This window comes from Lontra canadensis, unplaced genomic scaffold (genome assembly GCF_010015895.1).
Source record: "Lontra canadensis isolate GAN:19392208 unplaced genomic scaffold, GSC_riverotter_1.0 scaffold12, whole genome shotgun sequence".
NCBI classification, from domain to species: Eukaryota; Metazoa; Chordata; class Mammalia; order Carnivora; family Mustelidae; genus Lontra; species Lontra canadensis.
In genome coordinates, this window is record NW_022631006.1 from 22,694,103 (window position 1) to 22,766,191 (window position 72,089).

Here is a 72,089-nt window from a genome sequence, read left to right on the forward strand (position 1 = left end):
TGATTTGGAGAGTAGTGAACAATTGTTTTGTGAAGTTGCAGTTGTCACTGCTTTTGGGGTGCTTGAATTCCACATCCAGCGACAAGGAGCATATTAATCCAAACATGTTTGTGCTGCAGAAATAAATATCCTGGAGATACCAGTATTTGAATTTAAAACATGGCAGTATTGTCCGACAGTTCCTGCCTTTTGGCAGGCAGTTCAGTGAATCTGTGAATGTATTCATGTGAATAATTGTTCATGATCACACAAAATCCCTTGACTGCTCTTGTTAGCACCAAGCACGCAATGCTATACCAGCAGTTTTAGAAATACCTTTGAATTTTTCTGAGTGGGACACATACTCAGGGGGATAGAAAAGGGCTCCAACTGGGTTACATTTATTTTTGGTCCTCTGCCTATTCTCCTCATGCCTCACAGCACCTCAATCTAAAGCATGTTTTTATCAAATGTAGAACTTCCTGGTTCAGGCAAGTGTTAATTGAATACTGCATTTATAGCACCAGAGAGGTAGATAGTCAGAAAGAAAATTATTTTCCTATTTTGAGAGGCTATAACAACCCCAATACCACCCATCACTATCGAGCATGTATGAGTTTCTTTAATAATGTTTTTACCTCTAAATGGTAAATGATCTAAAATGATCTTTTGTCAGGGGCCATGTTGACCACAACAAAGTCCCTGGAAGTCTTTGAAAAAGAAAATATTTTCCTATAAAAAGTATTAAAAATGACATGTTGTTGCAGTTTTTCCAAGCAAATTATAACTGCCTGTCATACAGACAAGGGTTGCTATGGTAAGCAGTTTTTGTGAATAGGTAAACCATATAAAAGTGAGACAGAGCATATTTGAAGCTGTGGGAAAGGGAAGTTCAGGTTGCCTGGAGCAAGAATAAGTTCAGTATTTAAAATCATGGGAGAGCCACAACACCCTTCCCCAAACACAGTGCAGGCAAATGTCTAATTTTCTTTCTCAGGTAGTTTCTCTCCAAGGTGGTTAGCATAGGAAACACTGCTGGTTTGTGGGACCAGAGAATCTCATAAATATTACCAGCAGGTCAGGATTTGTTGTTTGTTGATCCTAAGGAAAATGAACCTCTCATGTCTTCATGTATGTTGTTGTCACGGTGCCAGGGAGAGAGCAGAACTTCAGATACTCGGTCCTCAAACAATAGGCAAAATGCTGGGTAGAATCCCCTGCCTCCAATAGATCGAGTTAGGAAAACTATTTAGGAGGACAGTCTCATTTTTCTAGTTATCCCTAATTCAAGAACTCTCCTGTTTACATTACTGCTTCACTTGACTAACAGAGACGTAAGTCAATATGTGTCAATATATACCTGAGTTTTTAATGCTTCTGTGCTCTCTCACTTCTAGGCCTTCTTTTTTCTAGAGACACTCCTTTCATCAGTGATTCACCTAGCCTCACAGCTTCAGTACTCTGTTGGGGCCGCTGGCTCCCTCATCTAAACAGGGAAATCTCCAGCCTGGAGCTCCCTGCCCCAGTCCTCAGATCAGCACACACACTGTGCCTACAAATATCTCTCTTTGCGTCTCTAACAGATACCCTTCTCATCAACACAGCAAGCTAATCGTGAGCCAGGTTGTCCCCTTCCACATAAAATTTCTAAAAAAAAATGTCAGATGTTGGGATTTAGACAGATAGTTGTGTGTTCAAAAATGGGAAAAGGGAATACACAAATAGGTAATTCTTAGGACTCCCAGAAGATGGCAAACAGATAGGATTTGTTCAATACTAGAAGTGGAGGTGAGCCTAGGAGAAAAAATGGGAAAGCTGCTTGGGATACCTCAGCAAGGGCAGCCAGGTGAATTGACAGTGTCACAGTCTGGACCAAGCAGATATGACAGGGATTGCTTGTTCCAACTAGTGGCAGGGGTGTGTGAGCTTGGGTCACAGAGACATGGCCACACCCAGGGTGCTGGCAATGCATGGGAGAAATGGAAATAGTCTCTGTACCCAGAAGACAAGTTGCTCAGGTCTAGCATCAGGAAGCATGTCCCACTCCTCCTTAGAGCTCAGAGAGAAAGGGCCAGAATAGCTTCTCAGCAGTCTCTCCCATCCTTGCACTTAGTAGGCCTAGATTCATACAGACATTGTTTCACAGGACGTCATAGTCTCAAGGATGGACACACAATCAAGAATTGCCAATACTGCGAAAAACCAAGAGTTCAAAAACTAGACAATAGGATCAATAAATACAAATGCTTGGACTAGAAGAAATAGAGTTAATGGAAAAAAGAGGGGGAGAGCATAAAAATAAGAATAATGGCTATACTAGAGGGATAAAGCAAAACGGCACGCTCATAAAACACACACACAAGAACAGGCTCTTCTAAACCATTCTGTTCTAGAATCCTCCTCTGAAAGAGCTGACCTTAAAAGAAGAAGACTCAGAAGTTGCCCGTCCAAAGGAATGTGGTTATTCCAAGGAGGTCAGCAAATAGAGAATGACAGTCTAAAGGTACCACTGTCATTGTAAGCTACAGCAGAGGACCTTGGAGCCTCAGGCAGGGGCTTTAAATTACATCTGAAATACCTACCCTCTCCCCATACACACCTTCAGCCATCCCCCTTCTTGCCAGGGTCTCTAAGGAGATGATAGTCCTTTCTCAGGAGCCACAGCCGGGTAGGGACAATCATGTTATACATATGACATTTACCGGATTCTCGGAAATGGAGAACACTTACAGAAAAATCAAGATGCCAGGCTAATTTAAAATTGGGGCTCTGAGTGTTGAGATTTGGGGATGCCCAGCAGTTAAATATAGCCTAGGGATACAAATATAGAAAGACATAGTTCTCCATTAGGGAGACAAAAACTAATTAGAATAAAAATAATAGTAATGACAATAAACCTTATTGATTCTTCTGAGTCAGACTCTACTAAACAGTTTACATGCTTTATTCCATTCAAGCTTTTTACAAATCACATGAAATCAGTACAATTATTATCAATTTTCAGATGAAGAAAATGAAGCTTGTAATGATAATGTGACTTGTCTGACCTGGCAAGGTTTGGAGTCAGTGGTTGAATCCCAACAGTTCAGAGGTCATCTGCTTAACCACTCTGTTTATTGGCTTCCTAATAATCCTGTGAGGAAACAAACCTATTAACATTACAGTCACAATATCCCTTAATCACATGGAAAACAAACTTGCAATTGCTCTTCAAATTCCTGGAGGCAGATCATGGCTACCACATACAGAATATTAAGGCAGTGGCTCCATAAAAGGGCTTGCTGTTAGCTAGTGCCTGCTTGGCAACTCGAGTCTGAGAGGTGGACGAGGATTCTTGGAGCAGGTGTTCAGCTGGGGGGTGCATGGGGGCAGTAGGGAATACAGATTTCTATGGGAATGCATGGTTTTGCCCAGAGGAATCGAGGGAGGAGTCTCATGGGTGGTAATGTTTGAATAAACCCTGAATTGGGAATATAGCAGAAGAGGACTACAGTCAGATGGCTTGGGTTGAAGATCTCTAGTCCATGGGAAAATAGGCCAGGGGAAAAACTGGCTCCCAAGGTTGGACAAGTGAACTATTCCATATATACTATTAAAGACTGAGACATTGTCAAAAGAGTTATTAATAAGAAGGCAAAAATGCAATTAATAAAGCTATGAGATAAAAGCCAAGGACCATCAATCAGTAAGTTGGCTTGAAACAAATTCCTTGAGAACAGAAATAGAGCCTTGACTCCCCTAAGACAGGACTCATTGCAATGAAGGAACCTCTGAACCTGTGGGGTATACCAAGTCACAAAAGAGGAAGAATATGAGAAAGAATAACCAGGCAACTGCCACTGTCTAGTAACCTAGTCTCTGCCATTTTTTTTTCTCTAATGTGTTTTTAAGTGTTATGTAAAAGTTTTTCCTTCAGTACCCAACATAATCTCTCTCTCTCTCTCACACACACACACACACACACAGGTTGTTGACTGAATGTTCTTTGTTGTTTTAAAGCAGGCAGCATTTTTTAAGTATTTTCAAGAGATGAAATTCTTTTGCCCTGTCTAATGTTGGAAGTAACATGAAACTTGTTTAGATTGATACAGATCATCTTTAATGAGCATTTGAGTCAGTAAATCTCAGAAATACTAAACGTTAACAATATATAAAATTATTGAGTTCTTATAGAAGGTAATATAACATAAAGGACTAGATACCCAATTCCAAAACTTGGACTTAGAGTTTTTAATATTTAAGAAATTTGTCTTTTGTCTGTTTTTACTTTAGCAGCGCATTTTATAACTGATGGTATCTTTACTTCAAGAATTTATTATACAGAGTCAAGAAAGTCTTCTCTCAGGAGGTACATTTTGCCCAAAATTTGACCCGCAACAGCAAGACTGGCTAAACTTGTATGTGTTTTTACATGTAGTGTACATCATCCAGGGCCAGGCGGTCTGGGTCCTAAGTCCTAGAGCCACAGCCTCCTCTTTTTGGATTTACATTCCTGAGAAGGACCTTGTCTCTTCATCTCTACCTGGAGGAACAATAGGGCCATTCTTCTCAGGGAACCACAATTTGCTGTTAATATTATAGAGGTAATGGTGTAGAAATTCACATAATGATGGGCAGAAAGAAATAAGCAATATTGCTAGGGGAGGTCTATGACTGTGATTTGTTTTTGTATTGACTCCCAAAGTGTGAACTATGATGGCAGAGTCTGTCTTTCTTTCTAGATATGTGTTAATGTGCCCAAAGGCTAGTAAGCATTGAGTGCTTTTAATATGCATGATAAATAAAGGCATGAAGCCATCAATTTTGTTTAAAAATGGTTTATTTATTTTCTAGAAGTGAAAACTTATCCATAAATGAAACTTGAGGAAACATACTGTTAGTCTGAAGTCCTCTGAAGTAGGAAACTATTAATAATTCAGATTCTGTAGGAAAAAATATGCAAGTCACATACTGGGTGAGTCTGTGCCACTCTCCCTACATACTATTGGCCAGTGCCCTGAAGCAACAAGCCTAGAATCCACATGTTGAATGAAACAGGTAAGGAAGAATGATGGCAGTCAGCATTCTAAATTGTGTGTCCTAGACCTTACTCTTCATAACATTAGGGGTACTTTCTGTTTCAATTCACTCTTTATCCTATGTTCAGTAAAACTGAGCCAAAAATTGACCCAGAATTCTCCAGGCCTGTTGGTCAACCATAGCTTTAGCAGCTGTGTCCTTTCATTCTGGTTTAATCTTTTTACCTCATGGCTCCAGAAGAGGGAGAACATTTTTACTTTGTCTTCATCATCTAGCATGCCCAAGTCTGAGTTTTAGAAACTATTATATATAGTTTATGGATATTTCTGGTATATATTCAATATTTAATAAAAATATTAAATATATATAAAATTGAACTAGCTGTTTTTCTCGGCTTTTGAGTTATATTGTCACATATGTACAAGTCCAAGGTCACTGCATTATAGTAATATGTCCAACAAACTGGCAAGAAAGCATGTTAGCTAAACATAAGGCTAGAGGGATGAACCCATATTAGGACCAATGTTATTTCTTTGGATTTTGAGTGTCCATTTCCTCCCTGAAGTTGATGGTTTTCCACTGTGGGAGATGGGTATTCCTGCTTGTTTTGACCAAAGGTACTAGTGATGCCAAAATTGAGTCTCAACTTTGATATGACAGTGTACTTTGTCACAGAGAAAAGCCCATTCTGTACCACTTTATGAGTGCCAGTAGCTTTTTGCACAGAAGACTCAGTGCAAATATGTGGCTGGAGCCCAGCAACCATTGGTGTCATCTGGAAAAACAAATTCAGGTAAAGAGTTCCACTAGTATACTTTTCAGTCATTCATTCAATAAGCTTTAACTGAATATCCACCATTTTACAGAATATATTAACACTGTGGTGACCAAAGGCACAGCCATTCTTGTTGGATATGAATCCAGTGTGTTCAGGCCAGCACATATTTTGAGTGTGTAGACTTGATCTGAATTATTTATACCTTGACTTTGATTGATTTCCAAATTTTTGTTTTTATTAAACACAATGTATATGAGGTGGTGCTTAATTTGATTTCTTAAAGCTATGGTAAGAATAGGTTTCCAGGGAGGTATTGGTTAATATTGATCAATTGAAACCTATGGCCAACTTTTATTTTTATGAAACTCCCACTTATTACTAGAGTCTTTTTCTTTCCCATGTCTTCATAGAACTCCGTATATCTGTAAGTAACCTAAATCTTTTCACAAAACGAATTCTGTAGTTAAGTATTTGTTTTAGCCCTAAAAATGAACTATTGGGACTTCATCAAAATCAGAAGCATTTGCACAGCAAAGGAAACAGTTAACAAAACCAAAAGACAACTGACAGAATGGGAGAAGATATTTGCAGATGACATATCAGATAAAGGGCTAGTATCCAAAATCTATAAAGAGCTTATCAAACTCAACACCCAAAGAACAAATAATCCAATCAAGAAATGGGCAGAAGACATGAACAGACATTTCTGCAAAGAAGACATCCAGATGGCCAACAGACACATGAAAAAGTGCTCCATATCACTTAGCATCAGGGAAATACAAATCAAAACCACAATGAGATACCACCTCACACCAGTCAGAATGGCTAAAATTAGCAAGTCAGGAAATGACAGATGTTGGCAAGGTTGCAGAGAAAGGGGAACCCTCCTACACTGTTGGTGGGAATGCAAGCTGTTGCAGCCACTCTGGAAAACAACATGGAGGTTCCTCAAAAAGTTGAAAATAGAGCTACCCCATGACCCAGCAATTGCACTACTGGGTATTTACCCTAAAGATACAAACGTAGTGATCCAAAGGGGCGTGTACACCCGAATGTTTATAGCAGCAACGTCCACAACAGCCAAACTGTGGAAAGAACCTAGATGTCTATCAACAGATGAATGGATAAAGAAGATGTGGTATATATGTATATATATATACAATGGAATACTATGCAGCCATCAAAAGAAATGAAATCTTGCCATTTGCAACAACATGGATAGAACTAGAGGGTATTATGCTTAGCAAAATAAGTCAATTGGAGAAAGACAAATATCATATGATCTCCCTGATATGAGGAAGTGGAGATACAACGTGGGAGGTTTGGGAGGTACGAAAAGAATAAATTAAACAAGTTGGGATCAGGAGGGAGACAAACCATAAGAGACTCTTAATCTCAAAAAACAAACTGAGGGTTGCCAGGGGGAGGGGGGTAGGGGGAGGGTAGTGGGGTTATGGACATTGGGGAGGGTATGTGCTATGGTGAGTGCTGTGAAGTGTGTAAACCTGGCGATTCACAGACCTGCACCCCTGGGGCCAATAATACATTATATGTTTATTTAAAAAAATTAAAAATTATTAAAAAAAAGTATTTGTTTTAGTCCTGAAAATCCCTTTTTACTCAGGATTATCAAAGTCTTTCTAAGATTGTGCTATTGAGTATATTTTGTGTGAGAATGCCTATAAAATTAGTTATTGAGAAAGTGGCCATTTGGAGCTCTTGCTCTCACATGCATTTTTGACATGTGGTCCAGCTGTGGACCACAAGCCTGAGGTTATTGAATTAACACTGACACAGATTCCTTTATCAAAAATAGTGGGTTTTTTTTGTTACGCTGTGTAATGGAAAGTCTATGCACACATAAGAAAATGGACAACTCCTCAGATTTACATTCTGCAAATTCTGAAATTAAGGTCATGTTCTTTGAATTCACTGTTTCCAATAGCACTTGTCATGCTCCCTTTTTTCCTTCATGGTGACCAAGAGTCTACCATGCTTGATTAAAAGCCCCAGGTTTGGTCTTTGAGCTGGCAATACAGTTTTTATTTCCTACCTGCAATATAGTGAAAAGGAAGTCAAAAAATTTGACGTCAAGGGTCTGGATAGCTCATTACACTTTTCTGAGCGTTTGCTTGCTTGTCTTCAAAATGGAGGCGATAATGTCATTCTTGTTTGTGAGGATTAAATGTGATAATGGATGTAAAATTATTCATAACTATAAAGTGGGTATAAATATGGGTTATTATTAGTCTTTTAGCAGCTATATTAAAAGTGGAGGTGCTTCCTCAAATTCCTTGTAATCTTTTAGGGGATTAAAGGCAAAATTTCCTCCATTCAGTCACAAATATGAGTGGTGACGTTGATATGATATTTATGTTTCATTCCTATATGTGGAATCCTGATTAAATCTACAGACTGTATTTGTACTTATAATCCCCCTGTCTGGTGATAGGAACTCCCGTCTGTCTTTAGCAGAGAGATAATTATTTGTGCCAGGGTGTAGAGTGTGATGTTTAGGAATCTTAAATATTTTCTGTGTACTTGAATTCTAACAATGAAAATGGGAAAATGGTAGGGATTTCAAGATAGATTCTGAGGAGTGATCAGACAAGCATGCTTTTATGCCATTTCCATCATTTTGAATTTTAAATCACCTTTTAAAGGGCACTAACGCATTCTTGCAAATTAGTCTGCTCTCCAATTAATGCGCCCAACATGACAATAAGACCAGTTTCAGCTTGGCTAAGCAAACCAGTCAACCAGGAGTGTGTGACTTGAAGACTTGGAAAGCTTGTTTGAGTCCGCATTTCCTTCCTCCTCCCTCCTCTGGGGAATTTTTAACAGTTTAGATCTAATTAGGCCAGTTAATCCACCTAAAACCAGTGGATAGAAGAGTTTCTATCAAAACCCTCCCACTACTTGTTACAGTATGAAAATATGTTCCAATATTGCCAAATTTAATTGCTACATTAACAATGACAGTGCATTTCTTAATCTAGATCAGTGCTGTCCAATAGAAATATTTTGTGGGCCACATATGTAATTTTAAATTTTCTAGTAGCCGCATCACAAGAAAGTTTAAAAAAAAAGTGAAATTGGGGGCGCCTGGGTGGCTCAGTGGGTTAAAGACTCTGCCTTCGGCTTAGGTCATGATCCCAGGGTTCTGGGATCGAGCCCCACATCAGGCTCTCTGCTCAGCAGGGAGCCTGCTTCCTCCTCTCTCTCTGCCTGCCTCTCTGCCTATTTGTGATCTCTATCTGTCAAATAAATTTTTTAAAAAAGTGAAATTGACTTTAACATATTTTATTTAACCCACTGTATCCAAATCATTATCATTTCAACATGCAATCAATATAAAACAATATTAGTGTGATATTTTGTATTTTTTTGCACATCTTCAAAATCCAATATGTATTTTATAGTGCATCAGACTCTGGATCTTTCAAGTGCTCAATAGCCACGTGTGTCTAATGGCTACCATATTTGACAGACCAGGTCTAGATCATGAGAATTCTTTCCCTGATAAGCCCATTTCATGACATTTACTGATACACAGAAGGTTTCTTCTTTGTCTCTTTATTTTCCAGACCATGCACATTTTTGAGATGCATTAAATTTTATAAAAGTAGACTGCAAATAGTAGTGATGAGAAATGCCAGGTTTTATTACAAGAAAGTGTTCATAAATAGAAATGACTTTGTGTTTTCAATCAAAAAGTAAATAATGCTTGCATGGAAATATGGGCATCAGATTTTCCAAAGGAAAATTGAAGAGTGGGGGCAAGAAGAAACCAGTTATGTACTTTATGAATGTAGAGATGTGCTATTTCCCAAGTTCCTATAGAAAAATAGTGATTTTGAACTATAAGAAATGTTAAGTCATAGTAAGAAATAGTCCTTTGTGGTATTCTTGTCTGAAAGATATTTATTAAATGCCTACCTTTGGGTAGTTAGAATTGAACACCATACCAATGAGGATTGCCCCTGCCATCTTGGATCTTTTAAATTAAAATAGGCCATAGGAATGCAAATATACAGATTTACCACCCACAAAATTATTTTCTTTCTTAATTTTGCATTCTTTGGGGCAGCTTTTCTCTCCCTTTACTTTTGTTTATTCAATTTGGCATAATCTTAAGGGAATAGAAAACTGAGTTGGGAGACTGCATACCCCAGAAATCTTTCATTTCTATGCAAAAGGAAATGTATCCTTATGTTTCTTTAGGCCTTCATTCTTCTAATATCTAACATCCTGTAGCTTTAATGGATATGACACTTGAGACACAGATGAGAGATTATACAGAAAAAATATTCTCTGCACTGCCAGGCTGAGTCTATGGTCTAGGCGTTCATTGGTAGGTGATCTCAGAACCACCAAGAACATCTTATTTGTCTCCAGCCCACTTATTTTGAGGATGCATCTGCCCATGAAAGGGGAAATACTGTGTTCCTGTATTTTAAGGCATGTGAAAACGTATTAATAGATCAATAAAATATTTTGTCTATAGATTTTAGAATTAGTCAAAATAAAAGTATATATGTTACACATACTTTTCTTTAAATGGGCTCCACACCCAGCATGGTGCTCAACATGGGGCTTGACATCACGACCTGAGATCATGACCAGAACTGATATTAAGAGTCAGACAACCCTGAGATCATGACCAGAACTGATATTAAGAGTCAGACACTTGACTGAATGAGCCAACCAGGCACCTCACATATATTTTATTATTTTTAATTATTTTTTAGAAGGGGAAGGGGCAAAGAGAGAGAGAAAATCTTAAGCAGTCTCTACACCCAGCATGGAGTGTGGGTGGGGGGAGGGGGTGTTGATCTCATGATCTTGAGATCATGACCTGAGCTGATCAAGAGTTGGATACTTAGCCAACTGAGCCATTTTTTTTTTGCACTTTTATATATAACCACTAGAAGTGATTCACTATAAATACATGTTTATTATGTACATATTATATATACACCGAATTACAAAATATGTAAAATAATTCACCATAATTTAAAAATTAGTTTATTTATCTTTGAAAGCTATATCCAAATATTGATCCACTATCTTTTGCTCAATTTAATATGTATAAATATCACCTGGGGTGCATGATATATATTGACTTCCAGAGCTTTACTCCCAGAGATTCAAATTCAGTAGGTATGATGTGGAACCCAGGGATCTGAACGCATTCAGACTCTCTCAGGTGGTCTTGAAGATCACACTTAGAGAGATATGTCTCCATCTGGATGAACATCAATCAGAATTACCTATACAGGTGTAGGGATTGCTACCTTTACAGATGGATTAATTATTATTAGCAATGCTGATAAGCTTAAGGTCAAATCAGTTAATAAGTGTTAGTTCCTTGTACAGGCAGGATTTGATTAACTGATGCTTTTAATATTTTAAAATACTGTACTGCCTAACTCAGGCATTCAGCACCTTAAAAAAATCAATAAATAATTTGCATTTTAGAAAGAGGAATGGAAATGTTTAATATAAAAACATTATAGTCATTGGTCATTAAAAATACTTGTCTCTTTTAAAGTGCTAACTATGAAAAGTAGAAATGAATATAGATACTTTTTCTAAATATAAAGTAGTCCTCTAAGAAGGAGTCTGTTTTGTTTTTGCTAAGGGATTCCTTAATTTACATTATTAAAGAAATGGTCTTATTGTTTGAAATGAAAAATTATCCTTTTTGCTATTAAAAATGGCAACATCTTTTATCTTCAAATATATTATGCAGTAATATCTGTGTGATAGATTTTTATCAGCCCAGCTCCATCTGTCAACAGGTAGTTTTAAGCATTGGCTTCTAGGCAGCATTGGTGACCGACTCTGATAATTTGATCCTGTTCCTCTGAGCAAAACTGAGAAGCAGATTATATTTTAAAGTCTCATAGCTGAACTTGGATGTGCCTTCGTTTACTTCAATATTTAAGTTTTATTAGCCTTTTAGTCTCCATGTTTGGTGGCATGGTGGAGACAAGAATCATAATGACTGAGTATTGACACCAAAAAGAGAAATTCTTCATCTCTCTATTATAGAAAATTATGATCCTTCTTGCTCTCATAAAAAGTAAGGAAAATTAAAATGCACTTGTATACAAGTTATATTATATGCTAAATACACAAAATATTATATACCAAATTAAATATTTTATTCAATATGAGTAGTTAAGGGTACTTATTTCATACTATCATATGGTAAAAATGGGAAAATCTCTATTTTCCCAAGAAGTTTAGAACAAAGGATTAACAATTCTTAGTATCTGAAATCACTGCCTGGAATGGACCATAAGGTGTAACAACATCTAGCCCTAGAATTACCAAGTATCTGTAACTAAGCCCTAGACCTACCAAGTATACGTTAACTAACTGGAATGTAAATAAAAACTTGGAAAGGGAAAAAAAAAATTACCATCAAAAGTATTCATAAGAACCAAACTTATTTTTCTTCATGAGTAGTAGGTTAGTAAGAAAACAGAAATTATGACCATGTTTATTAAGTTTCTCTAAAGGGACCCAAAATTGAATATGTAGAAAATTAAGCCAAAGGGCTTAAAACTTTATTTTCTAAGAACAGGTTGAATTATTTTTCTGATTATAAAGAATTACATGCTGATTATTAAAACAAACAAGAAAAGCCAAGAAAAGATAAAGAGAAAAAATTAACCAGAATTCATAGTCTACAATGAGTAGATAGTTACTGTTAAAGGATTTCATTTCTGTATATATAAAAAGTATGCACACGTATTTTCATATGATACAGATATAACATTTTATGTTGTTTTAATAAATCTGAAATTTAAATCCATTCTAAATTGTCTTATGTCATCCATTGTTGTGATTTAACATTTTAATGTTATATAATATGCCAAAGAATTGTTGTAATTGATTTGAATACTTTAATTGGAGACATTTAGGGCCCCAAGTTTTTTGTTGGTGGTGGCGGTGCTGATGGTTTTTTTTTTCTTTCCCTTCAGTTTGTGAACTAGAGTCTATATATTTATTACAAAAAACAATAAACTATAAATCCTAACTCATTGGGTCTTTTCTCTATAAGGACACTGCATTCAAAAAAGTACCATCTAAACAGCTATGAATGATTAAAAACTGAAATGAAATTCTGAGCTTTAATTTGCATTGCTCAAAAATATTTACAGAGGATCTCATTTCTTTTTTTGTAAATGTTTAATTGTTTTGGAGTTTTTATTTCTTTTATTTTTATATTTTTAAATTTTGAGAGAGGGAGAACATGTGTGAGAGATTACAGGGCAGAAAGGGACAGAGGGAGAGGGTGGGAGAGAATCTTAAGCAGGACCCACTCTGGGCGGGGCTCAATCTCATGACCCTGAGATCATGACCTCAGTAGATAACAAGAGGTGGCCTCTTAACCAACTGAGCCACCCAGGCGCCTCTAGAGTTTTTATGTTTTAAGTGAGCTCTAGGCCCAATGTAGGGCTTGAATTCACAACAACCCCAAGATCAAGAGTTGCATGCTACACCAACTGAACCAGCCAGGCACCCCCAGAGGATCTCATTTCTAACCCCCAGGTACATTATTCCTATGTCCTTTTTCTCTCTTCCATGTTTCTCCCAGAAACTATATTGCTTTGGATGCTCTCATTCACAACTCTACCTCCCAAAAACTTTTCCTCCTACTATTTACACTGATATTTTGCTTTCTAAAAATCCTAATATTTCTTTTTTTATTGTTTAAATTCAAGTTAGTTAACATATAGTGTAGTGTTGGTTTCAGGAGTAGAATTTACTGATTCATCCCTTATTAGGGCCCCAAGTTTTTACTGTTATAATTAATGCTGTGATGAATACCTGTATAGGTTTATCATTATCCACATATCCACATAGGAAAACCCTTATGACTTATGAGTATGCCAAAAATATCAGTGTTTCTCTGCCACTTAATATATATTGTAACATATATATTGTTACACAATAATATATATATATATCTTCACAGTACACAAAAGCTATTGCTCTCTACAAAGATTATGCCAATTTAAACTTACACTCCTGTATTTTTAATTTTTGGTCTGATCACACCTTAAGAGGTTGCTGAATTTCATGCATTTTTGTATGTGAGAGTATTATTCCAGTGGTCTTTAAAAGCAACAATTAAATGAGGTCAAAAGGAAGAGCCTGACTTACTCTGTGAAAAATATGACTTTACTGTTAATTAACTGACCCAAAGCTTAGTGATATTTTTCCTGATTAGCTCTAAGACCCTGAACTTTTCCTTGTGCTTATGCAAGTCAGGCTAATAGGGAACATGTAATGGCAATTATTAATTGCATTGGGTTTTTCAAATCAAAGGCATAGTCATTGCAATTTTCCTTTTTGTTTTGTAAAACTTGCAGTTTTCTGAGGGATTGACTGTGACTGTTATTATCTCTTTGCCCTTGTCATATTTTATAAAAAACACATATACACAGAGACATTTGCCAAAGATAAACTGGGTCAAGGGCATCTTTCTTTGGATTGCAAGGTTATGTTATACAGTGTCCAGTGTTTAACCATGTGTTATTATTTGTTGATAACCCTCTCTTTTGCTTCCATTTTACTTAATATGTTGAGCCTAACTGTAGGGATTACAGAGAAAAAAACTTTCAATTGAGTGTTGCCCACACTTTGGATCCAAAGTGAGGTTTAGAGATCTATAACAGGGCACCTTGGGTGGCTCAGTTGGTTAAGCCACTGCCTTTGGCTCAGGTCATGATCCTAGAGTCCAGGGATTAGTCCTGGGATTAGTCCTGCTTCGGGCTCCCAGCTCCGCAGGGAGTCTCCTCTCTCTGACCTCCTCCCTGCTCATTCTCTCTCTCTCTCTCTCTCTCTCTCTCTCATAAATAAATAAAGTCTTTTAAAAAAAAAGATAAAGTTCTATAGCATTTAGCATGGGTAAATGAAATTATAAAATATATCTGGTTAGCCTGCATTGTCATCAACCTCACCCATGTTGTGTTCTGGTCTATAAACAGATTTGTTAGGGTTTACTCTTTTGTCTGTTCTGACATCCCCACAGGACTTGACCCTATGCTTGTGGGACTTACTTGAATAGGCTCTAAGTGGAGATGTGAGTAGCATCAATGGATTTATCATGGTTCTGAAAGCTCTTAACAGTCACTGTGTAAGGTACCAAATGCCAGGCTTGTCTATCCAACCGCCTACTTGACATCTTTACTTGAAGGTCTCATCTCACACAGCATGAACGCTTATCCCTAAACCCATTTCACCTGCCACTTTATCCATCACAGCTGTTAGCAGCTATAGCTTCTCAAAATTTAGTTCAATAACCTTTTAGTTATCCTTGACTCCTCTCTTTCTCTTGTACCCAACACCTAATGCATTAAGGAGTCCTGTAGTTCTAGAACTCTAGAACTCCATTGTTTCTCATCACTTCTGCTCCTACCCTGATCTAAGATATCATCTCCTAGCTGAATTACCGTCAGGCGAGACAGATCACATCACTCCCTTCTCAGAATTCTGAAATTCATTGCTCTCTCTTTCATTCAGAATAAAGAAAACATTGCTAAAGTGACCCCTGCTTTTACCTCCTTTCCTTCATTGATTTGCTTATTCACTTCACTCTGGAGTCACTCTTTCCTCCCTGCTTTTTCTCTGCCTCAGGGCCTTTGCACTAGTGGTTCTCTCTGCCCAGAATGTTCTTCCTCCAGATAACCAACTAACTAAACTCTCACCTTCAATTTTTTGCACAGAAGTTTTCATCTAAAAGATGCCTACTCTGATCGCCCCATCTAAACTGTAGCCCCAATACTTTGGGTCCCTGTTACTGTACTCTTTTTCCAAAGGACTTATCACCCTCTAGCCTACTATGTGGTATTTACTATTTCTATTGTATGTTTTTTTTTTTCTCCCTCACTAGAAACTAAGCTACGTGAAGGTAAGGGTCTTTGGTTGCCTTGTTCACTAATAAAAATTCCAGAACTCTTGATCAGTGTCTGCACATGAAGAAGAGCTGAGTAAATATTTGACAAATAAAAACCTTCAAAAACAAATTAAATAAAAATCCTAAGTCTACACATTATTCCTTAAACTGATTATTAGCTTTAATGGTGATATATAGAGATACAGCTGCATAAAATGTGCCCCTGCCTTTTCCCCCTTGGCCTACATGTTCTTGTTTCTTTTAGCTACTCCTCATTATCTCCTTAGATTTTCTTCCCCATTCCTACCTCTGAACCTGTTCCATAAAGACCAGTAATAATCTCCATCTTGGAAAATTTTCATCTTTTTCATCCCTCAGAAGCATTCAAAATAGTTTTCCAGTTCCTCCCTCTTAAAGCTTTATTCTCTTTGCTTCTGTATCACGGTATTCTCATTTTGAGTCTCCTAGGTTGTTTCCTTACTTTTTTATGCTTAACCTCTAAGTGTTGAAAAGTCCCAGAACTCTGGGCAATCTCTTCTTCCCTATTGCTTGACCACTTCTGCACTTTCTATTTAACCTGTATAGTTATTACAGCTACATTTCTATTTCCAGCCATGGCCTGAATACCACATTGACATATAGAACTGTCTATTGACATCAACATTTAGATGTCTAAGAGACAACTTTAACAGAATTAAAACCGAACTCAATGCACTGCCATATTCCTCTTCCTAACTGTATCTTCACTCTTTGGGTAAATGCCACCAACTACTACCAGCTATTCAAGCCAGAAAAACCCAGAAGTCATCTTGATTCCTCTGTCTTGCACCTGTGCCCCAAACTGAACCATTATAAGACTTTCAAGCTTTTTCTCAAATATACTCCAAATCCACCACATGTTACCAATTCTACTGCTGCCATCACTGCCCATTGAATGACTTCAGGAATCTTCTACCTGTTCTCTTTGCTTTCAATTTAAGTTTTTATAATTTATTGTCTACACAACCAGAACAAAATCAGATCATGATATGTCCCTGCTGAACTTTCCAAAATTGTATTTAGAATAATTTTGAAGTCTTTACTGCGTTCTCTAATATGCACATGATGCATCCCTTTCTACTTCTAAATGTCATCTCATACCATGATCTATCACACTTGCTATGTTTGAACCATCTTGATCTTCTTTTTGTATTTTAACTGAATAATTTTTTTCCCTCCCCCATGGACATGTACTTAATCTTCTTCTGCCTGGACAACTCTTTGTTACTTCATCTGAACCCAAACATTACACTCTCAGAGACAACTTTCCAGACCCCTTACTTTAGAGAGAACCACCCGCCATCATCAACTACCTTTTGAAAGTTTTTTCTGACACCGTAGCACAAACTCTTGTCCATTGCTGTATTGACAATACCTTGTACAATTTCTGGCACTTAGATTGTATGCAATAAATATTGTTTTTAATAGATGAGTAGACAAATAAAAGACTGAATAAATTTACTGCAGCTGAATACTTTACTAGTTGAGCATATATTTGGTTTAAAAACTTACTCATTTCAGTTGTAAGGTCCTTTTTATACATATGTCTGAGCCCTTGTCCAATTTATATTGCTGGGTTTCTTTCTTCCTTTCTTTTATTTATTTATCTTTTTTGCATTTTTGTTTTTGTTTTTAGAGATGGAGAAACTGAGATACAGATGGATACGGTTATTCTCTGCCTAGGACCATTAAATCTTTATTCAGAATTGTTAATGAAACTTTTGGCTCACTTCCAGCCATCAGGCCACACTTCTGAATAGAATCAATTTGCTTGTGTAAGAGAACAAAACAGTACATAGCACTCTTTTTATTTGGCTGCTTGCTTCTTTCTTTCTTATCAAAGATATATGGTTCTTTGCTATCTTCGAATTGGAGAACTATGGTATTAATATTAACTGAGTCCTTTGAGGACTACAAAACAAAAATTGTAGAACGAGAACCAAGAAGCAAGTTGTCATTAGGATAGAACTTTACTATTCAGTCTTTGGACAGAAGTCTGGACAGATCACTGCCACTTACCATGCTAAAGTATTTACTGTCTTTGTTCAGAGAAGGGAGCACAAGTAATTCCACTAAATTTAGATAATACATTTCATTCAATGAGTAGAAGAACTTAATATTGTATTTACCCTATCGATAACAACTGACTTCCTAGTAGAGTAAATCCAATAAGAGATATGACAATATCTTAACTAGCACTATCCAATAACTATCTGTAAAAGGGAAGAATAATTAAAATTCTCAAAGGCAAACTTGCCAAAACACTTCAAGGGTGATTAGAGAGCCTACCATTAGCAGATGAAAAAATGTGCCTACTCAGAAGTTACTGTTACCAGAGGCTGGGATGAAAGCACACATTGGTGAGATAGAAAATTTACCACAGAAATGACTGAATAGAAACATGAAAGAAAACACACTCAGCATCCAAGCCTAGATCTAATTGCAAAGAGGAACCACTCCATGAAATGCAATTAAACTTCTAGAGAGATCAAAGCATTCTTCCACATAGGAGGTGTAAGGGCAAAGAAATATTCCCCTTACAATTAAGAAGCATTACCAAAATTTAGAGAAAATCCAAAATATGTCTTAAGATTGAAAAATAAAATGGTAAAATGAACATATAGGATAGGATAGGTGGGTTGTTATGATGGCACAAGCATAAAACATAAATAAATGCAATTAGCCTAAGATACTCTAGCTGGTAAAATAAATTACCTTGCATTATAATTAAATGTCATCTAAAAACATCTTTATAAGAGTAGTTACTTCATTTTATAATGTTTTTGAAAATGAAATTTACAACACTGAGCAGAAATGATTCATAATTCTCTATTGTGCTCAAATACAGACACAGTATTCACAGACGATTGTGCATTTGTAATGCTATTCTTTTGAATTGCTTGAAACATTTGAAAGACAATGAACTTCACTACTTCATGCAAGGTAAAATGGAGGAACATGTTTTGTACATAGATTATATATAGTAATGCCTTCTCCACTGAGACTTTTATTGCCCCCAATCCTCGTTAATTTGAATTTGTCTTTTGTTTCCTGCTTTATTCTAATAGGGAAGAAAGCAGAGGAAGTATAAATTTTGTTTTTGTTGTTGTCTGTTGTCATAGAAGCCTATGAGAGCTAACAGGCTAGGAGACCCAGAGTCTGATTCTGTCAGGAGAAAAGGTCTGGGGCCTGTGTGTCAGTAGAGCAATGGCCAGTGCCTTAGCAACAAGGTGCTATGCACTGTGTTAAAACCACGCAGCCTCAGATTGTGTATAAAGGAGTTTTGGGAAATATCTACTCAGTTATATCTCACATGTTAAAATACAGTTTTCCAAGGCTTTCCAACAATTATGGGACTTTTGTGTCTGGGACCAGATAGGTTCCTGAGGCAAGGGATAATAGTGTCATGTCATGAAATCAGAAAGGCAAGGGAAACAAAATAAACCAACTCTTTTAGCAGGCATTTTATTTCCAGTAGAGCATTTTCAGGTATTTTGTTAAAATCAAGGGGAAAGAAGTTTCTGATATGCTTATAACAAGCATGAGATTCCAAATGAAAACATAAATTAAATACTTTAGTATTCTTTGGTAAGTGAAGAATATATGAAAGTTGTTGATGTTAACTTTACATATTTTATTATCTTTTGTGATGCACATTTGTAAGAATTTTAATAGGTTAACATGAACTTACTTATACTAGTTTCCTACTTGGACAAAGAATTTTGTTATTATAAGGTTAGTGGGAAACAAATTTTTCTGATCAGAAAAACAAACTAATATCAAGATTTCCCAAGGGAAAGAATGGACTAATATTTCCAGTTTATAACTGGTATACATATCTAATAAAAACAAGTGCTCTGTATTCCAAACCACATTGCTTTTCTCTTTAAAAAAAATTTCTCAACAAGCAAATTAGAACATTTCTCTTCTAGCAAACTGATTACTTCTGCAAAAAAGAAGAAGAAGAAGAAGAAGAAAAGAAAGCCTAGCAAATTAAGATTTTAAATTTTAGATTTTAATTTTCAGTAGCAGTAGAAGAGGGAGATTTAATTTGAAATTCCCTTGAACCTCTTCTCATTTTAACAGTACTGACTTGGTATTTCTGTTTTTAAACTTTGTTATATTCTGTTTAAATCAGTTAGAAGTTTTTTCAAATTTGATGTAAAATAATTATAACTCAAATTATAGGAGGCACATGGTGATTGAAAGTAAAGTAAATGGGAACAGTATTTCACAGTATTCACAGGAGCGATAGCCCTACACAAACAGAGATTTTTTTTTCCCCAATTCATTTTCCAAACCGAAAGCCGCACTTTCGTCTTCAAAATCCTCTTAGATGAAAAAAACAAGGTTTAGACTTTGTGTATTGTGTGCTCCCTTTTATTAAAGTGATAGGGTTAAGAACACATTTATATTTACTTTCAAATACTTAGGCAGACCCTGGAACAATACCAACAGCAAACAGAGCATGAGACGGCAGGAGGAACATAGCCAGAGATCTCAGGTTGGAGGAACCCTCCTGAAGCTCACAGAAGAGCAGTTGATGGCTTTCCAAAAAGAAAGGGAAAAAAAAAAAAAAAAAAAAACCCTGCTGGAGAAGGGAGATGACCTTGCTTAGAATGAATTTAGAATAATGGTAGGTATTAGGTCTGTGACCTCAGAAAGAAAGCAGTTGAAATCCAAAAATAGCACCCCAGCATACTAGTAGGGTACAGTCCTGTGCAACATATAGAGGGATTTCAAGAGAAATAGGAGAGTGTCGGGAGGAGTGGAGGATTGAGGGGCCCCTGCTGATACGTGGTTAGGAGAAACTGAAGGTGCTAGGATCCCACGTAGAAAGGTTGCATGCTGGTGTGCTTGAGTCCACAGAGATTTAGGCACATGCAGGTCTCTTTCCAGACTTCCAGTTAAATCCTTCTGTTGTGAAATTCTGAGTTGGTGAATACAATGCATTTAGGTATGTAATGTAATAGAAAAGGTACTATGGTAGAAATGTAGTAAGAAAAATTGGCAACCACCAACCCCTTTCATGAAGTGGGGATGGAGAAGAGAGTAAATATAAAGAATTTGAGAATCGTTGCCACAATCCCAAAGATGACAGAGAAAGTAGCCATTACAAGTAAGAACAGCTTTTGTTTTTCATGTTGTAAGCAAAAAAGAAACCAAATGATCCTCAGAAGATAATAGGGATCCATTGACTCGAAGAGCAATGATGCCTATTTGGTAATGGGTAAAATCACTTTTTCTTCAATATTAGTTTTGACTATGCTGTTTCTGAATTTCTTTTTTTACATTTGAAATACAATTTGCCTTCAAAAGTCAAGTATTAAAAGAAAATCACCAAGAATACTTCCCACATAGATGAAGAGGATCCAAGAAATGAAATATTTTCTTGAGACAGAGGATAAAAATTGCCCTATGTTGGGGGTTCAACATTCAGAGTGAGGGGCTTAGAAAAAGAGATTCCTGCAGACCTGCCTAAGAATCTGAGGGAGGTGAGCCTGGTTAGAAGGGGAGAAGCATTTGGATTATCCTGACTTTGTGAATCTTGTATTTCTAAATGCCTTCTTTTGTCCCTTGAGCTAGGTCAACATCTTAGTTGTGAAATTGACTTATACCTATACTGCCTGATCCTTTGTTTTTTTAGCATGGGATGAGAGCAGGATAGCCAAAAGAAGATAATTTTTTTCCCCATCCTCTCCAACACAGAAGGAACATCTTCCTATTAAGTGGATTATAACTCAAATTTTCAGGAATTAATTGAGAGATATGGAGGACAGGACTACAATAGTAAAGCCATTAATTGTGGAAAATCCCAGACTCTTGGAAGATTTAGAAAAGAAAACACTAGTATCAAGGGGAACTACCTTCTAAAATGGAGAAGGGACTATAGGAAGAGTACTTCTGGATTATAGGAAGAGTACTCAGCACTGCCAAAATTACGAAGTAGCACCTTTGTAGAGTGGCAAATTCCACAATTTAGTTCTGTTTACATGAATCACATCTAGTATAACTCTAAGTATAAGAGAATTGGTGGGTCTCTGTTATGGGACTGAGTTTTGCCCCCCACCAAAATTCATATATTGAAGCCCTAACCCTAATGTGACTATTTTGTGGAGCTTATAAGGAGGTAATAATGGTTAAGAGATGCCATAAGGGTAGAGCCCTTATCCATGATGTCTTTGTAAGAAGAGTAAGAGACCCCCAGAGATTTCTCTTTCTCTTTATGCACACAGACAAAAGGCCATTTGAGGTCACAGTGAGAAGGTGAATATTTGCAAGCCAGAAAGAGAGCCCTCCTAGAGAACTGAGTCAGCCCCCTTGATCACAGACTTCTAGCCTCTAGAACTTTGGGAAAATAAATATCTCTTATTTAAACCACCCAGTTCATGTATTTTGTATGGCAAACTGATAGGCAACACAATCTTCCCTAGAGAGCGGACTGCCATTTATGAAACCTAATATGGTAAAAACAAAACAAAACAAAACAAAAAACTACACCTGGATTCTTCCTGCCTACTCTGGATAGTTCCCTTTCTAGCGATGACAAAAGCTTGAGAATCTGGCCTCCTTTTCAACCACTTTTCCTCTTTCCACACAAGCAGTAGGTACTAGTCTTACCTAGTATTTCTTAGTAATGTCTAATTCTGGTTAAGATCATTTTTGTTGCAAGAAGCAAAAACCCACTCTAATTTTGAAAATTCCTATTAACTTCTCTTGTACTTACTGTTAGAACATTTATTGGATGCCATACTTATTTAACACATGGCATCTGTTACGAGATACCATTATGAACCCCTCTAGAGTATGGATGGTTTCTTTGGATATGTTATACACTTGAGGAGAAACTGCAGTCAAATGCTCTTCCACTGAGCTATACCCTCTTTGAGGAGAAACTGATAGAGGTGAGTCCAGCATTCTGAGTTCCTCTTTCCATGTAAGGTATTTACTAGGTCTTCAGCCTTATGGGGTGATATACTCAGAAGCTGGTCAGAATGCAGACTGTAAGAGGTGGAGAAGCAGAGACAGAACTTTAGAAATCTCATAGGATTAGAAGACATAAATATTGAAGTTTGGGCCTCCCAAAGTAACCAGGGATTGAGAGGCCAAGATTACACAAAGAAGGGAAACATAAGGAATTGAGTCTGACACTAAGTAGCAGTTCTCACTTTGAGATATTAGCCAATTATTAAGCTGTTCAGAAAGAAGCTGAATATCTCAAGAGAGCTTTTGACAGTCTCATAGTTGTGAAGACATGAGAATTAAAAATGCATCAAGAAGAAGGAAGAAGAAGGTGCTCCGGTAAATATCCCAGGCCCTTAATGAGCCTCCTGAAGAGATACACCCTAAATTGAGGAAGAACCAGAAGTAGAGCTTTACCATGTCTTAAACTCATCCTAAAGTCTAAGTGTTACTGGATTAAGATAATTTGCTTCTATTCTTGCAACATACCAGCATCCCTTGAGATTGAAGGTATCATCCAGGTCCTCTACAGTTTTCCATACAAATTGGCTGAACTTCTCATCAAAATTAGGAAACCCACAGAAAACTGGAACTAAAGAAAAATTAGAAAATAGAAACAGACCAATAGGTGATTCTACATTATAGCTATGAAACTATGAGTACTCTGTGTTAGCGTACTCAAGAATATAGATAAGATTGGACATATTTGTTAGAGAACTGGAATCTATAAAAAATAATATTTTTAGAACTAAAAATTAATATTAAGAAATACAGAGTATACATTATTTTTATCTGACTTCCTTCACTACTCTATTTTGTTCTGTATATCAATAGTTTATTACATTTTGGGGGCACCTGGCTATCTCAGTTGATCAAGTGCCCAACTCTTGGTTTCAGCTCAGATCATGATCTCAGGGTCCTGAGATCCAGCCCTATGTCAGTCTCCACACTCTGGAGTCTGCTTGAGATTCTCTATCCTTCTCCCTGCCCCTCCTACTCATGAGCTCTCTCCCTCTCTCTTCTCTCTCTCAAATAAATAAATAAAAATCTTTAAAAAAATTTAAAAATAACTTACTACATTTTTTATTGCTGAGCAGGATTCAACTGCATGGATATACTACCATTTGTTTATGCATTCATTTATTCATGGATATTTAAGTTATTTCCAGTTTGGGGCCATTACAAATAAGGTTACTATGAATATTCATTTGCATTTCTATAGGGATTTATATATTTTTTTCTTGGATAAAATACCTAGGAATATAATGGCTAGATCATTTGGTAGGTGGGTCAAATCAACATTTTAACACTATGGAGTGTTCCAACCCATAAATAAGGTATATATCTCCATATATTACAGTTTTTAAAATTTCTCTGAGCAGTGTATTGTCATTTGTGTGTAGAGTTTACTTTTATATCTTCTATCAGCTTTAATATTTATATGTATAATGTATTTCATATTTCTAATATTGTTGATATTTTTAAATCTCGTTTTTCAGCTGGTCTTTATTAACAAATAGAAAAACAACTAATTTTTTTAAGCAAATCACATTTTTTTAAAGATTTTATTTATTTATTTGATAGAGATTACAAGTAGGCAGAGAGGCAGGCAGAGAGAGAGGAGGAAGCAGGCTCCCTGCTGAGCAGAAACCCCCGATGTGGGGCTCGATTCCAGGACCCTGGAATCATGACTGAGCCGAAGGCAGAGGCTTTAACCCACTGAGCCACCGAGGCGCCCCTGAAATACAACCAAATTTTGTACACTCATTTTATATCTGTCTCCTTATGAAACATATTCATTAGTCCTAATAACTTTTTTGTAGATTCTATCAGATTTTCTACATAAATGTGATACCATCTGTGAATAAAGAGAATATTATCTCTTTCTTTTCAATATGGATACTATTCAATTTCTTTTTTCTTGCCTTAATGCATTGGTTAGAAATTTTAGTATAAAAGTGAATAGATGTAGTGATAGCTGACATATTTGCCTTGTTTTTGATCTTAGGGGAAATTATTCACTCTTTTACCATTAAGTGTGCTGCTAGCTATACATTTTTCATAGAAGCAGTTTATGAGGTTGAGGAAGTTCCATTTTATTCCTAGTTTTCTGAGTTATTTTATTGGTTATAGATGTTAGATTTTGTACAGTGTTTTTCTGAGATTGAGATTATCATACAATTTTTCTCTTTTTTTGAGTTTGTTAACATGATGAATTACATTCCCTGATTTTCAAATGTTACACCAACCTTGCATTCTTCAAATTAACTCCATGTGATTATGATATTATTTCTTTTACATGTCATTGGATTCAATTTGCAAAAATTTTGTTTAGAATTTTTGTATGTATGCTCATGAGAGATATTGGTCTACAGTGTTCATTTCTTGTAATGTCTTTTTATAATTTTGGCTATCAGGATAATGTTGGCCTCATAGAATTAATTGAATTAGTTGAAAACCACTTTGGGGGAACAGCTGGGTAGCTCAATCAGTTAAGCATCTGCCTTCAGCTCAGCTCAGGATCCCAGGGTACTGGGATTGAGTCCCACAATGGGCTCCTTGCTCAGCTGGGAGTCTGCTTTTCCCTCTGCCTGCAACTCCCCCTGCTTTTGCTTTCTCTCTCTCTCTGACAAATAAATAAATAAAATAAAATAAAAAAGAAAACCTCTTTTTTGGTTTTCTGAAAGTTTTTGTAGAACTGGTGTGATTTTTTTTCCTTGAATGTTTGGTAGAAGTCACCAGTAAAACCATCTGGACCTAGAGCTTTCTTTGTTAGAAGGTTTTTACCTATAATTTCATGTTCTTTAATATAATTTGTCTAATCAGCTGTAACAGCTTCTTACTAGACATGTATCTGGAGGCAAGAGAAACAAAAGCAAAAATAAATTATTGAAACTTCATCAAGATGAAAAGCTTCTGCACAACGAAGGAAACAATCAACAAAACTAAAAGATGATCTACTGAATAGGAGAATATATTTGCAAATGACATGTGGTACAGGTTAGTATCCAAAATCTATAAAGAACTTATCAAACTTAACACCCCCCAAAAAAACAAATAATCTAATTAAGAAGTGGACAGAAGACATGAATAGACAGTTTCTCGAAGAAGACATCCAGATGGCTAACACACATGTTAAAGATGCTCAACATCACTCATGATCAGGGGAATACAAATCAAAACTATTATAAGATACCACCTCACAACTGTTAGAATGGTTAAAATTAGTAACACAGGAAACAACAGATGTTGGTGCCAATGTGGAGAAAGGGAAACCCTCTTACACTGTTGGTGGTATTGCAAACTGGTGCATCCACTGTGGGAAGCAGTATGGAGGTTCTTCAAATAGTTACAAATAGAGCTACCTTATGACCCGACAATTGCACTACTAGGTATTTACCCAAAGGATTAAAAAATACTGAATCAAAGGAGCATATACACTCCAATGTTTATAGCAGCATTATCAACAATAACCAAAGTATGGGAAGAGCCCAAATGTCTATTGACTGATGAATGGCTAAAGTAGATGTGATGTGGCACATATGTATGTATGTATGTATGTATGTATCTATCTATCTATCTATCTATCTATCTATTTATGGCACATACTTATATATCAGCTATCAAAAAGAATGAAATCTTGCCATTTGTAACAATGTGGATGGAGCTAGAGAGTATTATGTTAAGAAAAATTAGTCAGAAGAAGGCAATACCATATGATTTCACTTAGATGTGGAATTGGGGGATGGGCTAGATGGGTGATGGGTATTAAGGAGGGCACTTGTGATGAGCACTAAGTGTTATATGTAAGCGATTAATCACTAAATTCTACTCCTGAACCCAATACCCAATATTATACTATAGGTTAACTAACTAGAATTTAAGTAGAAACTTGAAACCAATGAAGACGAAGCAGAAGAAGAAGTAGAAGAAGAAGCAGAAGCAGAAGAAGCAGGAGAAGGAGAAGGAGAAGGAAGGAGAAGGAGAATGAATAATAATAATAATATAATATGTCCAAACTGGGGCAGTTTTAATCCTCTCCCTCCTTGAAAGGAGACTATTGCAATATCTATAAGACACTTTTTTTGGTTATCACAGCTGGGGGAAGAGGCAGTGTTATGGGAATCCAGTGAGTACAGGCCAAGAATGTTCCTAACATCCTACAATGTGTAGGACAGCTCCCATGGCAAAAAATTAGCTAGTCCAAAATATCAGTAGAGCCAACTTTGAGAAATTTTGCTTTAATTGATGTGTGACTTTGCAGGTTAGACACATTTGTTCTTGAGTAAGATTTGGTAGTTTGTCTTTGAAGAAATGTCCGTTTCATGTATGTTGTCAAATTTAGTGACATAAGATTGTTCATAACATTCTCTAATTTCCCTTTCAATATTTGTAAAATCTGTAGTGATACCAGCTCTCATTCCTGATGTTGCCAATTTGAGTCTTCTCTCTCTCTCTCTCTCTCTCTTTTTTTTTTTTTTTTTTTCCTGATCAGTCTGGCTAGAGACTTACTGATCATGTCAATATTTTCAAAGAAGCATGGTTTGGTTTCACTGATTTCCTCTACCTATTTTCTGTTCCACTGACTTCTACTCTGTTCACTATTATTTCTTTTCTTCTGCTTGGTTTGAGTTTAATGGGTTCTTTCACATTTTTTAAGACAGAAGCTGACATGTTTATTCAAGATCTCTCTTCTTTTGCAGTATAGATAACTATTGCTATAAGTTTTCTCTAAGTATTACTTTAGAGACATTCCACAAGTCTTGATATGTTGTATTTTCTTATCCATCAACTTAAAAATAATTTTTAATTTTGCCATAATTTTTTTAATCTAGAGATTATTGAGAAGTCATGCTCTTTGGTTTCCAAATAATTGGGAGGTTTTTATGAGTATTTCTGTAATTGGTTCCAATTTCACCCCATTGTGGTCATAAAACAGTCTTTGTACTACTTAAATCCCTCTAAATACTAAGTCTCATTTTGTGGCCTTGTAATATGGTATATCTTGGTAAATTTTAATGTGCACCTGAAAATAATGTTTATTTTGCTGTGGTTGATTAGAGTGTTCGATAAATGTCAATTAGGTGAAAGTGGTTGTTTAAATAATTTGTATTAATGTTTTATCAATTATTCTATTCATGATTCAAAACAGTTACTGAGAGAGGGTTATTGGAAGCTTTAATTGTGAATTTGCCTATTGTTGTAGTACCTTAGTTTTTGTTTTATGTATTATCATGATCAGTTTATCAGTTAAACATTAAGATCATATGTCCTTTTGATAAATCAGCTTCTTTATTATTATAAAATGGCCTTCTTTATCCCTGGTTGTATTCTTTGCTCTGAATGTTTTATATACATTATGTCATATTAATACAGCCAGTTCAGCCTCTCTTTATTACTGTTGGCAAGGTTTTCTTTTTCTTTTAGTTTTAACCCATTTCTGTCTCTGTAAGTAAACTGAGTTTCTAGTACCTAACATATAATTGGTTCTTCCTTCGTTATCCTGACAATGACTTATAATTAAATATTAGACAATTTACATTTACTGTAATTATTGATATGGTTATGTCTAAGTCTCTTATTTTAATATTTTTTCTGTGTCCTTTTTCCTTTTCTACTGAACTGGCTTTGATTAATTGAGCTATTTTTATTTCTCAGTTTTATCTCTTTTATTGGCTCATTAGTTGTAAATTTTTATTTTAGTATTTGCTTTTTAACTTATCACAGTCTATCTTCAAGTGATATTCTATCTCTTCATGCATGTAGAATAAGAAACTTCCAATAGTATACTTGTATTTTGCCCCCAGCTTTTATATTATTTTTCCCCATATATTCTACTTATTTACTCATTATGAACCTCAAACACATTTTGATTTTTTTGTCTATTTGTTTAAATGGTCAATTATCTTTTTTAAGAATTTAAGCTGTACAAAAATATGATGTATTTATCCCCTTAGTTAACATTTCTGGTGCTCACCATTCCTTGTATAGATTCATATTCCCACTCTATTTAATTTCCATCTTCCTGAAGGCCTTCATTTATGAGGTAGGTTGGCTGATGGTGCTTTTCTTCACCTTTGCATGTTTGAAAAAGTCTTTGCTTTTGAATCATATTTTTCCTGGATATAGAATTCAAGGCACTGCCTTCTCTCTTAAATTGTCTGATGAGAAGCTGATGTTGTCAACATTATCTTTCTTCTTCTTTATGTAATGTGACTTATATCCTCTAGTTGCTTTTAAGATTTTCTCTTTATCACTCATTTTGGATAATTTGATTATTATATGCGTTGGTCTAGTTTTCCTCATGTTTCTTGTGCTTGGGGTTCTTTGAACTTCTTCCATCTCTGAGTTTATAATTTTCTTGAAGTTTCAGAAGTTTTCATCCATCATTACAAATGTATTTTTCTGACCCCCACCTTCCCAGCCCTCCTGACACAGTTCTCCTTTGGGGATTTCAGTTATATATAGTAGGTTGCTTTAAGTTGTCCCATAGCCCATTGATGTTAACTTTATTTTAAAAATTATTTCCCCTCTGTTTAATTTATTTTGGGTAGTTTTTCCTGCTATGTCTTCAAGTTCACTAGTTTTTTTTTATTTTTGATGTCTAATCTGTCCTTAGTTATATGCAGTGTGTTTGGGTCTTTTTTATATCTTCCTTGTGTCTATTTTGTTTTAAGAAGCACTTTATTGAGGTATAATTTACCCACAGTAAGATCCACTTGATTTAAGTGTACAATTCAATTTTTTTTAGTACAAGTTATTGTGTAGGCATATATTTTTATCTCTCTTGGTTAGTTACTTAGATTGGAATTGCTGAGTTATAAGGTAATTCTGTACTTTACATTTTAAGAAACTACCTAATGAATCTTCAGAGTGGTTGCACCATTGTACATTTCAGCCAGCAGTGTATACAGCTTTCATTTTCTCTGTATATCATTGATTTTTTTTTAATTGTAACCATTCTTGTGAATGTGAAGTGGTATCACATGATTTTAACTTGCTTTGCTCTAATAACTAATGATGGGAATTTTTAATGTGTTTATTGGCTTTTTGTATATCTTTGCTGAAACATCTATTCATATCTTTTGCTCATTTTTAATTGGATTATTTGCCTTTTTATTATTTTGATTTGTAAGAATACTTTATATATTCTGGATACAAGCTTCTTATTGGATGTGTGAATTGAAATATATTCTTCAAATCTTGGCTTATCTTTTCATTTTTATGATGGTATCTTTTGAAGTGCCAAAGTTTTAAATTGTGATGACAATCAGGTTCTTCAATGTTTTCCTTTATTGCTGTGCTTTTGGTGTTCTATGTTAGAAATCTTTGCCTAACTAAGGTTATGAAGATTTACTCCTTCCTTTCTTTTAAGGGTTTTGTAGGTTTAGCTCTATGGTCCATTTTGAGTTTTGTTTGTTTGTTTTTATTTTGTCTACTTACAGTTTGGAATATGTCCTTGTCTGCCAACTCTGTAAAAGTTCTAGGTCTGTTTCCATTAGTTCATTTTTGTTCTCATTATGGGTTATAGTATCCTGATTTTTTGCATTCCTGGCAGTCTTTAGATGCCAGACATTGTGAATTTTACCTTGTTGCTTGCTAGTTATTTTCATATTCTTATAAATATTCATGAGCTTCATTCTTACAATAAAAAAGTTAAAGTGGCAGCTTTTTATTCCTTTCAGAGTGTATATAAAATAATGGTGGAATATACAATTGATTAAATTTTAGATTTAATGAAACATAACAGGTACTTGTTGTATTCTTATATATAGCTAAAAGCTATATATATATCATATATATTTCTAATGTATGTATATATATATTTCTAATGTATATGTATATATGCCTGAGCCATATATTTCTGCATAATAAAGTACTAGAATTGAGAAACAGAAAATCTTGAAAGATGGATGTTTCTCTCCTACCAGAAAATAGTATCATAGTAATATAATGTCTTGCTGGATCAGGGACTGCTAATATTTAATGTTAAATTATTACTAAAATATAAAGCTTGCAAACATTCACCAAAGTACCTTCTAAACATGAATGTCTTGAGTGGAAAAGGAAGTGATTCTGACATTTGGTGGATGTGGAATAGAGGAAAAAGCCTGAACATGTCAGAGAATATGGCAATGAGATCTAGAATTAAGTGGAAACAGGAACATATGAAGTGGAATTGCCATGACAACTTAAGTTCTTAAAATTTCTATGATCTTGGGAAGCTCATTGGATATATGTAGCCAAGTTCATATAATCTTCGAAAAACAGAGTGACATCTGATATCTATTTAATACATACATTTTTGTGCACCCATTACAAGCAAGTTACTATGTAAGTTATTTTAGATGATGAAAAAAAAGCAAATGACATTGTACCGGATCTCAAATCAGTATATTTGTAATGTGTGTATGTATATATATATATATACATACACACAGTTATATTAAAAATAGAGGTATCTAGAGGATTATCACAAAAACTTATGAAGAAGTTACAAAGATCTAAAAAGATAAAACTTTGAATCCAAATAAGTAAGAGTCATCAGTGTGCGATTCAAAAAGAGAACTCACTGTTAAGTGTAGAATCTTTCTATCGATCAAATGCATGCATACAAATTAAAACAATATGTTATCATTTTGTGTCTTGGCCAGCTTGATCAAACACAATATCTAAATATAACAAGTCTATGAAAAATCTGGTGTTCTTATATATATAGCTAAAAGCATTCTAAATTGATTTAATACTTTTGGAAAGACAAATAATAGTGGCCGCTATTTATTAAGCTTTACTTTGTACCATTTTAACATATTATTCTTAATCTTTCCCAAAATGCTGCATAGTAGGTGGTATTATCTTGCAATTACATGACTAATGTTCACATTTTTTGAGCCAGTAAATTTCCCTTCTGAGAATTTGTTTTAAAAATAACCTAAATATTTAAATATTTAAAAAGCCATAATCATATAGATATTTGAAAAGGCATGGAGTATAACAACAATATTGTAAATCATTTAACTGGCATTGCAATAGTGTATAGTTAAATAAATCTTTATATATCCATTTAATGGAATATTAACCAGTAGTTTTTATGGGCTATTGTGATGTGGAGATGAACTTATGACTTTATATTCAATAAAAGTTCAGTGAAAAACCTATATAAACAATATTTTTGAAAATGTATAGGCTTGTGAAAATTAGAAGAATATACATATTGATCCGTTGCCGGGTTATTGAATTATGATGTCTTCTCTATTGTCCAAGTACTTTAATGATATTTTGTTACTTTTATAATTAACTTTTTAGAGATAATAATCAGTACAGAAGAGTTGACCAGAAGTCCCAAAGTTGACCAAAAGTACCATAGACTTTGAGACAAGGTAAGAAATGATTATTGTAGTCACAGTCAATAAGGGATGGTTTCATACAAGGAACATTAGCATGGCCTTGAAAAATGAACAGAATTTAGATAGGTAGAATGCTAATTTTGCCAAATCAGGTCTGTAAAGTGATGTCATATGTCATTTTTTTAAAAAGAAGGGGATGGGGGCACCTGGCTGGCTCAGTGGGTTAAGCCTCTGCCTTCAGCTCTGGTCGTGATCTCAGGGTCCTGGGATTGAGCCCCGCATCGGGCTCTCTGCTTAGCAGGGAGCCTGCTTCCTCCTCTCTCTCTCTGCCTGCCTCTCTGCCTACTTGTGATCTCTGTCAAATAAATAAAATCTTTAAAAAAAAAAAAGAAAGAAAGAGATGGTGTTTACATATCAAATAATTCACTTTGGAATTTTGCCCTCTCTCTCACTGTGATGGAGATAGAGTTGGCCTTGGGGCTTTAGATGAAGTAGTAGAAGAGAAAAGATGTCTCAGTGCTTCACTTTAAAGATTTAAATTTTATCACATACCTCTTCTGACTGTTTGGCCACTCCTCTCCTCTCCTCTCCTCTCCTCTTCTCTCCTCTCCTCTGGGAGTGAAAAGCATGTAGAATTAAGTGGTACATGAAGGTGCAGGAGGAAGAAAATACTGGTATAATATGCTCTTTCTGCTGCCTGACTTCACATGATACTTGGATTCTATTAATCTCTACCAGTCATTCTCTGAAGTGGGTATTCAAAGTCTGCATAGCATCTCTGGGATGAGCACAAACTGGGAATGAATTTATTGGGGTACTACATTTATTGAATACTGTTCCTTTTCTTGGAGTAAGTGAACTTGGTCATTAACAGTAAATCTTGAGATCAAAGCCAAGATTTAGATGGCTCATAGTTTCACTGAAGTATACCTTTTTTTTTTTTTTAAAGTAGATTCCATGCCCAGAATGGAGACCAATGACAGCTTGAACTCACAACCCTGAGATGAAGACCCAGGCTGAGCTCAAGGGTTGGACAATTAACTGACTGAGCCACCGAGGCACCCCAGAAGTATGCCTTTCTAAATTTATTTGACTACAACAAATAATACATTTTCATTTGAATCTAACAAGATTTTAAACATTGTGCCTTTTGTTTTTATGGATAAAATAAAAATTTAAAAGACAAGGTCAGGGAGGGTATAGAACTGTCATGGGTGTTTCAGTTCACATATTGATAAAATGTGTAAATAACATTATAATTATTTCTCCCAAATTCTCATTTTCATTGAACAGTAAGAAAGTAGCATAGCAAGTAGATTTGTTTGTTTTTAAAGAAATAATCTGAAGTCATCTCTATTACCAACATGAGAAGAAGTAGACAGGAGAGAGAGACATTCTAACCACTGGCCTTCAGAGGCCATATAGCATTTCCCACTCTCCACCCAGTCTCCCTACCCAATGAATAAAATAACCATCACACAATGGCACTTTTCTCTTGCTTAAATTTGGTTTTAAAGTGAAGCGTAACTTTGTGAATAATTATTTTGAGCTTGTAAATGGTGTCTCTCTATAACCAACCAAGCATATAACAAGAAGATGAAGATGAGACTTATTTTCACTTCATTTCACTTCTTTGTAATTGACAAGCTCTCGCTGGGTGTCAACTTTAAAAGATGACAAATCCTAAATCTTAGAGGACCCAATTCAATAGTTCAGCTTTCTAAATTGTTTGCAAATTAATCTACATTTTCAAATGAGTCAGGCATGAAATATAAGATGACATCTATATTACAAAAATATTAATTTCCTTGTCTTTCTCTTTTTCCCAGTCAAAGACAAAAGGTACATTTAAAATGTTCATTTTGTTAAGAGATTGTGAAAATGAACATATAGTATATATTTTAGCAGCTTAGCTTTTTCTATTTTTTTTACACTAATTCATTTCCATCTATTTAAAAATGCAAGTTATTCAGTTTGTAAATGCTCTGTGTGTTGATGAGAGAAAAATTAAATTTGCAAAGTATTTTGATACATTACACTTTTTGATGAAGACTCATTTGGGTTCAACAAAAGAAATAATAATTTGAGCCCCGCTGATTTAAAAGCTAGCCTGGGCCGGGCCCTCTTCTCAAATAACCCTTGCCTCAGTTTACCTGGGTAAGTAAACACTGGTGCATTGTTTCTATGAAAGCTAATGGAGTGCTGTACAGTGCTCAGCACATTTTTATTTCCTAAGTGAACTTGCCATGACACTGATGTCAGTAGTCTGACTTACTGAAGGCTATGAAATGTACGATAGACATTGTGAAGTCTTCTGCTCCTCTAAAATGAAATTTCAGATAATTTTTTAAGTGCATTGATTAAACATATATTTTGAGTCTAACAGTTAACTCCAATATCACTATCAAAAGAAATTGATTTAAATTAATTAATGATCATCAGGGAAGAGGCAAATCATATTTCTCTTAAAGATATCACATTTCAGATAACACTATTTCCTTAGTACTTTAACATACTCCATTAAGGAAAGCTAGGCAAATATTGCCATTTCAGGAAATAGCAAGTGGTAGAATTTCCAGGTTGTTTTAGATATTAGATCCTCCTTGGCCAACTGTCACAATCATCATCATCAAATAATATTGGACATAAAATTAACATAAATGAAATGAATTAATAAAAGAAAACTACCCATTTATATGAGCAGGGTCACTACCCCTCTGGGATAGGAAACTGTGACTCGTGAAGCAGTCAATTAGGTGACAGTTAAATTCAACGGAGACTTATTTGTTTAGGGACATTATATAGTAGCACGTATTTGTAGGCAGGACACCTTGTCCAAATTAATTATCTTACAGAAAAACTGAGGCCAGGATAACCAATATAAATCCAAAAGGAGAAAATTGTAATGAGGTAGGTGCTTTTAAAATAGTCTTTTATATATATTATACACATTTCATTATGTGTACTAGTACTAGTGAAGAACATAAAGATGACTTTTCACATATTAATAGATTCATGTCTGAGAGCAAGACTTCAGCCCTAACCACTGTGCCCCCACAGTTAAGCCTGGTAGAGGACACACAAAAACTCGGCTCCTTGTGTTGCTGCTTCAGCTGCTGCCCTCAAAAAGGGGATAGAATTTTTATCTGATGTAAATCAATGAAGTGAATATAATTTAATGCAAAACTCTGGGGTGGAAGAACAGAGAAAGAAACCAGAGACTCCAATTTGGGGTTCCAAAACAATTACGCATGAGTCCTTCTTTGATTTCAATGGTTCTAATATTACCGTTTCACTAATTAAAGTTGAATCTTTTGACTGAACATTCTTCATTGAGCTATGTTAGATATATTTCTAAAATGCTCTGTCCTCACACTGGCTATCCTACACCAATAATTTCTATATCCTGCCATTTGGACATGGTGTCTTGAATGCAGACAGTGTCAGTTACATATATAGGTTATGATGATTTGTTTCTTCTGCCTTTATGTTCAGTGCATTCATAATTTTTAGTGGTAATACAAATGATTATGTTACAATACAGTTATTCAGAATTTTTTAAAGATTTTATTTATTATTTGGCAGAGAGACAGAGATCACAAGTAGGCAGATAGGCAGGCAGAGAAAGAGGGGGAAGCAGGCTCCCTGCTGAGCAGAGAGCCCAACTCGAGACTCGATCCCAGGACCCTGAGATCATGACCTGAGCCGAAGGCAGAAGCTTAATCCACTGAGCAACCCAGGTGCCCCGCTACAGTTATTCATATAGGTGTCTCTCTTCTCTCTTATGTTTTTTGATTCTTGAGGGCATGAATTTCTTTTTCTCCATAATGCCAAATAAGGACCATGAATAGGGTAGGTGTTAAAAACAAAAATTTGTGGGCGCCTGGGTGGCTCAGTGGGTTAAGCCACTGCCTTTGGCTTGGGTCATGATCTCAGGGTCTTGGGATCGAGTCCCGCGTCGGGCTCTCTGCTCAGCAGGGAGCCTGCTTCCTCCTCTCTCTCCGCCTGCCTCTCTGTCTACTTGTGATCTCTCTGTCAAATAAATAAATAAAATCTTAAAAAAAAAATTTGTAATGAAAGAATGAACAAATGTGTATACATTTCTGGAATTATTATAGTACTTCAAATCTGCCAGCTATTTATTTTCCTTTAAGGTCTGTCATAAAGTTAAGATCTGGCTAAGAAAATATATAAATTATCTAATATGTTAAGTCACTTTTTCTTACTCTCTCCTGAGACTCAGTTTGGGGTGGTGGTTTCTTTGAAATACAGGTATAGGAACTCAGCAGCCATTTTGCAAAGCAACTGTGTTTGACTTTTTCCTTTGCCTGAAAGAATTTCTGGCCTGATAAGAAAGAAGGAAAGTGAGGTTATTTATCAAAGGAAACAAAGATGCTAATTATAGATTGAAGAGGGTTTTTGACATCCATGCTGTAGCTTTCCTCCTTTGGTCTGATAAATACTAGGTTGTTCACTTCATTATCACACCCCCCAAAATACCTGTACTTGGAAGTTCTTTAAAATATCTAGTTAAGAGGGTCATTCATAGATTAATGCCTAGCGGAATGCTTCATACTTATGAAAAGCTCAAAAATTTTTATTAAACATTGATATAGATATTGTGAATTTGATATTTTTTTCTCCCCACTTCTAGATTCCCTCTATGCCTCTGATTGAAAATACTTTTAAATTATTGTTCATTGAAAGATATTGTGGCCAGTCAGTCATACATCCATCTCAACATGGTTCTATTCATTTATTTGATGTTCACAGCTTTCTCATGGTTTCTAGATTCTTCCCCAGGTAACTTTCATGGCATAGATAATCTCTTTTATTTAGAACAGGACAGCAAGCTCTTTCTAGAAAGGAATAGATAGTAAATATTTCCAGCTTTATGAACTATACAGTGTCTGTTGCAGCTACTCAATTTTGCCATTGTAGGATGAAGACAGGTATGTATAGAGATGGACATGACTGTATTCCAATAAAACATTATTTACAAAAACAGGTGGAGGGTTGAATTTTGGGTCAAAGATTGCCAATCCTTGGATCTTCTTTTCCAATGTTACTTCCAGTCATGTTGCCATTAGACTTTCAGATCTGAGACAAATGTGATTCTAATTCCATGCACTTCAAGTATTTTTATCTTTTATTATTCTCATGAGTGCTTAGTTTTGGTTTTCTTATTTGTGGAGATGATAATATACCCTTTCTATCTCTTTGTGAAAAGCTTTTATCACTTATAAAGTGCTATGCAAAGCAAACATAGGATTATTTTGGTGGTCATTCAATCTGTGGGATTATTCAAAGTTCTTAAACTATTGGCCTTGGAAATGGGAAATTTAAATATAATGAAAAATCATAACATCTCTGGTGAGTTTTTCAACTGTGATCATATCACAGAGAGCAAAACACATGTTCAACTTAGGTTGTATGGCTGCTGAGGGCATCTTTGACTTCTTAGTACACTCTTATCATTGCCATGCATCCTTAGTGATTCAAGATTCCTTATAGCAAGCACAGTTGCAAACAGTAGAGTCTCACTTCTCATACTATTTCTAAGTAAAAAATAATGAAATGATTCAAAATGTCAGGGAATCTGGTCCAGTGGTTACATTAGCATAAATAATTATATGATCCTAATTGTACCTTTCCAGTCTGCTCTTATCATTTCTAAGCAGATTTTACTGGCTTCTCAAAAGTCACAAATTTATCTTTAATGTTTAGAACTGCTTTCTTTAAAAAAAAAAAGAAAAAGAAGAAGAAGAAGAAAGAAAAAAAAAAATCCCAGCCTAGCAGCAGAAGCCAGGAAGAAAATGGAGTACACACTCACTGAGCTGTGAAATGTGAGCATCTATTCAACTCCATTAACTACAAAATATACATCGTCCGCCACCGTCCTGGACAATGAGTGACTCTCTGTGGAGCACTACATGTCCAAATTACTGCAAGATGAACACTTTGGTAAAGGTTAGATGCTACAGATATCAGTTTACATATTTTAGCAGGAAGGTACGCATTGATGGGCTTGTGGTCCTTCGCAAACTTAATTCCAATGAGCAGTATAGGAATTGCAGAAAATTCTCAAAGAAAATCATCCATAACCTTTATTTTTCAGGGTAAAGAAAGACTGAATTATTTGCATCACTTTTCATTGAAGGCAATGTGGACTTCAGGATGACTTTTAATTATTAAGCACCTATTAAATGTCTCTTACGTAAATTTTATGTGAGTAAAGGGAGTAAATGGGACAGTAAGTAAATAGGCTTCCCTAGTAGCAAGAAGCTTAAAGTAACATTGAATTTTAGTAATTTTAAAGGGAAATGATCCATATTTGCTTCTGTTTTTAAAATACTTTCCTAATTATTGTTATGATATATCTACATTTAGGAAGCCCTTACAAAGGTTAAATGTGACTTTTTTTTTTTCCTAGAGATGGAATTCATCTTGGTTTTTCTATTGCAAGATGGATATTTTCTGAGATTTCCCCAGGGAAAAATACTGACTTGAATATGTCACCATAATAATCAGCAAAAATGCTTATATGCTTAATAGGTGACAGTATTAAGGACAGAAATGGGTAAAATGAGTAAATGTCGTATATCTCTTCTCATGGAATTTATTTTATATACACACACATATGCAGACAGTTTATGTGGGTATATATATATATATATGAAATCAGGCATTTGTACATAGAACAAAGAATAATTTTTTTTTAAGATTTTATTTAGTTATTTGACAGACAGAGATCACAAGTAGGCAGAGAGGCAGGCAGAGAGAGAGAGGAAGGGAAGCAGGCTCTCCGCTGAGCAGAGAGCCTGATGTGGGGCTTGATCCCAGGACCCTGAGACCATGACCTGAGCCAAAGGCAGAGGCTTAACCCACTGAGCCACCCAGGCACCCCAGAACAAAGAATAATTTGAAGCAACATAGGCTACGTAACAAATTAGTAGTTGAAAAAAATGTCTGGATTTGAAAAGACTAATGATATTTTCATCATTTATAATAATAAGCTAGTACTTAACTATTGCTTAGCACTGTTCTAAGTGCTTCCCTTGTGTCCCTTGCCCAGGTTCACATGGTCTTAAAGTGGAATAGCAACATTTGATCCCAAACAGGAAACTGCTGAATCCGCACTGAATTGTCAAGGTATCCTTTCTCCCTCCCAGCAATACACTTCTATCAATGCAAAGGCCCCTGAGTTTCATACGATTGCTTTTGAGATCCCGATGTCATACTTTGATTCATATGATCGATTTAGAACAGATCAGAATTCCATGCATTTCATATGGCATCTCTAAAGCAGACACACAATTTATATTTTTGAAAATTCAGTAAGTGGATATTTTGACTTCTCATAGGGAAATGCTTGCCTTATCAAATGATTTGTTGCCACTTTTAAGCAGCAGAATTTATATAATCATTTGAATATTGTAATGCATTCTGTCATTGTTAATTGCAACTAAATCATAGAAATGCTAAGACTACATCCTACTTAGAAGAAAGGCCTCATAAGATGAAAATTGATCGGTCAAAATATGAAGCCACCAGTAGGCTGAAAACCAGAAGTCTTTAGCCTCATTTATATTTTCACTTGACTTGAGCCAGTTGATTTCAATTGTAATAGAAAAGATCAATGTTTATAAACATGTATGAAATCCTGGAAATGTATCATCAAATATGGATGTCTAAAAGACTGGCATAATTTAAGTGTTTTATAATGTTAGCCCTCTTGGAAACTTCCTTTCCCCCATCAGTGCATAAATACATAGGTTTGTTGTTTACCTTACATGTTAGGTTTGTTTGAGCTGATTTTCAGTGTATGTTATGTGTTTAATTCATAAACTTCCTATATAATATTTAGACCTACATGTTCAAAATCTATTTAAGCCTTAGTAATATTTTTACCATTTATCCCAGGTGAAAAAAACAACATATTCTATTCCTTTTTTTCTGTCCTTCTCTGAATTGTCTGGCACTGGACGGGGATCTCTAATATAAGGAATAGTCACTTAGTCACTGGAATTTATTGGTAAGGCTATCGTTTAGTTTAGAGAGAAGTGAAGAATGAGTCAAAAATAGATGTATGAGTCAAAAATACATATATTGCTCATTTTGAAGGAAATTTCCAATTTCTGTAATTATGAGCTAATATACAATACTGGGATCTCGGCTGTGTTTTTATGTAACAAAGACCAAATCCTTTGAAATGTTTTATTCAAAGACACATAACAATACCTTTTTGAGAGCAATAATAATAAAACTCATTTTCATACAGAATGATAGGAAGAAAATATAAGAATGTGAATAATAGTTAATTATGGGTGTTTTTTTCTCCTTTTCCACTTTTCCCTATTTTCAAATTTTCCTACAATAATCTGAGAGAAATTACACTAAAATTTGTGATTTGGATATTTGATGGGAATTAATCAAGCAGAATCTTCTCTTTTTAATGAACAAACAGATTTTTGATTCAAAAATATTTGTATCTGAATATTTCAGGTGGCAAAGATTTTATCTTTCCAACGTTTGAATTTAAAATGACTATATTAGCTAATAATTTATTTGAAATGAATTTAGCTAAATGAAAGTGGAAATCACACATTTATTCCATATCCATTTTATTAACATCTAATGCAGTTCAGCTTTGGAAAAAAGTTTATGTGGAATCTTAGTGTAGCATCTGAATAGAAAAATAATGCAGTCTGAATTTGATGACTTTCTCTTCACTGATTCTTTGAGTTATAATTCCTATGTGTTTCAATCAATCTTCTTAATAGCACCAATCATTTTTGTGGGGTCAGGGTTTTGCCATAACATAGATTAGTAAGGTGTAATAATTTTTCTTTGTTAGTGCAGCATAACTAATTAAGTACTTCCTTTTAATGTTTGATTGAATTTGGTAAAAACCATAGTTCAAACAAATGAAGGTGCATCACTGACCTCAAATGGGCTCTGGGTTTAAGGAAATCATTTGATGGAGCAACTGAATTAGTTCTTTTCCTTACTCTATTTTTATCAAGATATGAAATATCTCAAGCTGGCTTTAAATGATGAAAGTGCATTTGGAAGATGTTTGTTAAATTGCGAACTTTCAAACTCTGATGCAAAATTTGAAAGCAAAACAGGATTTTCTTTTTACATATTTTATGTGTATATGATTTATAGAAAAATTTTACAGATTTTTCTTTCAAAGTGTTATTAAATCAGGACAACTGCTTGTTATGCTTCCATTTATCATAGTGTCACTTTATTTCAGTGTTGTCATGTGAATAATAGGCAATCAGGATTGAAAGTTTTTCAAAATTGCAGTCCTCTCGATGTTACAATTAAATTAATTACAAATCCAGAATAAACAGTTCTTAATCACATAAAACAGTTCTGCCACATTATACACACTTTTGTTATGATGTAAATTGAAAGCCAATGGAATATTTTTTTAAATAAATAAAGCCGCATGTTCACAAAGCTCCAGCTAACCCTTCATTAATAAACAGATGCACTGGAAAAAATGTGCCACAAACATCTGCTCTTGCTAAAAATGACATCTTATTTTTCAATTTTAATATTAACAATTTGACAATCTAAATAGTATTTATTTCCCATTTTTATATGAACAATCAACAGCTAAACAATTCTTAAGTACTTTATTCATGGGCAAACCAGCTTGACAAAATAGGCTGTTTACAGGAGAGGTTCAAAGAGATAAAGGCAGTCAGGGTATCTTAGTCCCTTTGGGCTGCTGTAACAGTTTAACATAGATTGGGTGGTTTATAAACAACAGAAATCTGTTGCTTGCAATTCTGAAAGCTGGGAAGTCCAAGATCAAGGAGCTGGCAAATTTGGCATCCGCTGAGGTCCAGCTTCCTGGTTCATCCAGGGTCACTGTGCCCTTAAAGGGCAGAGGGAGCAAGGAGGCTTTCTGAGCCTCTTTGATAAGGGCGCTAATCTCATTCATGAGGGCTCCACCCTCATGATTTATTCAGTTAGGCTGATTATTATAATCATCTGTTTATAGGCATTCCATGTACCTTTATCTGTTTTTTTTTCCTGAGTGTACATTGATTTTTTTAAATCTTCTATTTTATGTGTTTTGATTTATGCAAAAGATAGTATTTATTTATTAAGAACCTATTATGTGAGTATACTTTGCCAAGCACAAGCCTACATATAATCTTCAAGAATTCTGTACTCTAGGGAGCCTGGGTGGCTCAGTGGGTTAAGCCTCTGCCTTGTGCTCGGATCATGATCTCAGGGTCCTGAGATGGAGCCCTGCATCGGGCTCTCTGCTCAGCAGGGAGCCTGCTTCCTCCTCTCTCTCTCTGCCTGCCTCTCTGCCTACTTGTGATCTCTGTCTCTGTCAAATTAATGAATAAAATCTTAAAAAAAAAAATTCTGTACTCCACCAGGAGAAATAGTCAAGGAAACAATTATATTACAAAAAAGTTTTAAAGATTTTATTTCTTTATTTGAGAGAGAGCATGAGGGGGGCAGGGGGTAAATAGAGAAATAGAGAGAGGGAGAAGCAGACTCCCTGCTGAGCTGGGAACCTGACAAGAGGATGGGGGAAGAGAGGGCTCAATCCCAGGATGGTGAGATCATGATCTGAGTCAAAAACAGATGCTTGTTTATCACCTGCCTTTTTGAAATGGGACTGATCCCAAGTTGCTTGGTACCTCATTGGAGTCAGATAAGGAGGACAAGTAAGGTATGCATATAAATACCATAGATTGTTTAGAAACACATACCAAATGCAGGTAACCCACCTGCATTGTTTAAATTGTTTAAACAATTTTTCAAAGACAGTATAGGCCGGATCAATTCTAATTGAGGTGATTAAGAAATGCATCAAGGGACGCCTGGGTGGCTCAGTTGGTTGGACAACTGCCTTCGGCTCAGGTCATGATCCCGGAGTCCCGGGATTGAGTCCCGCATCAGGCTCCCAGCTCCACGGGGAGTCTGCTTCTCCCTCTGACCTTCTCCTCGCTCATGCTCTCTCTCACTGCCTCTCTCTCAAATAAATAAATAAAATCTTAAAAAAAAAAAAAAGCAAAGAAAAGAAATGCATCAAGGGAACAAAGCCAAGGAAGAGAGTTTTTCTTGTGAAGATCTTCATAGCCATTACTTTGAGGCTGTCCAAATATCCTAAACTCATTCTAAATTAAAATTATGTAGTATCTCAAAAAAATAAATAAATAAAAATGGAATTAATGATCAATGAGGGAAAAAAAGAAAAAGTTCTGAAATTTACAAAAGGAATTACTCTGTAATGAAATATAAAATTCATAGACACTTCCAAAAGGGCCATTTCATTTTACACATTGTAAACATTCTCTATTTTACCCCCAAATCACTTTTCCCATGTTGTTTCCGAGTGTTTCTTTCATTTATTCTTGATTATATTCCCTCTTTCTGAAAGTTTGTTGTCCCAAATGTCGTCTCAATGATCTGCCAAATACCAGGAATTTTGCCATGAAATTCAAAGTGTTTCCATGTTTTATGCAGTCGGGAATCTCATTCAGTCAACTACTACATTTGAAGCGACTAGTGACATAGAGGGGAATGGTAACTGAGACAGACTGAAACAGAAAATACAAACACTCAGCCTCATCAGATTTCTTCTACTGACATTGCATTTTGACTGGTACAGACTTTTTAAAAAAGGGTATAGTTGATTACAAATTAAAGATCACTGAGTGATCTTCTAACACAGTCTTTAAACTTCGGCTAGATGTGATTGCCAAGGAAAAGAGCAGTCTTTGATTGAAAAATGTTCTTTTTGTGAAGCCTTTGAATGTAGTGGTAAATACCACTAACTGATGCTTTTTGCCTAGAAACATCTGTATAGTGGATGTGTTCCGATAGGCAGATTAACAGAAGGAAATGTAAACATATCTTTATTTCAACTACAAAGACCCCTTTGTTTTTCTGGAACCAAAAGTTTATGTAAACTTTACTTAAAGTCAATCCGTACTGATCTGGTTCATGGTCAGCAAGAGAAAAAAAAAAAAAACAAAACCTACCAGCTAAAAACAATCCAGTCTAAACTGGGGGTTAGAAGGAGAGTTACCCAAATTAAAAGTAAATCCAAATAAATTAGATTTTGAAATAACTATAGAAACATTAATACAGAATCATGGAAATACATCTTGTTCGAAATATTGTACATGGCTTAGAAGATTAGTAGAAAGAGATAAGAGGTCAAATATAACTCTCTCAATAAAGAGTACAACATACAGCATTTTATGTAATTCTTCCCACCAAATTATAAATTTAAAAGCTTCAAGGTCATTAGTCAAACATTTTACAACTTGCTGATCACTGGGAGATTTAAGCTATTAGATGCTTTCCTTCCTCTGATTTCTCTTAGTAAATAACTTTGGTCTGAAAAAGATAATTAAGAGGATATGAACTTAAACATTAAGTTAAATATATGCAAAGGACGTTATTATAAATTCCACCAACAAGTCAATTGTGCTTTACCGTTTCCAAAGGTTCTAAACATGACATCTCACTGAGTTTCTCAAGACTGTTCTTAAGAAACATGCAAAACCTCAAAATCTTCCAGCCTTCATCTTGAAAGTGAAATAACAATGTAGCTGATCAGATTGGATCTGAATCCTCCCATTTTGGATCCACTGACATTCAGAGTGTTGACTCAGGAGGATTAATGGAAACCCCAAGAATATTAAAATGGGGAAAGCATTATAGGATTTGCTTGATTTTTTTCTAAATCGGAGGTTATTCCCTGTTACTCCTGAACTCTCATAAGTCCCTTTGCTCCTCCGAATGTCTTTAGTAGCACACACTGACTGCAGGTGACTATACCCTCTAGGATACTGGTAAGATTAATTGGGAAATAGGAGTCTCTGTAACTGATAAGATATCTATATCTACAAGGAACCCAAAGTACGCACAGTCCAGTTTGAACCCCGGATGAAGTAGATGCAAACCTTTATTTAAATTAGTGTCTAGAACCAGAAGAATTCATTGTGAAATTTTCTTTCCTTTACCCCTTGCAAAATTTTCTATGTATGATTGCATAATAACAAAAATTTCCTTGCAGCTTTTTGTCTATTCTTTTTCTGATTCCTACCTTGATATTCTTTCTCATTCTGGATCCTAAACATCTTTCAAATTTCAGTGCTTGACTAATTCCTCATCTCTATACTCCTTTTTGCAACAAATTTGAAAATAGGAAAATGGATACATTCCCAATAAAATGTAAATGCTAAATGTTGACCCAAGAAGAACAGAATTTTTAAACATATCAATAATTATAGAGTCTCACTATTTGAAAAGACAGGGAGGATCAGATGAAGATGTAACTTTAAAGGAGCATACGGTGGTGGGTATTAAGGAGGGCACGTACTGCATGGAGCACTGGGTGTTATACATAAACAATGAATCTTGGAACACTACATCAAAAATTAATGATGTACTGTATAGTGATTAACCTAACATAATAACAAAAAAGAAAATAGGTTGCATCAAATAATAAAAATAAAAAAAAATAAAGGAGCATTTAAATCTTTGGCACGTGCAGTATCTTCTATCCACAGTTCTCATATTCAACAGCAAAAGCTTTTTTAAAAAATTTTTTTGGTAGGAAAATCTGACGTCTTAAATCTTACAGCACATAGTATGAATATGCACACTTTTTTTTTTTTTTTTGCAGAAATACTAATGTGATTACATAGTACTATGCTAGATCCAAAATCTAAGAACAGAATGTTTAAGTATTAGCAAAACAAATGCAGGAATATCCTTTTTTAAAGTTTTTTTTTTTTAATTCCAGTTAGTTAATATACAGTGTTATATTAGTTTCAGGTGTGCAATGTGGTGATTCAGTAATTTATACATCACCTGGGTCTCATCTCAAGTCCACAACTTAATCCCCATCACCTATTTCACCAACCCCTCCCACTCCCTTCCTGAAATATCATTGTAAATAATCATTTCTGCCAAGTAGATTTACTCTGAGAATGCAAACATGGTTTAACAATATAAAGCTTATTAACATAAGTCATTTAAAAGAGAAAAAAGATTACATTGCTATATGCTGACAAGATGTTGGACAAAATTCAGTTTGCTGTAACTGATTAAAAAAAAAAAAGAGTTAAGAATTTGAAGAAACATTGCTATATAAGTTAAATAGTATTTACCAAAAGGCAAGGATAAGCATCAAATAAAATGAAGGAATGTTAGTAGCTTTTTATTTATCTTTAGTAACAAGGCAAGGAGGCTTACTGTCACGACTAGTATTGTTTTTGAGGTACAATCAAATGTAGTATGATATACATACTATAGAAGCATCCTAAAAGCAAAAGCATTACCACTGTTTATAGATTATATAATCATATTTTTAGAAAGTCTTAGAGAATCAACTGAAATGCTTTGAAATAGTAATAAAATTTACTTGACTGCCTGTCGCTGAATCATTTAAACTTGTGCTAGTTCCCTAAACTTTCTTTGCTTCTGCTCTCATCTGGAAAATGGGGAAGCAAGAATATTTAACTCACTGGGTTATTGTGAGGGTTAAATGAGTCAATAAGTGTTTGATGCTTAGAATGCCTGGCTCTATGCATATTGTCTATTGTTCTTATTGTTACTATTATAACGGTTACCGTATAATATATGTTCAAATCAGAATGTATTTCATAGTTGACTGTATGTGTGTATATATCTATATATCTGTATATATATAGATATATAGATGGTTCTCAAATCAGAATTTCCTTTCTATTAGGCTACTGAAACAATACTTGTCAAAGCCACCAGCAGTCTATTCTACATATTTAATATTCAAACATTCAGTTTTCTGTTACCATCTTATTTGACTTCTCAGTAGCATTAGACAAAGCTGACTGTTCCTTTTTCCTGGAAACACTCTCTTTCCTTAGCTTTAATCACACTAAACATGTTAATTTCCCTCCTAGCTCACTGGTCACTACGTATTTGTCTGTGCTAATAGCCTGTTATCCTTTGTCCTGACTCCCACTGTTGGAGTGCTTCAAGACTCAGGAATTAAGTCCTAATATATAGTGATGTACTGTTCCCTAGGTGGTCTCATGAGGAAATCAGTTTAAAATAAATTATTGGTGGGGTGCAGGGTGGCTCAATCGGTTAAGCGTCCAAATCTTCATTTCAGCTCAGGTTGTGATCTCAGGATTCTAAGATGGAGCCCCACAACAGGCTCCACACTGAGCACAGAGTCTGCTTCAGATTTTCTCTCTCTCTCTCTCTCTCTCTCCCTACTCCTCCCCAGTAATTAATTAATTAATTACTGGCATAGCAGTTGTAACCATCTGGTACATGTGCATGTATTATTTTCTGTTTCTTACCACTTGAATGTAACCTGCACAATTGTAGAAATTTCTGTCTTACCTACTATTTTATTGCCCAGAACTGTACCTGATAAAAAGTATAGGTTCAGTAAATATTTGCTGAATATATAAATGAATGAATAAACACTAGTCATAGTTTGAAATAAAAATAGAGAAATATGCAATTAATGATAACAAAAATATGTATAAAATACCAAAGAATACTTTAACAACGATGGTACAAAATCTCTAAGAAGAAAATCATGAAACTCAATTAAGAAACATAAAACTTGGGCACCTGGATGGCTCAGTGGGTTAAGCCTCTGCCTTCGGCTCAGGTTATGATCTTAGGGTCATGGGACCAAGTCCCAGATTGGGCTCTCTACTCAGCAGGGAGCCTGCTTCCCCTACCCCCACCTTCCTACCTCTCTGCCTACTTGTGATCTCTCTTTGTCAAATAAATAAATAAAATCTTAAAAAAAAACCCCCATAAAACGTGAGTGAATAGAGAGACATACTATGCTCTGTAATGGGAAGACTTATATACTATAAAAATTAGTATATGGGGGTGACTGTGTGGCTCAATCAGTCAAGTATCCAAATCTTGATTTCAGCTCAGGTCATGAGCCCAAGGTTCTGGGGTAGAGCCCTCCCTGGGGCTCCCTGCTCAGTAGAGAGTTTGCTTTACCCTCTCCCTCTGCTCCTCCCCCCAACTTGTGCTCTATCTCTCCCTCTCTCGCATGGGCTCTCTTAAATAAATAAATAAATAAAATCTTTAAACAACAAAAAAATTAATATATATTTCAAGTTTTATATATTACTATCAGAATTACAACAGGATTTGTTTGTTGGTTTGCTTTTTGAACATAATTCAATTGTATAAAAGTTCAAATGGAAGAAAAAATGTGTAAAATTTGCCAAGAAATCTTAGAAAAGAATAATAAGAGAAGAAGTTAATATTTGATTAAGATAACATGCTAATCAGTAGGAAAAAATGGATTATCTAAAAAATCGTGTTGTGATACCTGATTATTCATTAAAGGAAATGGCACTTTTACTCCTAGATACTTGCCTGAGAGAATGAAAACGTATTTCCACAAAAGCTCTGCATGCAAATATTTCTTAAAATATTTTGTTTTTATAATTGCCAAAAACTGGGAACTACTCAATGTCCTTCAATTGGTGAATGGATAAATAAATCAGAGACATCTGTACAATGGAAAACTACTCAACAATTTAAAGGAACAAATTATTGATATAACAATGTAGATCAATCTCAAAAGAATTATGCAGAGTGAAAGAAACAAGACTCAAAAGGCAACTCAAAGTCAGGGTATCATCCCATTTGAATGACTTTCTGAAAAAGGTAAAGCTATAGGGACAGATAGCAGATCAGTTGTTGTAAAGGGCTAAGAGTGTAAGGGAGGGAATTAACCATAAAGATCATGGGGGAACTTTTTGAGTGAGCTAAATATTCTTTTTTTTTTTTTTTTTTTGGTGGTAGTTTTGACACAGTGTATATTTGTCAAACTCATCCTATTGTAAATTTTATTGTACATGAATTATATTTCAGTAAACTTAAGTTGAAAGAAGAAAATTAAGTTAGATATCTACCTCAAACCATGACCAGTATAAATTTTAGATGGATTAAAAATATAAATGTATTTTATATTTATATTTTATATTTATATATTTTATATATTTATATATATTTTTTATATTTATATATCTCCCAATAGGGGAGAGCCTGACTCAGAGAAAACATTTGTTGCAGGCACCTTTCCTGCAAACCAAGTCTAAGGTAGAAGTTAGTGTTCTCTTGCACCCTACGCCAACATTTTCTGCAGTCTGTAGATGTGTTTAACAGTCTGCAAGCAGAAAAATGCACTTACACTTTAAGGAAACCTTGAAAACATCTCCATTTAGTGATGGACTCCTGAGAGCCTTAAATGTTGCCTTCTGGTTATGAAATATAATTAATACATGTCCATTATGGAAAACTTGAAAAACACAGAAAAGCCAAAAATAGAATACAAAAATCACTTATAGCGCCATTGTTACTTTCTCTTTCTTTTAAAATGTAGAGAGTAAATAATGAAACTCTTCCTCTCACCTTGGTCCAGATCCATGCTCTAGAGGTAGCTGCTGTCACCTGCAGTTTGGTACGCATTCTGCCAGACTCTTCTGATCATACGCAACCCTTGAGTATATAGTATAAATACTTTGCTCTGTATCTTCTTTGGTATCTTTTCCTCTGTATTTATTAACATATGTATTTACATAAACATTAACACTGTTTTAGATCGAGCTCTCTGAAGACAGGGTGTTGCAAGTGGAGCATCTGTTGGGGTGAGCTCTTGGGAGATACTCGTCTGAGATACACTCCGGAGGAGGTGAGGGAGGCGGCAGTGCACAGCCGGACAAGCGGACCAAAAGGAAGTCACAGTGAAGGCCTCACCCAACTCATGGGAAAATCCTTGTGCTCCCAGGAAACTTTCAGAGTTGGCTAAAATTGGGGCAAGAGGGAATTTGTATCCTTATATCAGCCAAATCCTGCGAGGACATGCAAACTCAGGTGAGGGAGTTTCCAGTGAAGGACAAAACTTGGAACCATCATCAGTTGATAAGCACAGCAAATCATTTGCACATTATAATCGAGGGGATGAGATTAAAAAGAAAGGACAAGGGAGAGTATTTTACTTTATTCCCATCTCTGTTGCTTTAATGATGAAAATAGAGTTTCCATTGTAATTTAAATTACTGAGAAAATATTTTGTGAAACATTGTAGGGAATGACTCCTATTGATACATAGGAAGAAATGTAGGCACTATTCCCAATCTTTCAGTTCCCTTTACCTACTTTAAAAAGAATCTTTTTAAAAGTTTTGTTTTAAACCACTCAGAAAGGTAGTCATCACGCTTCCCAAATCAGCATATTCTGCACTTTTAATTTTATGCTGGAAGAGAATGTGATCAATAAATTATTGTTGTTTGTGAAACATTTACTTTCATAGTTCTAACATATTTTAACTCCTCGGGTTACCAGAATGTGGGTCTTTTTTTTTCACATTATTTGACAGCTGAAATTAAACAAATCCTATTCAGCTACAAAGCTAAGAGAAGGTTTACTACGTGTGTCATTAGCACCATCCATATAAGGTAACAGAAAATATGAGGTGTGGATTTTTAAAATATGATAAAATGAGAATACTGTTAGATGCACGGGTAGGTGTGACTTCAGGCCTGGCATTTTCTTATTAAAATAAAAGTGCCTCTGTTTTAGTTTACTAAAATAATCAGGATTATGTGTTTTGAGTTGACATATTTCAAATTATTTTATCAAGTCAAAAATATATACCTTCATTAAAATATGTTTTAACTATCATGTCATTTTATTGCAGTATATGGCAAAGATGCTCTGTGATGGGCTGCTAAACATTTTTATGTTCAAGAATATCATGGTTAGGATGAAGAAACAATTTATTTGGTTATATTTTTTAAAACTTAATGCTTTTGCAACATGCTTTTTATGCTTGAATAGAAGGCTTTTAGGAAAGTATAAAAGCACATAGAAATTGCCCAAAATATTTAAGATTTAAGCCTGAAAATACAGATATATACTCAGAGACACATGTATATGTAGATATACTTATATGTACATAAATTTTAATAAGCATATGTTATTCATAATCATAGTACTTAGGTTATGTATTATCATGCTGGGGCAGCTTGTAATCTTGAGATTGCCTTTTTCCTACTTTGCATTTATACAACTTCTCTCATTCAGAGATATTCTAAGAATAGTACATGAAGAACAAGAGCTCCCACAGCCTACCTGCAGCCAGAAAGAGAATGGACAGTCTTCGTTATTTCTTTAAAACATACAAACTAATGTCCCCAGGATATGTTGAATGCCAGCTGGGTTGTATAATTCCTATGGCATGTTATTTTCATTTCTAATCCCATTTATGCCATAGTAGTTATTGTAATTTCATAACTTAATTAAATACATGAAATAATTAAATACAAGTATGTAAAGAAAGTTGTTCTTAAAATCAAAATGATGAATGCGTTAAACTGAATAAAGACAAATTGCTTTTTACAAAAAGTAATCGCTGTGCATTTAAGTGTGGATGAGACAAATATAAAACATTAGAAACGAAATGTGTAAGAGTCTAGAATAGAAATTTATTTATAGTTCTTGGGATGCCTGGGTGGCTCAGTTGGTTAAGCGCCTGCTTTCAGCTCAGGTTCTGGGATCGAGTCCCACATTGGACTCCCTGATTAGCGGGGAGCCTGCTTCTCCCTCTGCCTGCCCCTTCCCCTGCTTGTGTGCACTCTCGCTCTCCTCTGACAAATAAATAAATAAAAGCCTTAAAAAAAGGAAATTTATTTATTTATTTACACATGTTTTTGTGCTACTTGAAGATACTCAAAATTATCTTACCTAATGAAACTCAAAGTTGTGAAGAATACAGTATGGGTTAGAGGAATTTATGCATGAATTTATGCATATAGGTCTGTAACTTCAGTCATAATTTCTTCTAAAGGGTTTTTTTTTTAAGTGATCCATTCCTGACCCTAATTGGGTCCCATAAGATGGCTTCTACTGTTCTCAAATGCTCAGGCAGTAGAATCAGACTGTCTGGGTCTCAGTACAAGCTCCAACATTTAATACCCATGCAGCTTGAACGAGTGATTTAACCTTTTGAGTCTTAGTGTCTTCATCTGTTAGAGAATAATATTTGGATCAACCTTATAAAGTTGGATGAGAAGCAGCTGGATCCTCGCTGAGCGAGCAGCAACCGCAGTGCCCAGCGATCAGTAAGTACTTGATAAATGCTAGCTGGTGTGTCACTGGGGGTGCGGAGGACTGTGGATCTGTAGTCCCTACTGTCCAGCAATTTCTGGTTTTTCCTCACGACTGTAAGATCGTTTTTTAAAAATCAAAGGACTACACATAAAAAGCAAATGTAATACAATCTTGGTGTTACTACCATTCAGACTATGGGATGTTGAAGCTTCAAGCTTTTAAAATTAAGAGCAGAAAAAATTAAGAGCAGAAAACACAAAAAGTATAACCTGCGAATAAAACCTGTTCTAAATATGTGCTGTGTTTCTGCATCAAAATTTCTAGTTATGTGAAAAAGTTAGAAGATATATGTCACTGATTGCTTATATGAACTGATGGTATAATGAAGCCGAAGTCAGGAAAAAATTGTTAAATCCACCTTTATTATGATTACCTCTGACATAAACAAAATCGCAAGGGTTGCTGAAGTCACAAAACTCTGCCCTGTATACTATGTCCTTTTTAACTTAAACATACTTTAATATACAGATGTTTTATGCTTTCAGAAACAATATGAGATGATAAGCCCTATTTCGGAGAACACGTTTCGAAAAGTATGAGCCATTTTTAGTCACCCAGTGTACCCATTACAAAATGGTACCTACTTTTGAAATGTATGGTTACTATAACCACCTCCTTTTTTTTAAAGTGTTGAATTTCCGATCCAATTTCAAATGTCCATGAATGATGCCTTTTTCTAGATTGACCAATACTGGTGTTTATAGGATTTAGGTGATAGCTCTTGATACTTGTAGCCTTGTGTTTAGATATAGCCAAGGGAGGATTTTTATACATGTGCATCAAAAGAAAAATTAAATCCTAGAAATTAGCAGAAAGTTTCTTGAATTTTAAACTTAATCTTTCCATTGTATATTATTTTAAATGATCTTTAATGTTTATAGTAAAAAGAAGTCTGTAATATCAAAACTGCTATTAAATTTCTGCGTTTTGGGGATCCAGAAGACAAATGTCATCTCTCTTGTATTTGGTAATTTAATTTGTTCTTATTAGTCTTTACTCAGAACGTGGTAAGGCATTTGTTGCTGTTGACATCATCCAAATGTATGTGATAAGAAACTAGTATATTCCTTATGTCAAACAGATAATCTTAAACTTAGGATTCTTAAGAATAAAGGCCCTAAAGCCAGTTAGCCCATTATTTAGAAAAGTTTCCTGACAGCACTGATTATAATATTTTAGTTCAATACTAAAATGCTGTAAAAGAATACACCTTTTATAATAGCTTTGCTGGGGAAAAAAAAGCCAAATTTACCGTAGCTGATCTGAATTTTTTCACATTGCACAATGTTGATTAAATATTACAAACTTCAGTATATAATGTTTTTCATTTCTGGAACTATATAAAAAATTTGTTTCTGGAATTATATCAAACAATTGCAAAAAATAACATTTTTATCCTCTTTATTCTCTTTTCTCCGAGCACAACAGGGATGTAGAAGAAAGATAGTTTGGTAATGAAAAATTATTTTCTCTAAGTAAACATCAAGATTATACAACTCAATAGATTCATTTTCTTGGCCAAAATTAATAAGAACTATGATAATAACCTTGAAAAATAGCATACAACCTTTTTTTCTCTATGAGCTCTATTAAACTGGGAAAATACAAAGATATCCTCATCCATCATTTCTGATTACATTATTTGAAAGGCCGGTTTAAAGAAGGGAAAAATTGAGAAAGGAACTTTGCTTATTATTACTTTAGAAAGAGTATAGATTAATCTTTAATAAGACTTTGAGACATAAGGCTATTTCAAAAATTTTTAAAAATTTAGTCCAGAAATTCTTTTCCGGAAGTACCCACTTTGTGAATACATGTATTCCATCCTCAACCATTGTAAATTTCACAGGTGGTGCAGGCTGCCTTTCCCTCTCATGATGTCACAGAAAAGCTCGCTGTACCTTGTCAAATTGGATTTGGAAGCTAGGCTTCCTTCAGATCCCATCACTAGTACCGTTAACATATCTTACAGTTGAACAGTGCCTCCTAGTTTTTCTGGTTTTTTTTTCTTTAATTTATTTATTTTAGAGATCGTGTACATAAGCCGGGCAGGGGAGGGACAGAAAGAGGAGAGAGAGAATCTCAAGCAGACTCCCATGACCTGGAGATCGTGACCTGAGCAGAAATCAAAAGTCAGAGGCTCAAACAACTGAGCCACCCAGGCACCAAGACAGTGCTTTCTAGTTTTAAAAGTGCTATACCTTGAGTGAAATATGCCTCTGTGTGCCAAGACAGTCCTGATTTACACATAATTGCCCCATATATTTATCAGCACACCCCTCCTTCAAGATCAAAGTATCCTAGTTTAGATGATAAAATAATATAGCCATTCTAATTTTAACCAGTTATTTGGTCTTTCTATGAAAGCATTTTTTTTTAAGATGTATTTGTGTATTGAGAGAAAGAGAGAGAGAGAGAGAGCAAGCAGGGTGGGAGGGGGGCAGAGGAAGAGGGAGACAAGCAGACTCCCAGCCCAATAGGGAACCCGTCAGAGGGCTCAATCCCAAGACCCTGACATTGCGACCTGAGCCAAAACCTGGAGTCAGGGACATTTAACCCACCAAGCCCCCCAGGCACCACTTTGAAAGCATTCTTACGTAACAGATGAGAAAACTGAAGTCTCAATACGTAACTCACTTGCAAGTGAATCACTGAACCTAAACTCGGTCTTTGGCTCCTTTTTCAAGACTCTACTTGCTGCCTACGAAGTTCACAGAGCCTAGTCCTGGGTGTTTCAGGAACTGCCTGAACTCAGGCAGAAATGCTGCTCTCCTGTTGACTTGTAGTATATTCAAAATACATTTATTCTTTATGGAGTATGGATTAGAGAATGTCTTGGGATTCTAATCTGTTCTTAGTTGTTGGTGTGTGTGTGTGTGTGTGTGAGAGAGAGAGAGAGAGAGAGAGAGATTTGTCACATTATTAAGGGCCAGTGGGAATCTGTTAACAGCCCACACTGCCCACACTTCTGATGGGGACCACACCTGAAATAACACCATATGACCTCCCAATTTCACGGTGCCTCGGGACAGACCCCAGAACTCCTAGCTGCTCCAACCACTGAACTCCTCCTGAGTGCCTGATTTCCGGATGTAGCCAATGGGAACTGTATTAATCTTGTCTGTACTTCCAGTTGATGACATGTATTGTCACACCAGAAAATTTCAAGTACAGAGCAAGGTCACAGGATAGTTTTCTGTACAAGTTATCCAGTGAAAGCTTTGTAAGTACAGATTCTTGCCCCTTTCCAAAGAGGAAATGACAAATTTCTGTCTTAGAAATTAGAGTGTTCACTAACATGGTTTAAACAATTTCAAGATAAAAGCAAATGGTAGGCAATAATTCAATTATTTTGAGTTTGCCTAAGAGGGTGTATTTTTAGAAATTTACTAAATTTTAGCATTGATGTGATTTCATAATTAAAAATAATTTCAAAAGCAATACCACAGTGTAAAAGAAGAAAGAGTACAAAAATAATTTATTATGAAGCAAGTAGATGTGTTTAAAAGGAAAAAAGCATTTAATTACATCTTAGTATATTTGCAGTGATTCATGATGGCTATTTACATCAAATGATTTTTTAAATATTAAATATTAAATCCATTTAAATGCAATAAGTTGTATGGAGAATTTTCATCTTTATTTCAGAGTCATGCTACTTTAAAATTCGTCATTAGAGTTAATAAGAAATTATATTGGAACTACTCTGTCCATTTAAATGAAGCATAAATCAATTATTGAAGCAAGGAATTTTTTCATCATTGTAATGATTATTGGAATAAATTTAGTTCTTCAATGCTGCCTAATGATATCTTCAATAACAAAAAATTGCATAGACTTAATTTTTACAAGGAACTCTTAAAATGTGCTTATAATGTCTTTTTTCAGAGAAAAATATTCTCATCCAGTTTCAGAATGCTCTAAATGCCAGATACAGTTATCCTCAATACCCTGGAAACCAAAATTAGATGAGGAATCAATATACTGTACTATCCATTTAACATCTAGTACACCAAACACTAACAACATTTATGAAAGAGTAACAGAGTCAAAAAGGTTAAGTTAGTAAAAAGCAATCAATATAGCAAAGCCGTATTATAGAAAGGGGAATTTTGTTTGTCCCTGACTTCCTCAGATGTGACTCACAGAAGTTGGTTTGCTTTTGAAAGAACATCCTTTGGAATTTCTTTTGGAATTTACATAACAATCTCTTTATAAAGTCAGGCGTGAGGCCTGTGACACCCTGAACTTTGAACTTCTCATCTTTTGTGGAGATTAAAATAGGAAAAAATCTGAAATAATTGTTTGGCTCTCTTGCTGATTACATCTTGGTTTGAGTTACTAGAATTATATTACTGTTGTTGTTGTCATATAGTGGGTACCATGTGCCAGGGATTTGAGAAGTACTTCATATACATTATTTCATTCAGTCCTCATAATAATCATCCTCATTTTCCTAATAAGGAAGTAGATACCAAAGGGATGATCTGGCTGGGGTCATACTGCTGGGAGGTGACCCTGTTGGAACCCCCACTCAGTCTAATGACAAAGCCATCCTGCTAACTATGTACAAGGGTGTCTGCAGCATTCCCAGGGACCCGAGTCTTTGAATCAACAAGAAAATAAAATGAAGTGATGATATTTGTCATTACCCCTAACACACACACACATTCATATTAATCAATAGAAATGTTACCCTAAAACGTTTTGAACATCAATCTACACATACAGATTTTAAAATACACAGAGACAAAAAAAATGATAGGAGGTTCAGGGGCGTATTGTTACAAAGCCATTCATATAGCAAGGAACCAATGACTGCTTATTCTTTACAGTGACTGGTCATTATATCAGAATTTTTTTAAATGATAGGGAATTCATCAATGGTTACCTCATATCAACCTTGGGAAACAGTTTGAGTTTTGCTTGTGATTTTCGGAAGCAAAAGCAAGAAATGACTCAGGTCGTTAGTCTTGCAAAATAAGGTAAATCGAGCTTTGTTTTAAATGATTAAACTGGTTTTGTCTATTGAGGAAGTGTTCAAGGTTGGTCTCCATTTGTTCTGAACTTAACAATAGATCAATTGATCAATCAATAGATAGCTGATAGAGTTTAATTTACTACTTAAAAATACAACTTTCATGCAGATATGCTTCCTTGAATGTGAGAAAGTAGGGGTGGAGTTTCACCTAAACATTGGGAGATTTGCTTACTGGGAGTAGATCACTAACATTTATGTTGTCTTATGTGTGTTTTGTGCTTCAGGAGAAAGGTTTACCACAGCTGATCAAAGAAAATAGACCCAGAATAAGAAATTTTCCACTTGGATTTGGGGAACCAGCAAATTCATTCAGGTATGATCAAGAACCAACCAATTAAAATAAGGGATAAAGTTAGGACATGTTATATGTATATTTATTCATTATTTTATTCATTCTGTTATGTTGTCTAGAGATGTCATGATTTAGATTTCAAATTACTCCTTTATTGACTTCCACCTGCAAAGACTAAGAAATCCAGTTTATGAATACATGATCATCTATATGAATATATTTATAGTGATAGAAATAAGTCTGGATAACCTCAGAGAATTGTATCTATAATATAGGATTAAATTAATCTTTTTTTCCCTATTTTGCTAACAACTGTTAGTAGGTACATGATTACATTCACTAAAAAAATTCTATAGAGATGTGTTTAAATATAATAGCACTTAATGATTATTTTCTAGCTACATCACACATTATCTGTTGTCAATGTGTTACATGAGCAAAAATGAATTTTAAAATGAAGCCAAGAGGACACAAAAATACCAATGTAAACATTTGTTGCCATACTCATTTTTCCACTTTGAATCTCACAAAGCAAGCCAATCCCAGTACCCTGAGACAAGAAATTAGACATCTGGAAACTGTGGCAAGCATCAGAAAGTCTGAATCAAACCAAGCCTGCATCAGCCACTCATTAGCTGGGTGGCCTTTAGCAATTCTCTTGATTTTTCTGGGTTTCAGTTTTATTATCTGTGCAACAAAGAGGTTTGACAAATATACTGGCAATTCTCTAATATCCATAAAGACTTTAAATTTTTACTTGAATATTGAAAAGCTATTCAGGAAATATTTGAACGATTATTTCTAAAACTATTTTTGGTGGTTTCCTTCTCTTCCATTTTTTCACCTGAGACCAAATTCTTTTCTCTTGATAAAGACCACAGAAAGCACTATACTGACTAATGTGGGTATAGTTATGTTACCCAAGTAATTTGACAAAGGAAGTCACCATCACCATGAGCATTACATAGAGAAAAAAACCGAGCCTTGACACCATTGGCATTCCTGGTGTGAAGGAGTTTTGTAGGTATAAGATCAGAATTCAGATTTTAGTGCCTTGCCCATTTAAGCCCTATGAAAACATGCTATCTTTCCACTGGTTATTCATGTCTGTCTTGCTTATTGGATCATGAACCCTGGAAGGCTCATTTTTATTTCATCCAGGATTCATGTCAATGCCTGAGGCATCATAATTATTGTGACTACAGCTTGTTGAACTTGGATATTGTTTGCAATATAAGGAAATATCAGCAGTGACCTATGATCTGCAAACCTCTCCCGTCTTAAGTTCAATGCTGCTCAGCAGTTGTGCACTGATGACTTTGGGTGGGCAGTAAGGTGGCCAGTAGGGAAAATAGTGGAGGAGGAAGCTCAAAACTGGAAAGTGTTGTGCTCTTATAATCTCTCATAGTGATTAATCTCTTTCCTTAATTCACTGAGTTGACAAGGGTCTTATGGCAAGTAAACATTAAGTCAAACTTCTACGAATACAGGAGTCCCTTCTTTTGTTTTCTTGACAATTTCCTTTCAGTAAAAAGAATAGGATACCTCACGTGCCAACAATTGTTAGAGTTCTTTGGGGTTTTATTTTTTCAAAAATTTCTCCTTAGAGTGAACTTACTGCTGTCCTGGTTCTGCTGTCTACACTTTGTTTTTTCTGTGTGCCATTGTCTGCATGAAATGGATAATGAACATTGATTGGCTCCTATCCCAGGCTTTGAGAACCCTGCTGATTTTGGGTAGAGTATTAGGAAGATGGGAGATGGGGGAGTAGAGCTATTGGAAATTTATAAATGTATGTATCACCAACATTAAAAGGCAGATTTTAAAATTCATTATGATATAGTAGGATAGCTAGGATACTGATTCAGAAGTCCTTCAATAAGAATTGTTATCCCCTCCCAAGTGTAAGAAAATCTAGGTGGATTTAGATTCATGATTATGATCCTATTGCTTACTGACTGGGTATCGTTGGCAACTTAAACTATCTGAACTTAAACTAATGTATATGAAAATGTGCAGTGTGTAATATCTGGCACAGTATAGATCTCCTTCTTTCCCAATTGTAGGATTATCACTTTTAACATCTTCCCAGAAACCTTTCCAAACTTATAATATCAGCAGTTCAGCATTAGGAAACTAAAACCAAATAAAACCATATAAAACACATCTCTAAAACTCTCATACAGATTTTTAAAGTGCGGTTTGTTCCAATCAAGCACAGGTGGATAAGAGTGTTTGTTACCTACAGATTATATCATAACACAAATGTAAGCATAAAAATTATTTTCTTGAATCAGACCTTGTATTTACTTCTAACACTCCTAGAATTGTTCTCTTCTCTGAATATTACCCATTGTTTATCTAAACTCTGTTAGATTTTTTATCTTTCCATATTTTGACAACTCTGGTAGAAACCACATTTATAAAGTTTGCCGTTTACTGACTTGTCATACTTCTATTTATTTGGTCTAACTTTAATCTCTTAAATTATCAACTTCCTTCTTCTAATTCTATTGTGTTAGTTTTTGTCCATATTATCAAAGCTAGTTATACTTACAGATCATCTCTACTCTATTCACACTAACCAAAAGATTAGCCTGGTAAGATTCACTCTGATAAAAATAATAATTTTAATAATAATAACATACAAATATGAAAAAACTTTAAGTATGACAGACTATGATGCTTTCACATTTGCAGTTTAATTACCTGGCATAGTAGAGACAGGACATTGTGGCAAACTTAACATTTCAGTTATCTGAGGGTTAAACACTTTTATGTGGACAATCACCTTTGAAAGGGACATTGCTGGTAAGAATAGGATTTATATATGAGACAATTTCACTAAAAACCATAGGATATTAGTCAATTTCTTGGTTATAATCATCAAAAAAAAAATAGTACTTTACCAACAGTGAAACTTAAATATAAGCATCTATATATTTTGAGAGAGGGAAGAACATAAACATAAAGCTTGACACACAATAGTCACAGAAATGTGCTGCTTCCTTTTTCTGTCATCCTTTTACTCATCATGATTGTAATTAGTTATTTTTCAACCCCACCTATGCCTATAATCTCCATTCTCTTGGCTAGGAACCCATTCCACAGAGCAATTACACCCATGTCTGGTAACAATTGTGTCCAGCAAAGAACATGTGTGTCACTTGTTCCCATGGAGTATTTTTCCTTGGATATAAACAGAGAGAACCTCAAAGACCAGGCTGTCAAAAGATGAGCACAGGTGTGTAGTGAAATAGAGTAAGAATCCCCCTTTCTGTTACCAAAAGACAAGTTAGAAGGGAATATAAAAGATACACCTGAAATACACTGTACTTGGAAGCATGCGATTTTTTGCAAATTTGCCATTCCTATTACTGCCTTCTATACAAATATGTAGATATTTTTAAATAGCTACAATTTTTATAAAAGCATTCTTAAAGACATCCTCAGGGGAAATACTTTTTGTTTTTCCTAGTCAAACAGGAATCACATTTTTTTTCCTCCAAGGAACTCAACCATTCATTTTCTTTGCAATACCCAGCTGTATGATAAATTTCTTTGGGCCCATTGCACAGGTGAACAAAGTAAAGCATTGAAGACTAATGATGTTGGGTTCAGGGATGATGCCAGTTATTGAAATTTCTTTCATAATTCCCTAGTTTATGAAATAAGTCTTTGGGCCAAGACTTCCTTGTTGTAGTATATATTGTATCACACTGTTCTGACAGGAAAGGAAACATATCTAAATTAAATCATTGCCCCAGTCAAATCTAGTAGAAATGCTTTGTCAGCAGTGACAAAGTTTTGTATTTGATTTGTTACAGAATCACAGAATTTTGAGCTGAAAGGGACCATAGAGATAATGTATCCATCTTCTTCTTTTCTAAATGACAAAACCAGTTCCCAAAGAACTGATACAAATTACCCAAAGGGATACAGTTAATCCATGTCAGGGCCTGGACAAGAGCCAAGTCTCCTTATTCCAAGGACACTGTTTGTCCCCCTACCATTTGGTCCTATTGATTCCTAAGGAAGCTTGGAGTTAAAAGTAAAGTGAGACCTTGAAAGATCCCAATAGATCCTTTTATCTAGTAATCCATCCACTTGTTAATTCCTTGATGGGACACTCTTTTTCACACTTTGTGCTTGTACTTACCTTTGCCTGGAAATGTCCCTTCTGGAAAAGCCCTTTTATTCTCCTAAGACCCACCTCAAATGTTACTTTTGGGGTGATGCCTTCCCTAACTGCATCAAGCAGTCTCTTATTCTCTTGCTGTGGTTCCTTATAATAATCTTGCAGCACTTTAAGTGACTGGTCTGTGAGTCTCTTTCCCCTATTAGACCATGAGCTTGGATATAAGGACCATGTCCAAGTGAGTTAAAACATTTTAGGTTGCAAATAAAGGAAATCTATTTGAACTAACAACAGAGAATTTGTTTAGTTTTGTTTTGTTTCAAGAACCTGGGGATAGCTGCCATAAGATAAGGAAAGGACGCAGCCCATTTTCAGGAATGGGCCGAGTGCAGGACTGAAGCATTACAAGAAGCCAAGAAGTCCTCTCTTTTTCCCTCTGGCTCCTGCTTCTTTGTGCGTCTGCGTCATTCTTTGCTTACCATAAACTAGCTATCCCTATTTCCCAGTTCACAGAGTTGGAAATGGACATTACTGGTAACTCTCCAGTTAATATCACCTGCACTAAAGAATAAGCCGCATTGATTTGGAATCTCCTTCTCTCAAATACAGTTAGTTCCCAGGAAAGAAAAGTGCCCACCTCCCCACCAGTCAACTGTGGCTAGGGGACAGACACATCATAGTAACAGGTGCTTTAATTGTAAGGGCATGGTAGAGAAGGAAGTCTCCAGAAAGGGGAACAGAGCAAACTGAGCAGATGTAACTGGATTTCTACTCCAGTATCTTACGCATTGTTTTATCATGTCTTCCCTTAAGTAACACACACCTTACCAACACACTGGTTCACTTAGTTCTTGGAACCATGAGACAAAATATTTTGAATGAATTCATTTAAAAGATTTTATACAAACTTGTAATTTTATACCTAAGTAAACAGAAAGCCAGAGAGAATAAATGACTCCTTCAATGACACACGAATGGTTAGTAAATCACAAGAGAATCTAGATTTCTGGAATATTAGTCTTAGGCTCTTATTTAAACATTTATTAAGTCTTTATTCTGTACCAGTTAATTTGCTTTACCAACACTATCTCAACTAATCCTCATGAAAACAGGATGGTGAGTACTATTATTATGCAAGAAGGAATCGGAGACTTAGAGAATTCAAGGACTTCAGGGGATTAAAACCAGGACTGAAAGCAAGCTCTGCCTTACTAGAAATCTCCAAACTAGCATTGCCCAATTAAAAAACATGTGAACTACATATGTTATTTTAATTTGTCTGATAGCCACACTATAAAAAAGTGCAAAAAAACAGGTGAATATTTGATTGTAATGATATACTTTATTTCAGTATATCTAAAATATTATTATTGCAACATTCATTCATTATAGAAAATTATTATGTCACATTCTTTTCTTTGAACCAAGTCATTGCTTATAGCACATCTCACTTTAAACTTGCCACATTTCTAATTCTCAATACCCACAGCTGGCTAGTAGCAGTTCTAAATGATTACGCTTAGAACGTAGCCAAACGACATGAATTTTGATGTGGCATAAGGACGACTTGTGTGTCAGACTGTATTACATCCAGTCCTCCCCTGAAGATCATACCCAATACTGAAATGCCTGGTCCAGGGCAGATTACATGAACTTGGAATCTCTTGCCTCTACCCCCAGATGAGATACTCCGTGAGCTACAACGGTGTTGCTCTGGGCACAAGGGAAAGCCACCTGACGAAAGCCCTGACCTCAGGCTCACACAGTTCTCTACCCTCACAGCAGAGGGGGGCTCTCCTAAGAAAAGCTGCAGGGAAATCTGGGCTTCGCGTTGTGCCACAACAAAAGCAACCTGTTGTCTCAGTTATACAAGAAATTAAACTACACAGGTAGTTCAACAGACTTTATTTTTGATTCTGCTCTCAAGATGCCTCTTACAGTAGATAACAAGCAGTAGATGTGTTTTGACTCAGATGGTTTTCCAAGTTGGGGTGTAGACCATTAGCAGGAATGTGGTAACCCATTTAGACGAAGGGGGAGGGGTCTAGCATTAAGCATATGCTGAGCACCCATCTCTGCCTCCTTTCTCCAGCTGTGGCCAGCAATTAACATCACCAGCTGACAGTGCTTGTCCTCTTTTCAACACCATTTTCAACAACACTGAAAAGCAACTCTACATAATGAGAAGAAACAGGAAGATTGTTGGGAAGCCCACTAATATATGAGAATACATAAGGTGAAAAGTGAGGACAGATAATTATGTAAGCCACATCTATAAGTGATGGAAAATAACCAGTTTATAACCTCCATGAGCTCATAGATGTGCAGTATCTTATTACTGTTAATTTCCAAAACATTTAATTTATTCATGTAAATCTGAGTATTTTATTGATGAACAAATAAATCTAAAGAGGTTGGTAACTATTCTAGAATTCAAACATTTAAAAATTAGCTACTATATCTTCTATTGATCTACCTTTTAAAATATTGTGTTTTTATAGATCCCTTCTTCTCCATATACCTATAATATTGCAGGGTTTAAAACAACCCACACTTAAATATGTTAATAAGAAATAAGATGTGTTAAAATGAATACATTTACCTCCCACCCATTTCTAATATCCATAATCTATCTTCTTGTATGTAGAGTAGCCCTCATTTGCAAATTCAGCAGATTAATCATGAAGACATTTGTTTTTCCATTTTGTTAAGGATTTGTCACTTGCTTTTGTCATTGACCACATTATAGAACAAATGAGAAGAGTTCAAACCAATAGGCTCTTTTTGAAGAAATATAATTTAAATTTAAATTCTTCTGGGAGAGACAAGACAAACAAGATAAATTACTGTGTGACTCTAGTAATTGCCAGAGTAAGTAGGAGAGAAACAAACAGAAAGAACTGTGCTAGTTGAGGAAAGGAGGATAAGAAGTCTGAGATGGCTATCTGGGAGGGTTCTAAGCCCCAGCAAAATAGGACTCAAATTAAAACAACATTTTTTTAAAGAAGATTTTATTTATTTTAGAGAGTGTGAGAGAGAGGGAAAGAGAGAGAGGGAGGGAGGGCATGAGCAGGGGATGGGGGAGAGGCAGAGGGTGAAGCAGCATCTCCACTGAACAAGGAGCCCAATGTGGGGCTTGATCCCAGGACCCCGGGATCATGACCTGAGCCAAAGGCAGACATTTAACTGACTGAGCCACACAGGCACCCCTAAAACAACATTTTTAAATAAATTTGGGAGTGAGATTAAAAGGAAAACCATCAGGTGCATGAAGAGAAGACTGGTTACAAGAGAAGAATTTAGGTTACAAAACAAGGAATTGAAGTTTAGTGATAAAAACAGAGAACCAGGGAGGAATGAGAACCTTGAAGACAATCTCAAGTACCTAGGACATAGTATGCCTTCAAAAAATGTGTATTATCATAAACATATATTGTGGGAAATGGTGAGGATAATTCACAGGAAGTCAATGAATAATATCAACATAATGGTTAGAATGACCTGCGAATTACTTTAGCTGTAATGTTTCAGGTTGAAAATTGCCTAGAGTCTTGGAAACCAAGAAAGATGGAGAAGTAGAAGTGATAGGACCTGGCTGAGGAAAGGTCCTATCACACATCATAAGGTGATGTTGCCAGGGTGCTGGCAACTCAATTAAAAAAAAAAAAAATTAGTCTGTAATGTTGCTGTACAAAAAAACTTGTGTAATATCTTTAAGTTTTTAAGAAGACAGGGTGGTATAGTCCCCAAATGATAGCATCTTACTGTTGCGTTTCTGAACTTGCAGATTTCATGCCATAGTATCAATGTTTTCCTTTTCTTCTATCTTCTTCGAATTCTCTTCTCTGGAGTCCATGGCCTGCTCAGTATATGTTCCACTTTTTAAAGGAATGAGTGAGGATTAACTCTCTGACTAGACATGCTTACCAGACATTTTGTACCAAATACACAACTATATAAATTTCATCTTTAAAGGCAAAGAACTAACTAAAAATTCCTTCTGGGTTTATCTGTAGGAATTTATGAAATCTGGGTATGTCTTTACCTATCTAAGCTATTTATATACATAAGCTACTTTTCAGTGATTTTTCAGTTAATTATTTTTTATGTCTATGCCTTGCTCTTTGTTCAAGTTGCAAACTACCCCAGAATCTAGTGGCTTACAATGAAAACATTTATTTAACTCACTCATCTGTAAGTTGGTCAGGGTACTGTGGGAAGGCTTGTATTTCCCCATACAGAGGTGCTGAGTGACTCAGCTGGGGGGTGTAGGATCTGCTTCCAAGTTGGCTCACTCACCTAACTGGAAAGTTGACATTAGCTGTCAGCTGGAAGTTCAGCCGGAGCTGAGGAAGTGGGGGTCTTAGTTCTTCTGCACATGAATATCTCCATGTGGGCCTCTCCACAAGGCGCTTGGACTTCTTGCAACACAGGGACTAGTTTCAAAGAATGGGCATTGCACAAGAACCCGGCAGAAGCTGTATCACTTTGACTAATCTAGGTTTTCAAGTCACAGAGCATCTTTCTGCCATAGTCACAAGTCAGTCCAGATTTAAGGGAGCAACTGGAGAGCCCACCTCCCAATGGGAGAAATGTTAAAATCACATCATAAGAGTTGTGGGAGCTGGGAGAAACAGTTGCGGCTGTTTTTGGAAAACACAGATTCAAAACCTGTCCAACTCGAAGTGAACAAAACAAACTTCTGGTTTACTGCTCTCCTTTGTATCGCTACCCAGATTGCATTGCTCAGGAACCCAGAATTACCCTGTGGGGCTGTTATCTCTTTAGGTTAATCACATGGAAAGGGTTAAGGAACAGAAAGCACTACCTCCTCTACCTGACAGAGAGATCACAGCTAGCTCTGGAGTCTAAAACTGTGTATTTCTAGGAGAGCACTTAGAACCTCGGCTACAAATCAAAGTACCTCTCACTGATTTGACATTCATGACTTAGCAAACACAGCTCCCATTGCCCCCTCTACACAATTTCTGGAGTAAATCTAGAGAAAAACCAGAAACATACAACTTGGAAAACCAGATTAGAGCTAGACAGCACACACCACTAGGGAACAGACATGAACATCATTTTCTTTTTAAGATTTTATTTATTTATTTGACAGAAAGAGATCACAAGTAGGCAGAGAGGCAGGCAGAGAGATGGGGAAGCAGGCTCCCTGCTGAGCAGAGAACCCAGTTCCGGGCTTGATCCCAGGACCCTGGGATCATGACCTGAGCTGAAGGCAGAGGCTTCAACTCACTGAACCACCCAGGCACCCCTCTATTGAACATCATTTGTGTGAGTTGCCTTAAAGGATTGTGTATTCCAAAGAACAGAAGATGATACTTGATTCTGGTAGAGTCCCGGTTCATATCTAGGGGACCATGTGTATAATGGAAGAAACAAGGGCTCTCAGACAGATTTCGGTTATAATTCAGCTCTGCCACTTAATTGTGTGATCTTGGGTAAATCACTTAATCCCTTTGAGCCTCAGTTCCCTTGTCTGTTAAGCAAGAATAATACCTATCTCACAGGGCTATGGTAAGGACTGAATCAGATAATGAAAAGAGCCCTTATATCTAGTATATGGCAAGCCCTAAATAAATGGATTCTCTTCCTCTTTTCTCTGCTGCTGATTCATTATGCTTCAGAGCACCTAATTTTTCTGAATTTTAATTATCCCATTTTATAACAAAGGAATTCAGATGAATTTGACCTCTGTGACTTAAACCAGCAAATGGATGGCAATGCTAAGAACAATGTAAATATATTACAATCTGAAAGATACTAAGTGCTCTTCAGATGCAGAGGATGCATAAGTATAGGGAAATCCCAACATCATGTTTCCTTAAAAAAAAAAAAAAAAAGTCCCCCCCTACAATTGCAGGCAAATATTAAAAGGAAGATATTGCATATGTATAAAAGGATTTTCAAAAGTGCACATGGAGACTCTTGACCAGCAAACATGGTTACATGTGGGTTTTCACTATGTAGAATAATTTTGTATATATATGATATATATACAACTTACTTTGAAAAGAATACTGGTGAATATGGCAACTTGGGAGTAATTTTAGAAAATGCTATGTTTGCCTGAAAGCCTAAAGGGAACTTAATTAGATTCAGAAATTAAATCACCATGAAAATTCCTACAAAGTTTTTCAAGTGTACCATATTTGATCTGGGTTTATATGACTGGCCTTTTTCTGTATCATTGCCCCACTCCCCATTTATACTAAAACTAGCAGATAGAGAAATGTTGGCAGCCTTCACATATGCTTCCTTCCCTGTGCCCAATGAAGGAAGAGTGGCAAGTTTGTAATGTTTGCCAAAACATCCTGGAGTCACTTGCTGGACTGAATTTAAAACCCTGGTAAATAACAGAAGCTAATTTCAGCTTTAGATGATGGCTCACTGAATCCAGATTCTCTTTGACCAGAATGCCAACTGAAGACACATCCCTAGTCTGAGTGCTTTAGAGAAGAAACCCTCAATATCCCCTGAGTGCCCTTTCCATCTTTTATTCCACAGTCATGATACCTTGCTAAATCCATCTCAACATGGGCCAGGTTTCTGTGGCTTTGAAGACTATGGATTTGTGGTTTACAGGTATTCTCCAACATTCCATTCTTGTTTTAGTTATTTTCCACTTGAGTCATTCTCAAATGGCCGAAGGGTTCATTACCTGCTTCATCAGAATCAGGTAGTATTCTATTAGCAATAATTAAGTCCAAGCAAAGAGAAAAGAGCAAATCAACCTAATCTGAAAAGGGAACCAGTTTCCTCATCTATAAAACGTAGTTCTATTTCGCAAGACTGCTATAATGATCAGATGAGAAAATAGTTTTGAAAGCATTTTGTAAAGGCAAGGTTATAGGAAAGAGATCAGACTCATTCTACTGGGAAACTCTCAGAAGTCTACATAGAGTCCTGGTTAGTGGAATGCTGAAAGCAAGCCCAGGCAGAAAGTATCCGATCCAAAGTTAGAGTGAGCAAAGCAAGCTGGGAAAGCAGAAACTTAAGTCCATGCCCAGGACAAATGAGGTCATCTCAGGTCTGGAACTGAGGAAGGGGGGCCAGTTCAGAAGCACTGAGTTCAGGGGCAGTGATTGAAGCAGAGAGATGTGAAAGTTTGCGCTCACCATCCAGCACAAGCAGCCTGAGGAACTGTAACTGCTTGCTTACTGTCATTGTATCTTTATGGTCCCACCTGTCGGTTTCCTCAAGAAAAACAAATGCTTAACATTCTGTGTGAGGATGCAGTTTGACAGGCAAAGCCAAGCTGGAGAGAGAAGTATGATTTGATGATGCTTCTTCTAAACTCTTGTCCCCATAAATGTCCAACTCCACTGTTTTCAGCATCCCTTGGTTGACCCAGCTTCCTTGATAGGCACCTAGCAACCCACCTCTGAGGTTCTGTGTGAAGTAATGCTGCCCAATTTCCTCATTACTCCCACCTCCAGAGACTATCTTAACGCTTCTTGGCATTTACAGTTCTTCATCAATCAAAATGTTCCCATATTATATCTCTTTCCCTTGAACATCTTCGTCTCCGACTAGCTGACCATTCTGTCTTGGGGTATGACAACAGTCACCAATAATAGCAAACATATTATTTCTGCAAATAACAGTTTTGCTGTAGGGAGTTTTTAATGCAATAAGCTAAAAATTGAAGACCTCATGGTATTACTGCTTGTGAAAGTGAAATTGGCCATATTTCCAGGCATCCTTCAAATCACCCTACTGAAGTGGGCACTGGAAGAGCCAAGTAGGTGGGCCATTTCCAGTAGGGGGTGCTTCATGATGATGGTAATGAGGGTAGGTTGTTAGTCATTCATTTGAAAACCAGGGTATATGCAAAACACTTTGGGAGAAAGTGATATACAAATCACCAGTTTTTATGATTTTCCTGAACAGTGCTGCTAATGGTCTGAGGTTGTGCATACAATTAACATAATTTATTTGACAAATATTTATTGAGCATTTACCATATGCTGGGCACTGTGCCAGCTCTGGAATATACGATGAACAAGAAGATACAAATCCAAGCACCTAAATAATTTGAAGTTGTGATGGTTGTTCTAAAGGAAGATACAGGATGATAGGAGAGAAGAATACTAGGGAACTGAGATTTGGTTTGGGAGTTAGAACATCTTTGAGGAAGTATCCTGGAGGATTAGTCAGAATTACACGAAGAGAGGGAAGCAAGAACTTTTCAAGTGCTGAGTGTGAAAAAATCATGGTTATTTGTCTAGGAACTGACAAGGAGGGCAGAGTGGTCATAACCCAGAGAGCTGGAGAAAAGCAGAGTGAAAGGACGTTGTTGGGCAAGCAGTGGGCAATGCGTGCAACCTCCCATATGTATTGTAAAGATTTCAGAGTCTATCCTAAGTACCCTGAAAAAGCCATCGGCAGTGGGAATGGGCAGGGGCCATTTACTTAGCACAATGGCATGATATTTAAATTTCAGGAACTCATTCTAGTTCTCCAGGAGGTAAAATTACAACAGAGGCTGGGGCAGGGGAAGTCAGATATGCAGGCAAGAGAAAGCCTGGACTAGAATGGCAGCAATAAGTAAAGAAAAGAGGACAGATTCAAGATACATTTTCTAAGGAGATTCCAGAATAATTAATGACAGATTGATTGGGGTAGGGATTCTGTGGGACAGAGAGGGTGCCAGGAATCGCTTTCACATTTCTGGCACAAAGACCTAGGTAAATGGAAGTGCCATTAATGGAGATGAGCAGATTTTCACAAACTGGTGGGATTTCAACCAGCATAAAACACAGATAGTGTGGATATAGGCTTCACCTTGTAATATTTGATGAAAATAGCAATGCCAATCGCCGTCATCATTTGAGTTGTGTCTATGTGTCTGTGTGTGACAGTGACTGTGTTTGTGCTTTGTGGAGAGGAGAACAGGGGGCTTAAAAAGAAAAACTGCAAACAAGTAGGTACCTAAAATAATGAAAAAATGATCACTGACTGGTATAGATGCTGCTGGGGAGTCTTTCTGATGCAAATACATACCTAAGTTAGCTCTGCTTTCACCTCAGGAACAAAAAAGAGGAAAAAAAAAAAGAAAAAAAAAGAAAAGAAAAGCAAGGTTGAGAAAAGAAACACTGCCACCACAAGCTACAGATTCCATTGTTTCTAGGGAAAAATTCATTTACATCAAATATCTGAAGCTGTCAGTGCACACAAAGACTTTGAAAGCGTTTGTTTGGAGCTAATACTGTACTTTCTATTTATATTCTAATACCTCGTCCACCCCCTTATGATTCTTTGTGAACTTGCTCAAGTTTTGGCTCTACTACACTTTTATTTTTTTTCCCCCTGAGACACACTTGTAATCTTTACAGACTTGTTCCAAGAGCAAAGAAATGGATCATTAAAAAAAGAATGAAATGTCATTTGATGGTGTGCCTGCTGCTTTCTTTGTGGAGAATCCATTCCCATAGCCTTGTAAAAGTGGAGAGGCTGCCTGCCATGGAAGTTAAGGACTAGATTAGATGTGGTCAAGGACAGAAAACACATGTGCTACCTGCCTCCTTTCAAGAAGATGAATTCTGAAGCTGAACAAAGCCTGGTATTTCTAATTGTTTTAAGAAGACAATCTTTTTTGTGATCTGTTTTTCAGGGGTGGTAAACAGGCTCTGAAAATGAAATCAAATGCACACAGTGGACACAAAGCCCTCATAAATAAATAATAATAACAACAAAGCTTTAGTAAAGTTAAGGCTAGCAAAAAACATTATCTGAAATAATGAGACGTTATCTGACAGGGTCATTGACCACTTGAAGTTCTGATGGTAATGATCTGGAAGATAGTTTATAAAATCTTCAGAGGATTTTCGAATCTTAGGAAAAGAACCTGTATCAAAGATAGGGGCACTTGTGATGAGCCCTGGGTATTGTACGTAAATGATGAAGCGCTAAATTCTATACCTGAAACTAATAGTACAATATTCACAATAAAAATGTGAAACTAAAAATAAATAATCTTACATTGTTTACAATAAAAATGTGAAACTAAAAAAATATATATAAAGAGTATCGGGATTATAAGAAACTATACACATATCTATACATTTTTGGAAAAGAGAGAAAGATGAACCAAAACTAAAAAGATTGGTTCTGTTGAAGGGGAAGTGGCAAAGTGGGAGAAGAAAGGTGGAAAAGGAATGAATAGAGTTGGGGAGGATCTGACACCTCGCTGAGTATACCACTTTGTATAGCTCTGACTTTTAGAACCATATCATCTGTTCACATTCCAAAAAGATAATTAAAATTGACCAGGATGTGGGGGAACCCAAAGCAGAATGCAAACTATAGCAAATAAATATAACTATTTCAAATAAGTAACATAATCACACAG